At 40.7% G+C, this 72,089-nt stretch overlaps 1 protein-coding gene and 1 long non-coding RNA gene across 5 annotated transcripts; both read left to right on the top strand.

Annotated features, from left to right (window-relative positions):
- Positions 1 to 42,502: 42,502 nt before the first annotated feature.
- On the top strand, positions 42,503 to 50,512 carry LOC138952816 (uncharacterized). The gene is made up of 2 exons (XR_011451430.1): positions 42,503 to 42,802; positions 49,063 to 50,512. It is a non-coding gene; the product is annotated as an uncharacterized lncRNA (long non-coding RNA).
- Positions 50,513 to 54,386: 3,874 nt separating this feature from the next.
- Positions 54,387 to 69,314, top strand: LOC138953664 (uncharacterized). Of its 4 annotated transcripts, none has more exons than XM_070325544.1 (9): positions 54,659 to 54,787; positions 57,499 to 57,639; positions 60,182 to 60,258; positions 61,872 to 63,813; positions 64,309 to 64,449; positions 65,332 to 65,412; positions 65,785 to 65,892; positions 66,809 to 66,889; positions 68,758 to 69,314. In XM_070325544.1, exons 1-9 carry the CDS (start codon positions 54,730 to 54,732, stop codon positions 68,970 to 68,972), a joined length of 2,844 nt encoding a protein of 947 aa, XP_070181645.1. In that variant the 5' UTR covers positions 54,659 to 54,729; the 3' UTR covers positions 68,973 to 69,314. The 4 variants fall into 4 exon arrangements, with proteins under 4 accessions (XP_070181646.1, XP_070181645.1, XP_070181647.1 ...); XM_070325546.1 differs by lacking the exon at positions 54,659 to 54,787 and adding an exon at positions 55,219 to 55,722; XM_070325548.1 differs by lacking the exon at positions 54,659 to 54,787 and adding an exon at positions 55,753 to 55,945.
- Positions 69,315 to 72,089: the final 2,775 nt, after the last annotated feature.

Genomic DNA, 72,089 nt, shown 5'->3' with positions numbered 1-72,089 from the left:
AACCGTGACTGACTTAAAATTAAATTAAACTCTAATCAAAGTAATGAGGTCTAACTGACCGTGCTGAATCATTATTAATGACGAAGTCAGTCACAGTTACTTCTGCAAAACCCTACTGAGCGGCTTTACCGCTAACTGCAACGAAAACTGACACTGAATTGTTGCTTGAAATTAGTCATACTTTATTAGCGATTCCTAAACGGCCCACTGAACGACTGACGTCACAGCCGCTTCGGCCTTTTCCGGAGGAACACCGCGTGCCACTTCGATCGCGTTGCACTTGCCGCAGTCATTCGGCGATGCCACCTTGATTATCAGTTAATAAAGTTATTATTCAGGCAATATGAAAGAAAGTAGATTTTTCTTTTGTTACACTTACACATAGTTCTATGAAGATCAATTTCAGACTCGGCAAAAGAATGGTTGTATCATGAGCGACTCAGTGTCAAGTTGTACTAATGTTTACGCTTTGTGCTTGTTATTGGCTAATACGGTGAGCCCACGCCGTTTAGTTTGCAGACCGTGCACATGTGAGCTTTGTGTAATCGCGTTTTCATCATAACATACCACCGTGCTAAACCGCTTTGGGGGAAATGGTTTAAAAAAAATTAAAAAAATAAATAAAAAAATAAACGGAATGCATCAAGGTTAAAAAGATTGAAGGGTGGAGTTAAGGACACAAAATAGATGACAAAAATAAAGCAAAAAAACCCAAAAAAAACTCTAACCAGGAAGGGAGTCGAACCCGAGTCAGCTGACCTTCAAGCTGGAGCACAAACCACTAGGCTACGACAGCAACTGATAGATAGGGCTACAAAAGTGAAGGCATTTCAGGGTTACTCCGTCGTATGTGGCGTTTCTCGCGCATGAAGGTTCTGTTACCAACTCTACGGCTAAGAAAGGTTGCATTTGAAGTTAAATGTCCACTAAAATATCAAAGGGAACACCATTTCTGAACAACACAACGGTTTGTGCTCGCCTCTCGCAGTCGTTCACACACCGGTGACACTGTGACGGTTCCCCTACGCTTTGTGTTCGGTGCCCTGACCCTTTGTGTTCGGTTCCCACTCGGTTCCCACACGCCAAAATTCGCGGACAAAACATCCATTTATGGTAGTATTACGCAATGTTGCTCTCTGAGAATGGTCTTGTTAGATCTGTGAGTGTTTACACTACATGCCTAGGTGCTGTTGGATTGAAGGTTTTTGATATTTTAGCCGTTATTAGGTAGAATGCCTTCCACTTTACTGCAAAACTGCATAATTCGTAGCATCGGCAAGAAATCTCCTACCAAAAAATGCCTGCTTGGAACTGTCGTTGGTCCAGCAAAAAGTTCAACATGTCTGTAGCAGACAGCCCAAGTTTCAAGATTGTAGGGCCATCCAAACAGCCGTAATAATAAAAACAACAAAAGTAGTCAGTGAAATTGGCTGTGTTCGGTCCCCACACACTTTTGTGACGTAGGCGTGACGGTTCCCATAATTCATTGTGTCGGTCCCCACTTTCTGTGTCGGACCCCACTTTCGACCTAATTTCTCTGTGACGGACCCCACAACCAGCCTATTTTGTGTCGGTCCCCACACCTTCTTGGATTTATGACTTGCCGGTTACTTGTATCATTGTATTCATTGAATCTAATTGTCTCGGAGTTATTTTTCAGCAAAAACCGGCAAGGCAGCACCTTTTGTGATACCAAGTAAGTCAGATGACATCAGTATGTGTGTGTGTGTGTGTGTGTGTGTGTGTGTGTGTGTGTGTGTGTGTGTGTGTGTGTGAGAGAGAGAGAGAGAGAGAGAGAGAGAGAGAGAGAGAGAGAGAGAGAGAGATTGACACCTTTCCAGATCACTCCGGTTATGCGACACTACCGCGAGCGTCACTACCGCGTGTCACACTACGGCGAGTACGACACTACCGCGTGTAACTCTACCGCGTGTCACACTACCGCGAGTACGACACTACCGCGAGTATAACACTGCCGCGTGTCACACTACCGCGCGTACCACAACCGCGAGTACCATAACCGTAGAGAGAACGCATGCAAACTTACTTCTTGTGAGTTTGTGTTCTAACGGCTTTGATTGGAAGCAACCCATTCTATATGTATTCTGATAGTGTGTTCTGATCGTTTTGAGTTCTTGGTTAGCATGACAAACATTGAATTAGTGTTCAGAGAACAGACCAGGCCTTTTTGTTTTATATTTCAAGGAAACATTTCAACCTTTGCCTTCAGCCATGGAAGTCATAAAATGACACGCGGTAATGTTATACTCGCAGTAGTGTGACACGCGGTAGTGTTATACTCGCGGTAGTGTCGTACTCGCGGTAGTGTCGTACTCGCGGTAAGTTCTGTTTCCGTACCCGCGACAGCGGCAGCGACAAAAGAAAACGCGCGCAAACGCGTGACGTGTTTCCGTACTTGCGTTTTAAACATGCGGTAAAATCTGTAAACTCCCGCGTTGCCGCGCGACAACGCGAAAAAATCGCTCCAGGACCCTTTCAAAAAAATCGCGTCGCTTGCCGCTTGTCGCGCCGCTAACGCGTCGCGCGTGTGGAAACACTCCTGGTCATTTTCTATGTGCTTGATTTTCGTCGCACCGCTGGAAAAACGCTATCGCGGGTACGGAAACACAACTTTAGTGTGAGACGCGGTAGTGGTACTCGCGGTAGTGACGCTCGCGGTAGTGACCAGCACCCGATCACTCCACATAAACGCTGGTTCTGGTTGCATTGTGCCGCTGACATACAGCTAATAGGATTTTTACACCCCCGGTATAGGGGTGTGTATAGGTTTCACTCGATGTGTTTGTGTTCGCAAGTAGATCTCAAGAATGAACGGACCGATCGTCACCAAACTTGGTGAACAGGTTCTATACATTCCTGAGACGGTCCTTACAAAAATTGGGACCAGTCAAACACACGGTTAGGGAGTTATTGGTGGATTAAAATTATACAAGGCCTGGTATAGACGGACACCCCCGTTGGTCAAAGGGAAATAACCATTCTCACTGCCACCAACTGAGAAGGTTATTTCCCTTTGACGGGGGTGTAGTTCCTATCGGAGGAATTTCTTGTTTTAATCCTTTTGTGGTATTGCTGATGATGCTGAACATGTATTTTACTAGTTTACCACTATGTATCTTTGACCCTGATAGCCTACGAAAACGGAGCAATCATGGCCCAACATTGGCCCAATGCTGAATTTATTGGCGCGGTGTTGAGCCTTAGTCGGGCCGTTGTCGTAGGCTGTCAGGGTTTATGTAGCCTTGTTCCATTGTATTCTGACTGTCATAAAGTAATTAATTTTAAGAGAAAGCAGTCATGAACACAAGGAGCTGGGAAAAGTTGCCTCTTACAACAAGCGTGGATAAAGACACATACTTGACACAGGCAAGTACTCTTTTTTTTTTTCAATCACCACTAGAAGTCCCTGGGCAGCATTTTGCTCTGAAAACTGAATCTCACATACGACAGGTGGATCTTTTATTTTAAAAATGTGCCAAATTGCATATCTCCAAGGCCGTAAGACTAAGAGTAGATATTGGGAAGGCCAGTTCAAGAAGGTGTGGGTGGATCAACACATAATTTGCTAGTATACTGGGAACCGTCCCAGAGATAAATAATGTTATATATTATTTGTGGCATAAACTAATAAAGTTAGTCTCTCTCTCTCTCTCTCTCTCTCTCTCTCTCTCTCTCTCTCTCTCTCTCTCTCTCTCTCTCTCTCTCTCTCTCTCTCTCTCTCACACACATACACACACATACTGATGTCATCTGACTTACTTGGTATCACAAAAGGTGCTGCCTTGCTGGTTGTTGCTGAAAAATAACTCCGAGACAATTAGATTCAATGAATACAATGATACAAGTAACCGGCAAGTCATAAATCCAAGAAGGTGTGGGGACCGACACAAAATAGGCTGGTTGTGGGGTCCGTCACAGAGAAATTAGGTCGAAAGTGGGGTCCGACACAGAAAGTGGGGACCGACACAATGAATTATGGGAACCGTCACGCCTACGTCACAAAAGTGTGTGGGGACCGAACACAGCCAATTTCACCGACTACTTTTGTTGTTTTTATTATTACGGCTGTTTGGATGGCCCTACAATCTTGAAACTTGGGCTGTCTGCTACAGACATGTTGAACTTTTTGCTGGACCAACGACAGTTCCAAGCAGGCATTTTTTGGTAGGAGATTTCTTGCCGATGCTACGAATTATGCAGTTTTGCAGTAAAGTGGAAGGCATTCTACCTAATAACGGCTAAAATATCAAAAACCTTCAATACAACAGTACCTAGGCATGTAGTGTAAACACTCACAGATCTAACAAGACCATTCTCAGAGAGCAACATTGCGTAATACTACCATAAATGGATGTTTTGTCCGCGAATTTTGGCGTGTGGGAACCGAGTGGGAACCGAACACAAAGGGTCAGGGCACCGAACACAAAGCGTAGGGGAACCGTCACAGTGTCACCGGTGTGGTTCAGGTGAAACCAAATCGGCTTGCCTGATACAGCAGATATTTCAACACTTCCACGTCATACTGAAACACTGAGCTACAGTTTAGTAACGTGATATGTTTTCAATTGTTCGTTCACTTATATTGCTTTCAGATTTAACACACCAAGATGAATCAGTGAAACAGTGGCACGGTTTTCGTTGCGAAAATGTGCAATGGCAGTGCTACGCGACCGAAGTGTGTAAGTTATGTACACGCGGTGTTCCTCCGGAAAAGACCGAAGCGACATGTGACGTCAGTCGTTCAGTGGGGCGTTTAGGAATCGCAAATTTCCCGGGCGACGGTTTGGGTGGCACTTACTTTTCGTTCGTGCACCTCACCCCAGGAGTCCGCCAGTTTTAGTCACATTTATAGTAGGCACTCGACTCAACTTGACACCGGGCGTCGCCGGACAAGTCAGGCATGCATTACGGTAGGCCTACATGTAATACTCATTCTCAATACCAGAAGCCTATCATAATAGAAGCAGCTAAGCAGCTTAGAACTGTACCCACGGAATACGCGCGATATAAGCCGCCTCATATTGATTGATTGATATTACCAGCAGTCGACACGCGATGATACATATGCCCTTTGACCTTTCCTTGAGAATATCCATCACTAAAAATAGAATACGGGATCATTGTGGGAAAGCTGTTCAATGGCACTCATGCACTATATTCGATTTTCAATACACGACTCAAACCCAATAAACATGCCAGAACTGGGCCACTGCTGGCTTTTTGCTGGCAAGTTTGGTAAAGCTGGCCATAAAAAAACCAACACTGGGCCAATTATGGTTTGCCAACAAAGGCCCAGTTATGGCTTGCCATCACTGGCCCATCTCTGGCATTCCAGTAATATTGTCGGCCAGTAAAATGCCTTAATTGGCCCACTGTTGGCACGCCATTGGTGGCCCAGTGCTTGTTTGCCAGCATTGGGCCATAGGTGGCGATTTGCTGGCAATTATAGGTGGGTTTTTGCTGGCACGCCAGCAGTGGGCCAATGCTGGATAATTGCTGGCAAGAAGATCTGCCGACAGCACAGCGGTATGACTTTCTCACTTGGAGTGACGTAATGTACAAACAAATGTCGAAATATCTTGACGTCACTCGTGATGATGACGCATTGTCAACTAAATCCGGCCCGCGGTGGTTCTGCAGATGTCCGGTTATTTGTTTTGCATTCAACTTCAAGGAATTTCCAAAGCACCTTCTTCGATTTCAGTACGCGTCCGATCTCCTCCGGCTAGAAGCAAGCGTGGTGAGTTTCACAAACAGTTGTGTGAGCAGGTCGTCGCAACGGCGTTAGATCTAGTATCTTCTTGTTCTTTTCCTCCGTTGTCGGTCTTTTTTTCAACTTTCTTCTGCTGGACGTTTGAGTCAGTTCGCAAAATATAATAGACTTTAAGAAGTCGTCCTCTCTGTAAGAAAGAATCTGCGCGCGCACGCGCGTGTGTGTGTGTGTGTGTGTGTGTGTGTGTGTGCGCCCGCGCGCGCGGTTGTGTGTGTGTGTGTGTGTGTGTGTGCGCCCGCGCGCGCGGTTGTGTGTGTGTGTGTGTGTGTGTGTGTGTGTGTGTGTGTGTGTGTGTGTGTGTGTGTGTGTGTGTGTGCCTTTTTCCTTTCTTTGTGTGATTGAGTTTGTTTTGTCTCTGTCAAAAGAAAAGCACCATAGGCATTACCATAAGCTTACTTGTAACCAAACAAATTGCATCTTGTGAATGTTGACATTGAGTATGTGTCTATTCACTCCAGGACAAAGATTTGTGCAAGTGTCTGACTGCCCAACTGGATAAGATGCAGCTCGCCTGGGTCTCAGTTCCTGAGAGAAACGCAAGAGAGCTGTCCGAGACAACGTAAGCTTCGCAGGTTAGATCAAAATACATATTCCTGTTGACCCCTTACTTCTGCTTGGCATTTTAGTCAGTTCAGAAAATATGATAGATTACAAGAAGTCGTCCTCTCTGTGAGAATGCCTCTGTGTGTGTATGTGTGTGTGTGTGTGTGTGTGTGTGTGTGTGTGTGCGCGTGTGTGTGTGCGCGTGTGTGTGTGTGAGCGCGCGCGCGTGCGTGCGTGCGTGTGCTGTTTGCTTGCATGCCTGCGTGTATGCTTGCGTTTGTTTGGTTGTTTGGTTGTGTGTGTGTGTGTGTGTGTGTGTGTGTGTGTGTGTGTGTGTGTGTGTGTGTGTGTGTGTGTGTGTGTGTGTGTGTGTGTGTGTGTGTGATATGGAATAATGAATTAAAACCAACAAAACTCGTTTGCTTTCATGTTTCAAGAGGTGAACGGCAGGAGGACTTGAGAGTTTCAATGGCTTACCGTAGGCTACGACGTCAGGACAAAGAAAAGAAGCGTTATCTCAACGTTGCGGATGCGAACAGAGAAATGACAGAATCAAGACAATCCTACGGAGGTTTACTGGGAAGTGAACAAGAAACATTCCTGCCTTTGGTCATCATGTCTCGAGTGTGAAATTTAGAACGCTGTACAAATAAAATAAAACAGTGAGCAACTGAAAACAAAGCCTACGTTTCTGTAATGTTTCGGTAATGAGTCGTTGCTGTTTGGAAGCTTTACATTTGTTTTGTTTTTAATATATATTACTGTATTGTTGTTGTGCCCGCTATAACTGCGTTGATGACGATATTCTGTCAAAACCACTGCCTTTACTTGCCAGATAAGTTACACGACAAATGTGATTAGCATTTCAATTGCATTTTACTGATGAATTTGATAATTACGCATATGCATATTGCTAATGTACAGCTTGACAGCATTGCCCTTTGCTTTATTTGCGCACGTCTTGCCGCCAGCATGGGTTGAAAAGTCCATTGATGTGCTGTGTTTTGTTATTGTTATTACATTCACAGTAAAAAATGACAAAACAAAGCATATTTATAGACTTCTAACAACCATATATGGGCTAACAAGACTGTGCAGATCGAGTACATGAATAGAGCCGTCATTCTATCCGAATCAGTGGTATTGGTATATTTCCTGCAACTTATTGGCATTGTGTTGGCAATGGTAAAGACAGAAATATGGCATTTTGCCGGGCCAGTTGTGGCCCGGTAATTTCAGCAGGTAAAGGGCCATTAACGGAAAATATATGGAAAAAAGTTTTTTTTTTATATGGAACTAAAAACCTGCAAAATGCTGGCAAAATGCTGGCGAAATGCTGGCGAAATGCTGGGTTTTTGATGGCAAGCCATCAATAAGCCATCAAATAAATGATGGGTTTTTGCTGGCAAAATTCTGGCAAAATGATGGCAAAATGATGGCAAGCCATCAAAAAGCCATCAAATAAATGATGGGTTTTTGCTGGCAAAATTCTGGCAAAATGATGGCAAGCCATCAAAAAGCCATCAAATAAATGATGGGTTTTTGCTGGCAAATTGCTGGCAAATTGCTGGAAAAATGATGGCAAGCCATCAAAAAGCCAGCAAATAAATGATGGGTTTTTGCTGGCAAAGTGCTGGCTTGCCAGTGATGGCCCATCAATTTGCCAATGTGCATACGGGTAATATGCCAGCATTGGGCCATAGGTGGGCCTTTGATGGCAGTAGTTCTGGCAACTGGCATTGCCATCAAAACGCCAGCAGTGGCCCAGTTCTGGCATGTTTATTGGGAAATCTTTGGGATAAATCAAAATGGAAAAAATAACAAGTATATAGAGTTAAGAAAACAAGAAAAAGCTGAAAACCGTTTGGAATGAAGCAAATGAATAAAATACAAGAATTACGAGTTCAGACAAAAATAAAAATAAATTTGCCTTCGAAGCGAATCGAACCCGGGACCACAAAAGTAAAGACTAGCGCACCGTCAATCGGGGACTCTACCGACTGAGTTATTTTGTCGCACTGTAGTCGAGGGAGAGATTTTCTGAGTCTTTAACCTCCCTGTTGTCACTCAGCATTGTATTTTTAAATTCTCATCCACACTTTCAGCACTTCCCCCACCCGCCCTCCCCATCTCAGATGTAATTTGTAAATGACGTTTTCAGCCTTCAATCCACTATTTAACATAGTAAGTCAAGTTTTTCAAACCTTATTAATAATTGCTTTGATGTTTTGCTGATGTTCAGTTCATAATTTAATAAAGATCTCATGGTTCAAAATTTCATATTGTTTTTTTTCAAAAACGTGCGTGTGTTCCATTTCAAACTAACCTCACTGATGTGAACTCCATTATTACTGTCACATCTGTTTTACAAATTACACCCATAATCCAAACCAACGCGCAAACACACACACACACACACACACATATGTACTCGTTACCATTAGCCAACGCTCGTCACAACACTGTCAGTCTCAAGTAAATCATAACTAATTTTCTTCACACCATCATAGACACAATGTTGCTTCACGTGTTCTTTGTACAATCGTTGGTTTTCACAATAGATATTGCATTACTGTAATTGTCTTCTTTTTCTTTAACAATATCTTTCCAAAAACAAAACTCAAAGACCACACAAGCTATTGCAACCTACTCCTATCTCTCGTCTCTCTTCCTGGGTACAATGGTACCTAAGACTTACATTCAAATGCTTACATTTCCATGCTACCCACATTGTCAAAATACCAATAATTATCAAAAACAAATGTTAACTACTACCTAACTTCATTTCAGACCCACACCCATTATTCAGTATACACACATTTCACATTTAAACCATTAGTCGGCCCCCTGTCGATATTTATCGACTAAGTTCCTTGTTGTGTACTGTGCTCCATATCTCACTGTTCGGGGCTAGTTATGTCAGTAACTGACCCTACGCTCCCGGTCACTTCGTATAAGTTTGGAAAGCCGCAATAATCAATATCAAGTAGCGATAATTTCAAGCGAGACCGACATTACTGACTGATACGACTGAAATGCATTGACCAATCGCCGAAAGGATATCCCAAAATCCTCTACTGACTCTCGATGACATACTAAGGCAAACAAAAAAATTACGTTTACGGTATCCCGACCGACCCTATTTTTTCGCGCGACCCAAGACTTTTTTTGGCATCAGTTTGGGAAAGAAAAAAAAAGTCTTTGTTTTTTGGCAAAATAACTTAAAAATATGTTTTTTTAGGAGAAAAAAAAATCCCGACCTACCGACCCTATTTTTTGTGTGTGCCTATCACGGTTACCGTAAACGACTATTTTTGTGGGGTTTTTTTTTTGGCCTCAGGAGTTAGCCTTCGGGAGAACGACGATCTATGGACGATGTATCGTATAAAGGGAAGCAGGTGGTTAAAAACGGGCGTCGATAGAGCCAATGAACAATGTTATCTACTTATAGTATTTCATCCACTTGTGTCAGTACTGAATGAGAATGTCACAGTTTCACCGCCGGTCTGCGACCGCGGCCAGAATTGCTGGTCGGACGGCCAAGGACGTCGGAAACTCAGTGTCCGGGGTAAGTTAGTGCGGCGGCGACCTCGCATGACCTGACTGCGCGCGCGGGAACTGAGACAGCAGCTGCACAGTGCCGCGAGTTCACTGCAGAAGTGAGACACTTTGACGTCACACGGCCATTTTTTGTTGTTGGGAGAATTAGTGTCCTACAGGCATGGTTTGTCAGCCTCTTAAAGGCACAATAAGCCTCCCGTAAACTATCACAGAGCTCCCCGAGCGTAGTAGTACATACAGTACAAGCATACTTCCATTTGAACGCTCACCGAACGGGAACATCCTGGCTGCTTTCTGTCGAGCGTGAGAAATGTTCAAAGAATTTATTTTCGTGGACTTGGTCCTCTACCACAATGGCGCCTCGTTTTGGTGCTGGACGGCTGTTATGAATATTCCGAATACCGGAAATCACGCCCTCCCGTAAACAATCACAAATACTGTCAGGCTTTTACACACAGTACAAACACCCTTCCATTTGAACGCTCACCGGGCCAAACGGTAACATCCTAGGTACCCTACGTAAAGAGCGAGCAATTTTTAATTAAAGAATTAATTTTGCAGATTGTCTCGAACACTTGGACCCATCCTGAACTCAGGTCAAACATGAGTTACTTCCCTTCGGGTCTCATTCTATTGATGTAAACTGGCGATAGCCGTGAATCGATGATTATCAAAATGTTTTTGGACCGTGGTGCGTTTTTGCGCTAGACCTAACTTTTAAAATCTAAATAATAAATTGACAGCTTGTTACACAAACATTCTTTAATTATGAAAGAATTATTTTTCATCAAGACAAGATCAGTACAATTCGAAGTTGTGAAAGTTTGAAACAAGTCGCGTAAGGCGAAAATACAATATTTAGTCAAGTAGCTGTCGAACTCACAGAATGAAACTGAACGCAATGCCATTTTTCAGCAAGACCGTATACTCGTAGCATCGTCAGTCCACCGCTCATGGCAAAGGCAGTGAAATTGACAAGAAGAGCGGGGTAGTAGTTGCGCTAAGAAGGATAGCACGCTTTTCTGTACCTCTCTTTGTTTTAACTTTCTGAGCGTGTTTTTAATCCAAACATATCATATCTATATATTTTTGGAATCAGGAACCGACAAGGAAAAAGATGAAAGTGTTTTTAAATTGATTTGGACAATTTAATTTTGATAATAATTTTTATATATTTAATTTTCAGAGCTTGTTTTTAATCCGAATATAACATATTTATATGTTTTTGGAATCAGCAAATGATGGAGAATAAGATAAACGTAAATTTGGATCGTTTTATAAATTTTAATTTTTTTTTACAATTTTCCGATTTTTAATGACCAAAGTCATTAATTAAATTTTAAGCCACCAAGCTGAAATGCAATACCGAAGTCCGGGCTTCGTCGAAGATTACTTGACCAAAATTTCAACCAATTTGGTTGAAAAATGAGGGCGTGACAGTGCCGCCTCAACTTTCACGAAAAGCCGGATATGACGTCATCAAAGACATTTATCAAAAAAATGAAAAAAACGTATGGGGATTTCATACCCAGGAACTCTCATGTCAAATTTCATAAAGATCGGTCCAGTAGTTTAGTCTGAATCGCTCTACACACACACACACACACACAGACACACACACACACACACGCACATACACCACGACCCTCGTTTCGATTCCCCCTCGATGTTAAAATATTTAGTCAAAACTTGACTAAATATAAAAAGAAAAGCCCGGAAGCAGGGTCACGCAAGGGTCGTAGCAGACGACGGTTTATGCATATCGCCGTTCCTCTCAACAGTCAAAAGCCATCGCTAGAGTTCTTGTGAACCACAGCCGTTTGTTTCGTGCATAAAAACGTGCTCTTGTAAATAAGCTCACATCGAGTCGCATTCAAATGACTAGTGACGACTACATTGTGAAAAAGGGAAACTGGATCACACGGGTTCACGATGGCTCAGGGGTAAGATAAACCGCCACGCAAAAATAAATTCTTTGAAAATTGTTCGCTCTTTACGGAGGGCACCTGGGATGTTCTCAATCGGTGAGTGTTTAAATGAAAGGGTGTTTGTACTGTGTGTAAAAGCCGCCTGACCGTATCTGTGATGGTTTACGGGAGGCTTACTGTGCCTTTAAGGACAGGACTGGGTTAATATGATATTTTAAAAATAAAAATAAAAAAAATAAAAAAGGAGGAAAGGAATAGGGTAGGGCCGAGCAAGCCAGCCCCCGACGACTGGGACCCAGGACTGACCCACTCTCCATAAAGACGTATATGTTAAAATCCTTGTAAAAGTTATGGTCGTATACTATGCGTTGTCTTACTTGGGGGGGGGGGGGGGGGGCCATTAAAAGCATAATCTTTAATTCATATGTTATTTCATAAAAGATGTTAAAACTCAGGACCACCTTTTGTTAAAAACTTCAAGAGTGAAACGTTATGTAAAAAGTAGAGAGCTGAGCTACCACGTAAAAATCAGACACACACATTCATACTCACTCGCATGTATCCTGTGCCGTACGGCACCTGTACATAATAAATAGGATAAAAAAAGGTATAGTTAAGATCTGCATTGTCCGCCAGCCCTCCTGGCACGGCAATAGTCGCAGTTGGGCCGACAGTACACTAGCAGTGTTCATTTAAACGGATGCATTAGTTTTAATTAAAAGATTGTTTAAAAGATAATCCTCTCGTTTATAGTGTCTCATTTTTAGGATTTATTTTAGAGTCTGGGAGCAGGAGCTGAGTTCCGTTTGAGTTATGAGGGAAGTATGGGCTGCGGCACCCGATCACTAGGTGGGGCACTGCCCTTCGCTCCCTGTTTCCCGAGCGCCAACAACCTCATATCTCTATAAAAAATTTAGTTTAAGATTTAGTTAATTGTTTTTATATGTGTGAGAAGAGGGGGGAGACTTAATCATAGGTTGGGCCTCTACTAGCCACCTGGAAAAAAAAAGTTTGGGGGAAGGGGGGCGTGGGTTGGTGGGGGCAAGGGAAACAGGAGGTAGGAGACCTGGTGGTGGTATCATTGTGGGAGAAGTACAGGATGAGGGGGGGGGGGGGGTAAACAACTGACCACCTGCCAGCTGAGCTGGCATTCGATCCACTCGATCCGACAAAGGAATTAACACCCTCTTAACGAGGCTTTTATCGGAGTGCGTCAAGAACATCCTCCGGGAAGCTACTCCCGGTTAGGCCATAAAAGTTACGCAACTGACCACCTGCAGGCCAGCGGCTACCCGTCTCCTCCGGGAACGTCCCACTACTCCGAGGGTTCACTAGTCCGAGGGTTCACTAGTCCGAGGGTTTACTATAGCTCTTTCTCACTAGCGAGGCCGGAGGTGTGCACGAGTTTCGTCCCTTTGGTTCGGTAAGTTCCGGTTAAGATAGAGGCGGCAGTCGAGCGCATGAACGTGAAAGAATTGAAAGATTTTCTTCGGAAACATGGCCAACTTGTCAGTGGAAAAAAAGAAGAATTAGTGCGCAGAGCAAGAGGCACGTTTCAGCTGCGAAAAGATGGCAAGGATGCTGTCGATAATGCTGTGGAAACAAATGATTCAAGTTAGCATTTGACAGACCACTTCGACTGTCAGTGTCACGAACTTGTAGCCTATGTGTTAAATGTTATCAATAATTATTGAGCACACGCGGAATTTGTGCGTGAATCAGTGAGTCCTTTTGATGCTTGGTAGTCATGCATTTATTGTTGTTAACTGGATGTGCGTGTTGTCTAAGGCTAATGTCAGACGGAGCTCGCAAAACACGAAACAAAAGCCGAACAAAAGCAAAACAACACACAAAAGCACCATGTTTTGCTTTTGTTCGGCTTTTGTTTCGTGTTTTGCGAGCTCCATCTGACATTAGCCTAAGAGCAGTTTCACATTACCAGTTCATGGCTCTTTAATGTTACTTCAGTTGTTTTACTTTACATTGTTTACCAACTTTGTTAAACTGCTATTGTTTGTATATGTTTTAGATAAATAAAACCCAAACTGTATCAACTGCGTCTGTTGAAGTGTGTGTGATTATCTGTAAAACAAGTCATTCATCAAGCTTCAGATTCATCATGTCCTTATTCTTTGAATACATATATAATTATATAATACACTGCATTGTCGTTCCTCGGCAAATATTTCAGCCAACTGTGAATAAAAAACAAAATGTAATCACACACAGGTAATAAATATTTTTCCCTTAAAAACATAAAAAGCATAGATACACACCACACAAACCCTATTTATAATTTCATGTACATAATCCCACGTTACAAAATAGTGCACTCCTTACAACACACGCTCACACCTGGTTGGTTTGCGTTCAACTTCTCAGACATATTCAGGCATGAAAATTCTCCGTATTTTCCGTATTTTCCGTATTTTTGAAAAAAATAAACCGTATTTTTTTTTATTTTCCGTATTTTTCCTTTTTTTTTTTAATTTTTGTTTTCTTTTTTTTTCCCCCTAGTCATAGTTATAGTAAAATAGTTTTGGGGCCATGTTTGAATCCAATTTTAAGGCTCAGATAGCCCCAGATTGCACCCTTGAAAAAAAAAATTTCCGGGGGGGCATGCCCCCGGACCTCCCTAGAAGTCTTGGCGCTTTGCGCCTGCGAAACTTGGCGCTACGCGCCTTCGAATTTTGTTTTCAGTATTTTTTATTTTTCAGTTTTCATGCCTGATATTTTAACTGGATACAAAAATTTGGAGTAAAAAACAGCATCAGTTTTCATGCATACTAGTTTTATAATTTCTGTCTTCCATGCATTGGGAATGTAAGCATCAATGAGTGACATACACAGAGTCAATGACTGAGATTTATAGTGACACTAGAGACTACAGTCATACTGAGACACGGCAGTCCTTCTTACAGCTCATGTGCCTGTTACTGTTTCACACAGACAAGAGCAAAATGCACTAATGATTGAAGGAAGTATGTTGTACAACAACATTCTTTTACACTTTTATGTACATGAACATATAATACCCATCTGATTAACTAGACGAGAAAGTCACTCTGTCAAGTTGCACAAAATCTTGTCATTTTCTAAACTGAGAAAGAGTAACACGTAGGCGCTGCTCCCAAGCTCTTTTCAGTTCCTTTAAACAGTATTTTATTCGTAAACAGACACATGATAATATAACAACATCATTAAGAAGGAGCACAACAAGTTTAAAACTTATGGTAAGTGCTCACATAAACATTCCTGAAATTTCATGGCGGATTATTATCAATGCGACACATTTTTTGAAAAAAGAGATGAGACCGAAAAAAAAAATATATATATATATATAAAAAAAAAAAAAAAGGAAAAAAAAAGGAAAAAAAAAAGGGAGAAAAACAGCAAGGAAAACTTAGTTTGAATTATCGAACACAATCTGTGTCAATACCGAAAACGAAAACAATTACAAAACGAGAACGAAAGACACAATTTCAGTTGCTTGTTTGTTGGAAGTTTATGTAGCCTGACAACTCTTCCTTCAATAATTTTTCCACGATAGTTATGGCAAATGACACAGTACTGCTTTCCACCACCACACACTCTGAGCGAGCTTTCTTTCAGTGCAGACGCCATGATCTAGAAGATACCGGAACTAACCCAGCGTTTCTCCTTCGTTGAAGAGCATGGAAAGATAACTCGTACTTGACTAGAAGTGAGAAAGTGCTATAGACGCTTGATTTTCCAGTTGTTATACCGCCCCTTAAAAGGCGGTATATAGGTTTCACTGTGTGTGTGTGTGTGTGTGTGTGTGTGTGTGTGTGTGTGTGTGTGTGTGTGTGTGTGTGTGTGTGTGTGTGTGTGTGTGTGTGTGTTTGTGTGTGTGTGTGTGTCTGTCCGCAAATAGATATCCGATGTTTGAAAACCGATTTCAATGAAATTATGTGTGAGGCTGTAGTACAACCCAGGCTCGATCCTCTCCATAATTCAGGTCGGTGGGATAACTAATTGACCCACACGGGCAAAAGGAAACCCGAGGTGCTATATAATATGACTAAAAACTGTAGGCAGTTCGATCACGTAATTGTCCTGTCGGGGCGGTATCCTGATAAATTTAATATCCTTTCTTCAGTCAAAATATAAATAACTAAGTTTCTTGGGGGAAATAGACTAATAGTCTCAGATTTCTTCAGTCAAAATATAAAACACCACATTATCTTTTTGAATAATTAAAAGAAGCAGTAATGGACGGATATATGTGAAAGTAGTTGTCTCTCGAATGTTCTTCGTGAACATGTAAGAGCTGTCATGCAAAGATGAAGTGGTATTAATATTCTTATCATCCTTTGCACAAATTCTACTTTGTCTTCCAGTTGCAAATGGAGATCGGATTTTCATGTAGATTGATGCAGCTTGTCTGAAAAGTAACTTGTCATATGCTACTGCTGACTGAAGCAAATACACCATATCTTTTCTGAACCGAGAGTCTACATTGTAAAGCCTGTTTCGCAAGTACATTGAAAGCCATATGTTTCTGTCTCTTGCATGGCTGAATCCATTTCTGCCCTCAGGAAAACACCATGGAAATGCCATTTCCTCTCCATTTTCAATCTCGTATATATTCACAGGGCTATGTTTAGACCTCTGGACATAAAACATAGGTGAAGTGTGTGTAACTTGTTCAAGGCTTGACTGATGTGCAGAGTTATCAGCAGGGACCATAACTTCATGTAGGTTGCGGAAATCTTGTTGGAGTGATTGGCAGCGGTCAGAGAGGTGTAAAAAAGATAGCAACTGTCCACATTCACAGAGACGGGGAAAGAAAGATGAGAAAGGTAACACGATGGCCCATGGCACAGTCCCCAAGGCTTTACAGTGAGTGGGGTCGTCCTCGACTCCACAATAAAGCGATTGGCAACATGAACTACAGACAAAAACGTTACTCTATAATTGGTGACTGGTCGCCCTGTCACACTTGTATCATGACTGATAGTGCGTCCTGGCTTGGCCCGGTTAGTTGATGGAAGTGCCTTTCAATTTGTCACAAGCAGTTTTGAATAAATGTCATTTTGGGGGGCTTAGAAACCACTGAAATTAACAAATTCAAACCATTATTGAACATGAATGCATATGTCGTGCCGAATTCACGGAATTGCCGAATTCGCGGAATCGGCAATATTTTTGCCCATTTTATCGTATTCTTCATCATGTTCTTATTCCAAAAACATATAAATATGTTATATTCGGATTAAAATCAAGCTCTGAAAATTAAAAATATAAAAATTATGATTAAAAAAAATGTAAATTTCCGAAATTGATTTAAAAACAATTTCATCTTTATTCCTTGTCGGTTCCTGATTCCAAAAACATATAGATATGATATGGTTGGATTAAATTAAAACACGTTTGAACATAGAGTTAAAAAGAATAGAGATATGGAAAAGCGTGCTATCCTCCTTAGCGCAACCGCTACCGCGCTTTTCTGGATTGTTAATTTAGTGAACAGACGATGCAACGAGTGTGCGGTCTAGCGGAAAAAATGCAATGCGTTCAGTTTCATTCTGTGATTTCGACTGAGCTTGACTAAATGTTGTATTTTCGCCTTACGCGACTTGTTTATGGTCTATGTTGGTCTGTGTCGAGCATAACTCCGGAAATGCACGAAAACTACACTTTCTGCAATAACTTGCCATAACTTATCGATTATTACAATATCTATCCATTCGAGTGTTGCCGATTCCGCGAAGTCGGCAATTACGTGGATTCGGCACGACACATACATACTCATCATGCGTTATTACGGCAATAACGACTCAGCCGGTTCGAGGATGCTGACAAAGATCATAATGGAATTGTGAACGAAACTGACAGCTGAAAAAAAAACAAGTAAGTCAAGTTAAGAATCAAACCGAGACAACAAAACACATTACACTTTGCAATAACCCATACAAAACTGATACCTTTTGAAAAATACTTAAAATTATTATAAACTGAGCCAATCGCTTCTTATTAAACGCGGCCTGTTTGTGTTAGCCGATTGGAGTGTCGTCTCGGATTTGTAACCGGGTCTTTCCCAAATCAAGAAACGGCTATACAGGATAGCACATCCCACTCACACAGCGTTATATAAGCTCCTATACATGTGGTCTAAAACGGCTGTGCGTTCGCTGGTAACCGTGCTGTCAAATGTGGAATATAAATAAACAACTGAATAAATAACTGAGTCAATATATCAATGAATAAACAAGCTTGACATAACAAACACACATACATCAATCATATTGATTGATTGATACATGAAACAGCACGGCATTTTCCGATGCTATCAAGCATACGTAGAGTGAATAAAGTAGTGCTGTTTCCCCAGCTACAACCCCAACCCCCACCTCCTTCTTCCAACGCCGGCGGCAGCGTGAAGAGAATCCCCGGTGTGCCTCAATGAATTACCAGCAAAATATAATAGACTTCATAAATCATCCGTCACCGAGGGACAGTCTGTCGTGACATCAGCGTTACATAAGTAGGGCGCTCGTTAGTGGTGTAGATGGTGCGACAGATATATAATTATATGCAACCGTCTGTTGCACAGTGCGGCATGCTGGCGCAGAACTTGACATAAAACAAGTTATAATCACAACTTGACGATCGCAATGTTTATGAGGGAAAAAGATCACAGATTACTTCCTTCCCAGGCCGTAGACATTCACATCAATCCGAGAGATCTGCATTTATGAGGCACGTGCACAATTCCAATTGTAGCCTATCAAAAGGGAATACATACTATTTATCCAACCATTATTTACTTACAAACAAACAAAAAAAACTTTGTGGGGGGGGGGGGGGGGGGGGGGGGGGGTGGGGGGGTTCTGGCGAATTTGACGAATCTGCAGAATATGGAGAATCCACAGTACCTTAATTTATACGCACACGGCACGATTTACTCAAAATCGCACCACAAGTATGGTAGTTGATTAAATCAAAGGGAGCGAATGCGCTTCAGGGCGCTGCTTCTCTCCCGGTGTTTGTAACAAAAAGTAGTCCGGCCAGCGCCATCTGCCGGTTCTCTCATTGGGGGGGGGGGGGGGGAGTATTTGCCGGGCCGTGAGAGAGAGAGAGAGAGAGAGAGAGAGAGAGAGAGAGAGAGAGAGAGAGAGAGAGAGAGAGAGATTTTACACGAGGAGGAAGGTATCTTTAAAGGTCGTCAGTGCTGCAGGGACGCCAGTGTCAGATTGCATGATGACAAAAGACTACACGAACGAACGCAGCGGGCATGGAAATAAATTCAGGTGCCATTAGGATTCTTCTTTGTTGCTGGTCACACTGAGATGGTGGGAATCAGAGGTAAAAAAAAACAACACCAAAAAACAGCTTTATGATTATTAAAATTTGCCAATTTATGTTCCACATACATCCGATTTTAACACACAGGTAAGAGAACATCCACCGCAAAGCATGACCAGGGTGGGGAGCATAACGCTTGTTTCGATGTGACACAAAATTCTACTTAGTGCAATACTTAGAACCACGAACTGATTATTTTTCAGACACACATTGAATAATGATCATCCGGGGTAACAAAGCAGAATTTAGAATCATTGAGCACCAACAAACTTGTGCTTGTAGGGACAGCTTAAAAACACGTGACACCGAAACATACGTAACACTGAAAGAACAACTTTTCAATCCGAAAGCTAACAACCACTTTGGACTGAGAAACTAATTTAAAGAAAATGTGTTTAAAATTAAGCGTTATCTCCCCCCCCCCCCAACCCATGTGACCAGTAGTAAAGAAGAACCAAATAAGGACGACACAAAACGGCTTCAGTCATAACGTAGAATGATTGAGTGTGTTACGTGACGATGAAGACACAGGGATGTGTGTCAGTGGGTGAGATCGCACATTTGTGACCCTCCACCACGAAATGAGTCGCATGTCACCTCACGCGGTTCTGCGCTAGGCATAATATAAGTCCGGGGGGTGTCTAGTAACAGTGTGAGGGTCACCATAGTCACAGGCGTATAACTCGAAAAGTGTTCACTCTTTTCTAAAACGGTTTTCACCACTGGATAGAGAATAAAAAAACTCTTTAAGAAAATGTAAAAATATGAAAATCATGAAAAGGTGACATGTGACTCATTCCGTGGTGGAGGGTCACATTTATGTGGCGTCGGACTTGCCACCACAATGAAGCCTCAAGTAAGTAGGGCGAAGTCAGTGCTTTATTTAAAGCGTTGACTGTTAAAATGACAAACTTGAACGCTAAGCACACAGATTGCATATCCAGATTATTCAGTCTTGCACCAACAGCAAACTTCACATGCACGTTCCTGGAGTAGCCTATGTAGTCCTGTCTTCAAAGGGACATAGTCCTTCTTTCGTAGTGCTTCAGAGACTAATCTTCTCGTCAAAACACTGGAACCATTGTGTGGAATAAGTCAAACAGAACTGTCTGAGGAGAGGTTCCTGGTCCCAGAAACCCCAGTATCTTCCCCCCCCCCCCTCAGCTCCCCCCCCCTTACCTGACAAATATACCATGTTTCTTGAAGTGAGACATAAAATACCCCTTTCAAATGCTAAATTTCAACAGGATCTGCCCCCCCCCCCCCCCCTGCATGGCCATCCACTGTACCCCTGCCTCGTTTGGGAAGCCCTTCCCTCTCGTACACTAGGTCCAACCCTGTCAAAATCACTTGGAAGTCTCCAAGTTTGTTATACTTAGATCAAGGTTGCCGATTCTACACAACCAAGTTTATCACTGTCTGTGTGTCTTTCTGTTTGTCTGTGTGCCTTGTCTGTCGGTATGCACACGTACATACACAAAACACACTCACACATACGCATGATAGCACACACACCCACACCCACACACACACACACGCACTATTTTGGCACTATTTTGTCACACCGACTGTACTTGTTTGAAGTCAACTGAATGCAAGTGAGAGCAAAACAAGATACTGCTCGCAATTTACGTGCGTCACGAGGTTTACAACAACCGTACACAGCTCTTTTAAAATTAAAGAAAAAAACCCCACGTTGCGAGGCCTACCTTTTCCCTTAAAAGGAAATCACTAGCAACCGACCAATCGGATTGGGAAAGGAGCTCGGCAAATGAATTATGCATAGGCACAGTTTGGCAAGGTACCAATGAAATCTCAAGATTTTTCACGTGACCTTGAGACACCCGTATTGGAGGACATCTTGGCCGGTTTCTCGAGTAAGTTTTCTGCCATTTTCTTATTGTTTTACTTTGATTATATCACGTCGTTGCATAGAATATATCTACTGAATGCACGAATAACCGCCGTCATGAAATTCAGTTGGTTTTGACGTTATTAAGCGCTAAACAGGTCAAAAGTGTCTTAGCCAAGAGCGCTCGTTTTCTGAACAAGCTCAACAAAAATGGATACTGACACGTGCGTTTTTAGGATATGTCCCATCTTTTTCATTCCTTTATGCATTTCTGTTCTTCTCGTTCCATTTCATGTGAATGATAGCCATCACTCAGTTAAGCTTACGAAGACAACGTTTTCTTGAAGTTAAAATCCCGAAATACTCAAATTTCACGACTAGAAGATTTCTGCAAATGTCACATTGGTACTTATATACTGATCAGGGGTAAAGCAATGCCTTGAATGTCGGAGACCCAATTCTTGACATTTATTTTCAATCTTTCCGTATTTCAGCAAAGGTTTTGGGAGGGAGTGGACGGGTGTTTTGTCATTGATTATATGCCATGCCATTTAGAACAAATGTGTGAAAATACAAAACAAGACACTGTGATTTTCCCATTTTTCCAGATTCTATGTCGAAAACTACTTATTGCCATGTTCTTTTTTTGTGTGCAGACACCAGAATAAATATCCCCCATTCAGTGTCGCAAGTACGGCAAGTGACGTCGGCAAAGCGGATGAGAGCACGGCCAATAGTTCTACGAGGGATGGACATACCTGTAACAAACGAGTCCTGGTTTGTGAATTATCGTGCACGGGTGTCCTGTGCAGTTTTTATTGTTCCATGGAGTAGTAGCCAGATCAGTGAGTGTACAGTGAATTCCTGGAATTTTAAGTGGCAAAGACAGACTGTGCTTTCGTTTCAACTTGTACTGCAGAAAACAAACTATAAAGCAGAAGCAGAAGCTCTCATGCAGGCCGCCTCCTTGGTTCAGGACTCCGCAGACCCTTGCTACCAAGTTGTCTTCCTCTCGGACGCCCTTTCAGTCCTTCAGGCCCTAGAGAACGACAAACTCCCACAGCTGGCCAAAGCATTACAGATGGTCAGACAAACCAGAAGAGTTGTCCTCCAGTGGATACCAGCACACTGTGGGATACCAGGAAATGAAAGGGCAGATGAGCTGGCGAAAGAAGGAGCCGTGGAAGACCAACCTGAAAACAGTGTCAGCTTTAGTGAGCAGAAGACAATCATCAAGGCATTGATGAGGCCAAGGACAAACAGAGATGACTACCACACAATGTCCAGAGAGCAGCAAGTCAACCTCATCAGGCTGCGTACTGGCCACAACAGGCTCAATGCTCACATGAACCGAAAGTTCAAGCTGGCGCCATCACCAACCTGTGCCTGCGGTCAAGAAGACCAAACAGCGGAACACATCTTACAGCGATGTCCCTTACTAGATGAGGAACGAAAAGAAGTGTGGCCGTCACCAACTCCCTTGCAGACCAAACTATACGGCAGTCGACAGGAGTTGGAGAAAACGACAACATTTATCACCAGTGCAGGACTGATTGTGTAACCTCTGCGAACGCCAAGAAGAAGAAGAAGAAGAAGAAGTACTGCAGAAAAAAGGAATACGCGATGACTGTGTTGACTTCGACTGTACCTAAACTCCTTCTGTTGGAGTATAGTGAATTCCCTGCTGTGACGCACAGGACTAGTATCGGCATACCAATCCAGGAAACATTCGGTGAGTTCTGGGGAATATGTGACATCAAGCACCGCCTCTGGAACTGTGAAATGTGTTTTGTTCAGTGTGCACATGAAGAACATTCACCGTGAGACCAACAGAAGAACTACAGAATGGCTCAAACCATGAACTAAAGTAGCTCCGAACCAGAGAACATTTTGTGTTAATGACTCAGATTCCCAGATGTAATGACTCCAGAAGAGAGTAGTTCTTGTGACGCTGTTGACGAACCAGAAATGTCATGTCGTCGTTCTTGAGAGGCAGCAGAGAATGAGCCACCAGTTCATCAGACACACGACAAGTTTGGTAAGAATTTTGTTGTTGCTAACCCTGTTTTGCAAGACGAGTTCTACTAGTAAACAGTAACGTAACGAACGACAAATGGTGTCATCTTTTATCTAAATGTTGGATTCTTGAAAAGTTCGAGTTTAGATTTTGCAGTAAATGAAAATTCGGACATGGTTTTGCCTGTGTTAAGTAGGTGACACGGGTTGAAAATTATCCTGCTGAAAAGAACAAAACATTCAGAGATGATACTATCATGTTTTTACTAAATTTTCATGATTTTTGTGTGAAAATGTTTCACGGGTGTTCTAACTAAGATTCTGAAATTTCGATTGACGTGTCTTTTTGTGCGGTTAATGAAAATTACAACTCAACTTGCTCAATGGGATTGTGTTTTGTCTTGTCTTTGTGTTTGTTTTGCTGGTTGTCGCCCCCAATCCCTTCTCTCACCCCGTCTCTCTATCTCAGTGATTAGCGCATAGTGCTTTTAGTTATGCGCTATAGAAATCGCCGCTTTAATAAAATAGGTTTTCTCTTCCATTCCTGCTCCAACGATTCTTCGTCTTATTCTGCTCTTGATTCTAGTTTCCGTAATTGATTTACAAAACCAGTAGAATGTTTACATGCGCAATGCCCAAACACAAACACTGACACACTGACACACTGACAACGAGGAGGACTGGTAACGTTGATGAGACTGGCATTGTACATTTCAGAAATATATATAATTGGAACTTGTACATTTCAAGAATAAATAGTTGGAATAAAAACGTTAGTTCATTGTGTTGACTTGCATTGTTGTTTCAGTTTTAGATTTCAGTGTCTGGTTTACGTTTTACGTTTCTCGTCTGTCCATAGGTTAGGTCTTCTTCTTTGCCACGACTGTTGCTTTTGTCTTATCTATCACTTTGTTTCTTCGTTATTGTGTATTGATATGTGTGACATCGGAAGAGAAAAAAAGTTGTGTATTGAACACCCTCCCCCCCCCCCCAAAAAAAAAAACCACACAAAAAAAGTCGCGCGTAAGGCGAACTTACTACATTTAGTCAAGCTGTGGAACTCACAGAATGAAACTGCACGCACTGCATTTTTTCACAATGACCGTAGTCCGCCGCAGTGAAAGTGACGAGCCTATTAGCGCGGTAGCGGTTTCGCGCTTTGCTACATAGCACGCTTTTCTGTACCTCTCTTCGCTTTAACTTTCTGAGCGTGTTTTTAATCCAAACATATATCTATATGTTTTTGAAATCAGGAACCAACAAGGAATAAGATGAAATTGTTTTAAAGGTCCTTGTCTACATTTTTATACCGAAATCGCCATTTGACCATTAAAATGCAGAGTTTATTATCTACAAATATCAACAATACACCCCTTTCGATCAGGAAAGACGAAGCCAGTGTAGCCGTTTGAAAATTCATTGTAGTATTCCAGCGTAGTACTCATAGTAGGATATCCTTATTTGGAAAATGCCAAGCGCAAAACTCCTCTCAAATCCCGTGCATTTCGTGCGTTTAAAAAAAAGCGTGGACAGCGCTCCAGTGTCAAACTTGCTGCACTTGTTTGGGCGTGGCTAAAAGTATAGCGACATGAATTTGATTGGTCAGTATTTTTAGGCAAAGCACATGTTCTCAGCAAACAGAAAACAAAATATTGGAAGTTTGAGTCACCCTACCCAAAAATAAAATCTTTTTTTACATATATTTTTTTCTATAACTTTTTTTCCCCATGGTTCATTCATCATCTGACATAACTTTTTAGCGAAATCTAACCATAAGATTATTGAGAAAAAAAAAGCAAAAATGTAGACGACCACCTTTAAATCGATTTCGGAAATTTAATTTTAATCATAGTTTTTATATTTTTATTTTTCAGAGCTTGTTTTTAATCCGAATATAACATATTTATATGTTTTTAGAATCAGAAAATGATTAAAAATAAGATGAACGTAATTTTGGATCGTTTTATAAAAGAATAATGTTAATTACAATTTTTGGATTTTTAATGACCAAAGTCATTAATAATTTTTAAACCTCCAAGCTGAAATGCAATACCAAAGTCCGGCCTTCGTCGAAGATTGCTTGGCCAAAATTTCAATCAATTTGATTGAAAAATGAGGGTGTGACAGTGCCGCCTCAACTTTTACAAAAAGTCGGATATGACGTCATCAAAGACGTTTATCCAAAAATAAAAAAAACCGTCTGGGGATATCATACCCAGGAACTCTCATGTAAAATTTCATAAAGATCGGTCCAGTAGTTTGGTCTGAATCGCTCTACACACACACACGCACAGACAGACACACACACATACACACAGACACACATACACCACGACCCTCGTCTCGATTCCCCCTCAATGTTAAAACATTTAGTCAAAACTTGACTAAATGTAAAAAGAAGAAGAAACAAGTCGCGTAAGGCGAAAATACAACATTTAGTCAAGTAGCTGTCGAACTCACAGAATGAAACTGAACGCAATGCAACGCAGCAAGACCGTATACTCGTAGCATCGTCAGTCCACCGCGCACGGCAAAGGCAGTGAAATTGACAAGAAGAGCGGGGTAGTACTTGCGCTGAGAAGGATAGCACGCTTTTCTGTACCACTCTTCGTTTTAACTTTCTGAGCGTGTTTTTAATCCAAACATATCATATCTATATGTTTTTGGAATCAGGAACCAACAAGGAATAAGATGAAAGTGTTTTTAAATTGATTTGGACAATTTAATTTTGATAATCATTTTTATATTTTTAATTTTCAGAGCTTGTTTTTAATCAAAATATAACATATGTATATGTTTTTGGAATCAAAAATGATGGGGAATAAGATGAACGTAAATTTGAATCGTTTCATAAAATTTTTTTTTTTTTAACAATTTTCAGATTTTTAATGACCAAAGTCATTAATTAAATTTTAAGCCACCAAGCTGAAATGCAATACCGAAGTCCGGGCTTCGTCGAAGATTACTTGACCAAAATTTTAACCAATTTGGTTGAAAAATGAGAGCGTGACAGTGCCGCCTCAACTTTCACGAAAAGCCGGATATGACGTCATAAAAGACATTTATCGAAAAAATGAAAAAAAGTCTGGGGATTTCATACCCAGGAACTCTCATGTCAAATTTCATAAAGATCGGTCCAGTAGTTTAGTCTGAATCGCTCTACACACACACACACACAGACAGACACACACACACACACACACACACACACACACACACACACACACACACACACACACACACACACACACACACACACACACACACACACATACACACACACACACATACACCACGACCCTCGTCTAGATTCCCCCCTCTACGTTAAAACATTTAGTCAAAACTTGACTAAATGTAAAAAGAAGAAGAAAAAAAGAAAGTATTTTAAATGCATTCTTCTAAACAATTAATTCTGCACGACATGTACAACAACTTTATTACTTGGGAAACTCCAAGGTTTTGAACGCGCAGGGGCGTGGTACACAGAATGTGTGGGAATTCAGATCAAACCGACGGGATTGAAAGAAATTGTGCCCAGGGATGCGGAGTTGTAAACAAAATATAAATATCCTCATTATTATCATTATAAAATAACCTGTTAAGTGTCTTATTTCACCACACCATTAAGTGGGGAAATAGATTTGACCCTTTGGTATCAGAATGCTATGTGTATCAGAAAATAATGTCAGCCGACCAGGATTTGCAACATGAAGATGTAATAATTGCTCCCAACCCAACCCAATCAAAGGGGTTGTCACATATTGATCTGGTTCTGATGTTGTTTTTGAGTCACTTGAGAAAAAGTGACTCTATGTAATCGGTCAGTGTTAGTCTGTCCGGCCGGCCGTCCGGCCGGCCGTCCGTAGACACCACCTTAACGTTGGACTTTTCTCGGAAACTATCAAAGCGATCCGGCTCATATTTTGTTTAGTCGTGACCTCCAATGACCTCTACACTTTAACGATGGTTTCGTTGACCTTTGACCTTTTTCAAGGTCACAGGTCAGCGTCAAAGGAAAAATTAGACATTTTATATCTTTGACAAAGTTCATCGGATGTGATTGAAACTTTGTAGGATTATTCTTTACATCAAAGTATTTACATCTGTAGCCTTTTACGAACGTTATCAGAAAAACAAGGGAGATAACTAGCCTTTTCTGTTCGGCAACACACAACTTAACGTTGGGCTTTTCTCGGAAACTATAAAAGTGACCGGGCTCAAATTTTATGTGAACGTGACTCCCAGTGACCTCTACACTTTGACGTCTGCTTTGGTGACCTTTGACCTTTTTCAAGGTCACAGGTATGTCTTGAAGGAAAAAAATTGAAATATCATATCTCTGAAACTATTCATCGGATTTGATTCAAACTTTATAGGATTATTCTTTACATCAAATTATTTACATCTGTATTGTGTTGTGAATAGCAATTTCTTCCTGTCCATCTGATGCCTCATATAATATTCAGAACTGCGAAAGTGACTCGATCGAGCGTTTGCTCTTCTTGTTTTGTCAGTGTGGGTTTTTTGTTCCGTCATGGATTGGTCAGTCTTTTGTCTTGTCTTGTCTCGTCTTGTTTTGTTCTGTTTTGTCTTGTCCTGAATCGTATTTTTTGTGTGTGGTCTTGTTTCGTCTTGTCATATCCTGATGTGTTTTGTCCTGTCTTTTGGTTGGTTTGTTGTGCCCTTTCCTTTTTCTAGCCTTTGACAGTTTACTCACGTTTTTGCCTCTCGTCTCAGTCGTGCGTTGAAAGGCCTCGTCCTGTCTCGTCTTGTAGTGCTACTTGGGTTCATCTTTGCTGGTGGTAACAGCGTGGGGCTCGCTTAATTTTAACCATATTTTCAATACATTTGTTTACGTTTTCACAATAGATAAGAAAAAATTCTATTCTATTCCACCCAAGAAGCAGTGTATAAGCACTGCATTCAATAACGAATGTTTCTTATAGTTTTTATAGGTAAATTAATCTCGCGTGTTTCTCAAATATGTCGATCAAAAACGGGAATGGTCATACCCTTGCTCTCTTTGTACTGAAAGTTACTTTATAGCAGAAGTTTATCGTCAACTGAAACTGGTTTATTTGAAGAGTTCAGATATTCAACAGCACCAGACAACATTTTAAAATCAGCTGTGACAAGCAATGGTACAAAAACACCTGAAGTGACCATAACGCTCGTTTCATGCGGTGTCATATCCTGAAACGACTAACGTGCGGGTTTTTTTTTGTTCTCAAACAAATCCACTCTGTCAGATGGGGGAAAGGGCTACTGCTATAAAGAGCTCATTACTGTTATTAAGATCTGAACACCAAAGGGCTACTGCTATAAAGAGCTCATTACTGTTGATATTAAGATCTGAACACCAAAGCAACCATATTCAAACCTGAAAGTACATCTAAATCACAATGAAAATTCCGTGTCACGCGCAGAACGTGCGTTACTGTATGGTGAAATTATTTGACACGTGACATTGTGTGTATGTGTTGAGCGATTCAGAGATAACTACTCGACCGTTCTCCGTGAAACTTTACATGAGAGTTCCTGGAAATAATATCCCCTGACGTTTTTTTTCTCTCATTTTATCGATAAATGTCTTTGATGACGTCATATCCAGCTGTTAGTAAACGTTGAGGCGGCACTGTCACACTCTAAATTTTTTTAATCAAATTGACGGAAGCAGTTTTCGACAAAGCCCGGACTATGGGATTGCATTTCAGCTTGAAAGCGTAACAGTTAATTAATGAGTTTGGTTATTAAAAAATAATAATGGTATTATCACCGATATCAGTATTGATGTCAAAATGATATGCGCCGACATATTTATTTTGAGGAAAACGAGACGATTTGCCAACCACGATTGCGTTCTCGCGTCTGTAACAGATGTCCGCGGGCCATGTGGTCCGATCGCGTTGTTGTAGTTGTAGTTAAACAATTCTTTCCAGGGAAGTGCTTTTGAAATAAATGTTTTAATTGAAAACGGTTACCCAAATATGTCCGTTTATTTCAGTATAAACACAGGAGACGTTTTTGTCTATTTGCAGCTTTACTATTGTCTCGTTTTGTGTGTGTGTGTGTGTGTGTGTGTGTGTGTGTGTGAGAGTCATTTCGTCTAGTCTGTCTGTCTGTGGAGCAATTTTTTGATTAGTGCTTTTGTGAACAAGAAACAATTAACAAGTGGCTCTATCCCATCTCCCCTCTTTCCCCGTCGCGATATAACCTTGAATGGTTGAAAACGACGTTAAACACCAAATAAAGAAAGAAAGAATGGTAAGAAAGTAATTTATATTATACATAATTATGATTCCGTTATTGTGTTCGTAAATAAAGTCTGATATGATTTGTGACAGGGTTTCAGTTTGTTTATTGAACATAGGTTTGTTTTTATTGTAGGTTATTTTTATACCCCCCGCGGGTTAGGGGGAAGAATTTACCCGATGCTCCCCAGCATGTCGTAAGAGGCGACTAACGGATTCTGTTTCTCCTTTTACCCTTGTTAAGTGTTTCTTGTATAGAATATAGTCAATTTTTGTAAAGATTTTAGTCAAGCAGTAAGAAATGTTTAGTCCTTTGTATTGGAAACTTGCATTCTCCCAGTAAGGTCATATATTGTACTACGTTGCAAGCCCCTGGAGCAAATTTTTGATTAGTGCTTTTGTGAATAAGAAACAATTGACAAGTGGCTCTATCCCATTTTCCCCCTTTGCACGTCGCGATATATCCCTTCGTGGTTGAAAACGACGTTAAACACCAAATAAAGAAAAGAAAGGTTATTTTTATGCCTGCATACTATTGTGCGGTATGTATGTAAATGTATGTAGTCTTAAATAAAAAAATATTTTGTAATAAAAAAAAGAAGGGGGTTGTGGCTTATGCATTATGTCGTTGCGTGAATGAAGTCTTCTGTAAAGAGTGGAAAGAGTGTGGCATACCAGTAATAATGATATGAATATACAACAAAACATTACTTTGATTGTTGTGCAATGTACGATAATATATTATATACGCGTTTTTCGCACAGTGTGAGGGGAAAAACTACATTGCGGTATTTTCTACACAGCAAAGCACGAGACTATGCTAATATTTTTTAATTTTGCTGGGTGTTTTTTAACAGTTATACGATTTCGTAGCTTCTGTTTTTGACAGGCTACAGCTTGAAAGGATTCAGAAAAGGGAAAGGTTTATTTATGGAACGTCAAGTCACAGAGAAAGTACAGAAAAGGCAATGTGTGAAACAAAGAAAAGAATTGTCGGTTTAGCTCCCGGTGTTGATATTAGTTTCTCCAATAATGAACAATGTGACTATCAATATGACTCCCGCAGTGGGGCACTGCGGTTATGAAATTAAAGGCCCCTCCTGTTTTTGGAACCGCAGGAGCTTTCTAGTTTGCTGTTAGGTAGATTTTTGGTTCCTCTTTCCTGTCATGCTCTCTTTTTCTTCATGAATTCTTTTCTTTTTTCTGCCTTCTTGCTCATTCACCTGTATTTTTTCCAAAAATCTCTTCTCTTGCCGCTTGTCTCGCGATTCATGTATAGTTTAATCTGTTAGTGTTCTGATGTAAGTCCAGCAGTAGATAGGTTAAGCCTATTTTAACATACTGGAAACTGGTAATCTTCCAGTAGGTATTAATTTAGTTTTACTAAAGCCTGCTGGGACACAAGTAATGGGTTAGTGCATTTGTAAACAGGAATCGCTTGACAAGTGGCCCCCTTCATCCCCCCCTTCCTCGTCCTGATATGGCTCTGCGTAGTCGGCTGGACGTTAAGCAACAAATAAACAAACAAACAAACAAAATCAATATGACTATCAATATTGTGACATACATTTATAAACTAGAGGAATACCCGGCTTCGCCGGGTGAATCGCGAGACAGAGACAGACAGCGTGGCGGTTCACCACAATCACCTTTGAAGGCGAAGTCCTCTCAAACGGGATTGAGAATTTTAGAGGTTATTTCTAAGCCCTATATATCAAAGGCCAGAACATACAGACAGACAAAAGCCGCCAGACCCCATCACAAACAGAACTCTACAATCCACAGGTGTTGCCTTCACACACACTCGTTCTTTTGTGAATTTTATTCGGTGTTTCCGATGGCAACAGGTAACAGGTAACAACCGTCACCTGTTACAGTGATTGCGTAGATCAGAGAATGTGTAGCAAGGGGCCCGGATTGCCAATTTATGTAATCAATCAATCACATTTTCTGTAGGGAACCATCCACTGAGTGTCAACATAGTGTGTGAAATAAAGATAGCATGTGCTTTAATAATGTTTTGTGCTTTCAGGTTACATTGGTGGGTCCTTGAAGGTGGATCAATTCCAGTGTGACGTTACCAGAGTGTACTCGCGTTTATTTGGAAACAAATTGAAGACCACAGTGTTGTTTATGTTATGATTGTGTGTGCGTGTGTCTGGGTTTGCTTCTGCGTTGCTTCACTTGTTTGGCTTCTTCTTCTTCTTCTTCTTGGCGTTCGCAGAGGTTACACGATCAATCCAGCACTGGTGATAAATGTTTTCTCCAACTCCTGTCGACTGCCGTATAGTTTGACTTGTTTGGCTATGGCTTCTTCGTGCGTGTGCGTGCGGATGAAGAAGAGCAAGCATGAGTGCGTGTGCGCGTACGTTTTAGCTTGTACTTCTCTGCTTTTGGCTTTGTGCGTGTGTGTGTGCGAGCAAGTTTCTACCTCCAATGCAGTACGTAACAACATTACAATGAATTTCATTTCACATCTGATCAAAGGCTATGCTCACCAAAACAAAACACATAGAAATAGAAACAATTGTCCGAATTTAAGTTGACATTTCGCGTCCGTTCAACTCGTACGAGTAGTACTTTGTTAATAATCATAGTAGCTTTGGTAATCAAATCACATATGTGTAGATTGCTAACGTAGGAGGTGTGTTAAAACGGCCAATCCTGCGCACTTGTAATTTTCCCTAATATTATACGACAATTCTTCACTGTCTGGAAACTCGTATTTGAGAATAATTGCAAAATCTGATAAAGAAACCCGTAATGGAGATTTGTTGCGTCTTTGTCCGAATTGTAACACTGTTTGCTTGTACGTCTGTGCGGTTGTTTGTCTGTTCGTAACTGAATATTTTCTTGTTCATCTGCCTCGTACTTTGTTTGCTCGTGTAATTCTGTTCACTGTCTGAATGCGTTTGATTGTCGGGCAGATATCGCGCAAACTGAAACTCGTTCTTGGATTTAGAACTTCTCTGTTAAATCATGTGAACGTCTTGTGATTTTCTTTTTTCAATAAGGTCCAATTTCTCTGCAAATCAGAGTTCATGGCTGCGTATAAAATGTTTTATTGCGATTTCCTCTCTGCGAGGATTTTACCGTGTACATAGGGTAAAATAATGCTTAATTTCGTGCCGGAAACAGTTGTAAAAACAACCCACCGAATTTGATTAGGTAGGAATCTCCTTTCAATAATAATTCAATTTTGTTAGTTTCTCCCTTGCCGATGAGACATTCACGATGTATTTAATGCAGGTTAACGTGATAATATATTATACCGTGTAATACTTAGTACAAAATGCCTCTCTTTAAATGTGAATGGTTCACCGAAAAGGACGATTGTATCAACAACAAAAAGTAATGGATAGTCCCTACAAGAAGGACTTTATTGTTCTCACAAACCAATCGAGGCCACAAATGTAATAATGAATATGAAAAGAAGAAGAAAAAAAGTAAAATCGAATGATTAAGAGTGTCCTCCCACATATGATATACCAGCAGCGAAATCAAAAACGTGCCCCACCTTCTCCAGAATCTATCTCCTAACTCGAGATCAATGAATCGTGCCCCTAGTGCTAAGGTTTGTGAGAATAATGTCGTTCTTAAACACACACACGCAACACTCACATTCATTTCAAAACCCTTTATTGCACAAACACCATCGAGCCGAACACGAGGAGAGATCGACAACCCAGTACAGCGAAGGGGAGGCAACCACACCAGGTTGGCATCGCCTGAAAAAGTAAGTAAAGTTATTTTAAAATATGAAACAGCACGCCTGTAAGGGGAACCCCGGTTTCATTAATCTATAACATTGGAGATAGGCTCTGGAGGGCCAGTTTTTATTTTTACTGCTCGTACTAGGGGCACGGTTTGTTGTTCTCGGAGTTTCGAGATCTGGGAGGCCATTTTTTTTATCATTAAAATGAACGAAGCGAAAGAATAATTTTTTTTTTGCTGCTCGTACTGGGGAGCCATATGGCAATAATTTTTGGATTCATAACGTCAACGGGCAAGCAAAAATGCTTTTTTAGATTCACAATTTGAAAAACTGGCTTTGTATTTGTGATTTAAATGAAGCGAGAATAATTTTTTGCATCTTTCTGATCAGACTGTAGAATGGCATTCGCAATTATTCTTTGAATATAGCAACATAGTGTAAATCTAACAAGCCGAGTTCTTTCCGTTCCAACAAACAGGCACAGATGTTATTTTTCACGGAAAGAGTTGAAAAAATGGCTTTGTATTCGTCACATGATGCTGAAAGAAGCAAATAAATCTACATCTTTCTGCTCACTGATCAGGCTGTACAATTCACAATTATTATGTTACATTATTGCTGCTGTTGCTATGAAATTCGTCTTAATATATAGCAATATAAATCGAACAGGTTCTAAAATGGATAAGGATGTTTTACTGTGACTGCACATCAGTCTTGAACATTTCTAAATAGTTTACGGTCTGAAACAATTTTTTTGCCAATGCTTTAATCTTCATGCATTGTATTTACTCAAGATAAAAGAACAAAAGAACGGACCGCTAAAAAAACTAATGTATTTGCAGCAATAACAGCACTTTATTATCCATTTTAGCATTATTTTTCTATTACTCGGAATCTTTCTTAACACAACTTCTACCCAGTGAAACAAGATAAAAGCGCGATCAAATTTAGAACTATTGCAACTAAATCTGTTTATAAAAAGAAGAAGAAATATTTACAATTTTGGTGTTGCTATAACTCAACATGAAACGATTAAAATACTAAATCTGCACCAACAATATTTTTCTTTATTTGGTGTTTAACGTCGTTTTCAACCACGAAGGTTATATCGCGACGGGGAAAGGGGGGGGGGGGGGGGGGGGGGGGGGGAGATGGGATAGAGCCACTTGTCAATTGTTTCTTGTTCACAAAAGCACTAATCAAAAATTTGCTCCAGGGGCTTGCAACGTAGTACAATATATGACCTTACTGGGAGAATGCAAGTTTTCAGTACAAAGGACTTAACATTTCTTACATACTGCTTGACTAAAATCTTTACAAAAATTGACTATATTCTATACAAGAAACACTTAACAAGGGTAAAAGGAGAAACATAATCCGTTAGTCGCCTCTTACGACATGCTGGGGAGCATCGGGTAAATTCTTCCCCCTGACCCGCGGGGGGTACCAACAACATATAGAAACCTGAGGAATATACCAGTTCTTTGCTAATACTATTGCTGAACAGCAACAAGAATGTTTTTTCTTCTCTGTGCTAAGACCATAAGCTGCATAAATCAACAAAAGCACACCTCATTCGAAAGTAAATTGTTTAGAATACAAAAGGGGCAATAGACGATGTGTGTGTGGGTTGTTGAAAGTTGCGCCCCTTGAAACACTGAGGCAAAACAATGCCACTCATTATTTCTTGAGCCAATCGATCTAGGCATCTCAGTGACGTGCATTTTATGCAGAGTTATCAAGAGTTCACGCCATTTTCATGTTGAAAATATGCACATCAGAACTCGCTACTTAGCGCTGCCATGGTCGCTTCTGTGCAATATCGGCGACTAAGCGTTTTGCCAACTGAACTATGTTTATACATTCCACAAAAAGCTCGGTTGGCGAAACACACATCGCTGGCGACACTGCAGACAAGTGATTGATGTGGCGGCGAAAAGTCTGCTCCAACGTGCATGTTTTGATTCGGAAAGGGTGAACGTTTTTGTTTTCACACGGGTTCAACTAATCAATGAAATTGTTTTACCGCAATGGCTTTATGGGGGCACAGCTCTAAAACAATGATTTCTTTTTTAAACGAAACATATTTCCGAAAAATAGTTCTTATGTGCAAAATGACGAGCCAATTTGTAAAACATCTTTTTTTTTTAAAGAAGATTGAAAACTCGTCCAGTACTGTTCAGCCAACATGTGAAATGCAACGAGAACGTTGTCTCAAAACTGTTCGCGTAAAATACATACAACTATTGTTGCAACATGAACAGATATAGCTGCTTCTGTTTTACAAAACACAATTTTTTTTAATACAACAGACCAGCATTACTTGCAATCCCTGTTCAAAACTGTCAATTTCTGATATGTTTTTGGATATCCACGAACTGACTTCACATCAGTTTTCTTTTTAAAAGGTATATTCCTGAAATCTTTAAAATCGGACTTTTCCCCCACATAAAGCCTTAACAGAATTAAAAACAAATTAAAAATAAAATACGGGGCACTTTTTATTTTGTTTGACATAAGAAAAAAGATTGTTTTTCCATTCCGAGCGTACAGTAGACACAAGTAGTAAACGAAACTAGTACGAACGTAGTTTTCAATTACAGTATTTAGAACACAGGAACGGGCGCCCTAGCTCTTTTGGATCAGAGTTCCGATTCTTTATCATACTTTCCCGGCGCTTAATGTCTAGCAGGCGAAAGTAGTGGGATTTTAGGAAGAGGAATCCGAATTCCAGCGTTAATGCAGTCTAGTTCAAGAGGTAAAGGAAAAACTTTAGGCCAGTAAAGAAAAACGCTGTATGTATGCGAATTCTAGGGGACTTGTGAGCGGCAGTTTCGTTGGGGATAAACAACGTTTTAGAATGTCTGCTGCACTAAAAACCGGAAAACATACTTTATACTTTTATTTTTGGACGAAAATTTGTCATACAGCTTAAAAAAAAAAAAAAAGGCACTTGTGATATTGTTATTGGAAAATAACGAACAAATCAAAGACTCCTACCATTTACCGGAAAAAGTCATTTGTATATATAAAATGCAGAAAAAATGGTAGTTCTAGCTGTGTTTGGGCCAACAAGTAAAACGTTTTTTTTATTTTAGTTATATTTTTATCAACTTTTAATTTGTCAGCTTTAAAAAGAACATTTAATAAGTAGAGTTATGTCGAAACTTGTTAAAAGAAATCCCTACATGACTGGGCAAATCATTTTAAATTGCAGCAAAAACTGATGGTTGGAGAAAAAGGATGAAATACTTTTGCGACTACAAGTGAAACTGAATTTACATACAGTGACACTACAATTGAAACAAAGCAACTTTCAGTTACAAGTGAAATGAAATTACCGAATGGCGATGCTTTAGAAAAACAAGATACGCTTTTAGCAATAGCTACAAAATCCTGCAATGATACTTTCCTACAATGGGGGTAAAATGTGCGTGCGTCAGAAATGGTGGTTCCTACCTGACTGCCGCGATGAAAGGTTGCCGATGACAGAGCTTCACGTTCCGACGTCGAGGTATGATGACATCACCTGCAAAGAGCAACAATTCAGTTTTCGACAAAACTAATGCAAACACAAAAAGAGGAGAAAATATAGTAATCTCTGCAGAGAAGTTACAAATTCAACAGGAAGAGCGCATTGTTACAAAAGAAAAGTTAAGCAGTAGTTGAAAAAATACTAGACTTGGAAGCGTGTTTTGGCTACAACCAGTGATCGGTGCAGTAGGCATAAAGAGGGTAGTTGGGACTTTTAAGATCAATATTGCAGAATTGTTTTTACTTATATATGAATGAAAGTTTGTCAGTTTCACACAAAACGTGTGCAAAGCACGGTCTAACAAGAGATTTGAAGGAAGCGGGAAACAAAGAATTGGACTAGCGAAGAAAACGTGAGGAGAAAAACGTTCGAAAGCTGGAGGACAAGAATGCAGGAAAAATTATTAAACACGGACATATTGACGATAATTACCTTTAGACCACGGAAAGATGTTCCCATCCTTCAAGGAAGCATCGATGACCACAGCCGACAGAGAACTTGATGAAGTGACGTCAACAACCTGTGCAGGAAAGAAGGAAAACGTTAGCAAACTGAAAAACTCCACACATAATTATTCCCTCACTCATACTATTAGGCAAAAAAAAATAAAAAAAATAGGTGTGGTTACGGTAACATAGCCAAAAAAAATAGGGTAGGAAGGTAGGCAATAACTTTTTGTTGTTTAAAATTTTTTTTTCTAATGTGTACAAATTAAACCTACTTGACAGGGAAATAAGTGTGCGACTCGGGCGACTGTGCTTTCGTTGCGTTTTCTGCACTCGGTTTTTTTTTTTTTTTTTTTTTTTTTGACAAATGTAACAAGAAATTCCTCCGAGGTAGGAAAAACACCCCCGTCCTTACCATTCTCACTGCCACCAACTGAGAAGGTTATTTCCCTTTGACCATTAATATGTCCCTCTATAAGTCCTTGTATAATTTTAATCCACCAATAACTCCCTAACCGTGTGTTTGACTGGTCCCAATTTTTGTAAGGACCGTCTCAGGAATGTATAGAACCTGTTCACCAAGTTTGGTGACGATCGGTCCGTTCATTCTTGAGATCTATATGCGAACACAAACAAACAAACAAACACATCGACCGAATCCTATACACACCCCTATACCGGGGGTGTAATAAAAAGTTATAGGGTCGGCCCTTAAAAATTGGGTAGGTCGGGTTACCGTAACCACACCTATTTTTTTTTTTTTTAGGCCTAATGCAAACACAAAAAGAAGAGAAAATATAGTAATCTCTGCAGAGAAGTTACAAATTCAACAGAAAGAGCGCATTGTTACAAAAGAAAAGTTAAGCAGTAGTTAAAAAAATACTAGACTTGAAGCGTGTTTTGGCTACAACCAGTGATCAAACAGCACAACTCGGTGCAGTAGGCATAAAGAGGGTAGTTGGGACTTTTAAGATCAATATTGCAGAATTGTTTTTACTTATATATATGAATGAAAGTTTGTCAGTTTCACACAAAACGTGTGCAAAGCACGGTCTAACAAGAGATTTGAAGGAAGCGGGAAACAAAGAATTGGACTAGCGAAGAAAACGTGAGGAGAAAAACGTTCGAAAGCTGGAGGACAAGAATGCAGGAAAAATTATTAAACACGGACATATTGACGATAATTACCTTTAGACCACGGAAAGATGTTCCCATCCTTCAAGGAAGCATCGATGACCACAGCCGACAGAGAACTTGATGAAGTGACGTCAACAACCTGTGCATGAAAGAAGGAAAACGTTAGCAAACTGAAAAACTCCACACATAATTATTCCCTCACTCATACTATTACCATGATTTTCTTCATCATGACAAATCTTTGACACTGAACAAGCATAAATACAAGAAAGGATGCCAAGCATGCCACAAACAAAAGAAGCTAGAAAATAAGGAAACAAGAAAATGTTAAACTGCGAAATAGTCAACTAACTTGATTACCTTCAATAATATTAAACCTAGACCACAGGCGGAAGGTATCGTCCACTGGACTACCACTATCACAGAAAGACTACAAGGTCTGTCACTCACCTTCGAGTCAGGGGCGGACCTAGTTGTGGGTAAGGGGGGGGTTCCAAATAGGAGCAGGGGTCCAGGGGCCGCTCAGGCCCCGGTGGGGTCCATGGGCAAAGCCCTGGTGGGGGGTCTGGGGGGCTTTGCCCCCCAGATGCTGAAGGAATTTTATTTTTTTAGGTCAATCGGAGGCCTCTCGTGGAAGATAACAAGGTAAAAAAAAACACGGATGGGGGGTGGGGGGGGGGGTTCCGGGCACCCAGGAACCCCCCCCTAGGTCCGCCCCTGCGAGTCTTCTGTGTTCTTGGACTTGGAGTCGCTTCCTGGGGAAAAATATTGTTCAAGACGGTTTGCCTCTTCCTACAGTCAAATAAATACAGTTGAATGATTGTTTGAACTATTATGTGCCTTTATTTTTCAGCTTCCGTCCGCTGCAGGTTGTTTTTAACCATCATTTGGACGACGTTTGCGAGCCGCTAATCCACTTGGAGACAAATCATGTATCCGCACCGAATATGCATACCAGAGCTCATTGGTCTAAAACATATGTAAATATTGTGCAGCAAAGGGAAGCTACCCACGGAAAAATAATCATCGGAGTACATGATTTGTCTGCAAGTGGATTAGCGGCTCGCAAACGTCGTCCAAATGATGGTTAAAAACAACCTGCAGCGGACGGAAGCTGAAAAATAAAGACACATAATAGTTCAAACAATCATTCAACTGTATTTATTTGACTGTAGGAAGAGGCAACCCGTCTTGAACAATAGTTTCCCCCAGGAAGCGACTCCAAGAACAAAGAAGACTCGAAGGTGAGCGACAGACCTTGTAGTCTTTCTGTGATAGTAGTAGTCCAGTGGACGATACCTTCCGCCTGTGCCTAGACTAGCAGGCCTTGATTTGAAGACCGGGGCGCACGATTCAAACGGGAGAAAACAAACCGCGGGTTCTGATTCGTTGAAATCACAACACATCTCCGTTTCAACCAATCCAACACTGCGGGTGGCTCCCGTTTGGATTGCAACTTTGTCGTGCACCTCGGCCCAGAACTCGTAGAACAAACTTAGGAAAGCACCGAACCCTTTTTACACCCTGCACCCCAGATCGCCGATCAAATGACTAAATTAATCAATTTAATATGCTCAAGCCTCGGAGCTCAATTCGTCAATTCCTTTCACGATAGATATGATTAAAGAGATTTGCATCAAAACTGAGTAAGTCCAAACTGCGACTGGATGGTGAGTCGATGACTGATTTACGATAAAATTCAACAATATCAACAGCCTTTTAGGCAGATTCTTTTATTAAACTGTGGCACATAGTCATGTACACACTATTGATGGGCATATTTAGAGTTGAACTACAAAGAATATGTTTGGGAAAAAAATATCTTAAAGATAGGGTGTCCACGCCGCCATCTTGGAGAGTTTTCTGCCGAATTGGGCCGATTTGAAGAGTTTGGGGAATCTAGTGTACCTTAATTAAGACACACCTGGCTCGGTTTGCTCAATAAAGCACCAGAAGTATGCTAAATAATTAAATAAAAATGAGTAAATTGGCATTTGGTCGCGACCGAGCTCTCCACCATTTGAAGATTAAAATTGGCCGTCAAGACTGGTTTTCGTCGCCTGTGCTCGCCGAGACGGCTGCTGTCATGACAACTGGCAAAAAATGGCGGACGAACCGGACGTATCGCAAAGAGCTAGTTCATTTCTCAACGAAATTGAGTCCACGGAATGAAAAGGAAACCAATGACAGAACCTGAACGGAAGCGAGGCAGACGACAAACTACAGCAGAACGCAACAAGCGAACCATATTCATAGGATATCAATGGGAACGATGGATACAGGAGGCTGTAAAAGTGTAAGTGTAACCGTTGGGGCAGAATCCGCCGGCGCCGATGAAGCGCTCGCAGAAATCCTGCTAGATTTGTAAGTACGACAATCCAAGTTCTTGTTGTGTAGATCTATACTTTTTCCTGGCCGAAGCCTCATTACATTTTTAATCAGTAATGCTTGCTGGTCCTGCCATTTCACGAAAATGGACCAGCCACTGTTTGTATCCATGTGCACTGACTTTCGTAAATTCCGTCACTTGAACTCAGAACTGTCATTTTCTTCACCGCGATACACAGTTCATTGCGAAGATCTTCCTCAGTAAATCGTTCAGATTCCACGTACGATTTGTTGTCAAGAAACAACTCCAAACGAAAGTTTCAAATCAAACTCATCATCCTCCATCTTGCTTGTCGAAGCACTAAAGTACTGTATCGATGTAGATCTAATGAATGCTTGATCAAGCGAGCGCATGCATACGTATTTTTTTGTGGCTGTGGCGGCTGATTCTAGTTGTTATGTTTTCGGAACACAAAGTGATGAATTCTCAGTGAACGCACTATACAGAGAGTAAGGCCAGCTTTGCTAGTGACACGCTAGGGTCCGCGCTATACTGTTAGGAGGGGGGGGGGGGGGGGGGGTGGGGGTGTGGGTAACGCCAAGAACCTATCGCCAGGCGAGTCTAACATCACTTACACATGGCTGTGCTTTGTGTACACGGGTGTCTGAGACTGTCTAGCGCCACCATTGTTTCTGTTGCTATTTATAAACTATGACGTGGACATCATTTGTAAACATTGCCGAGCAGGATTTGTGCTCGGAACAGCTGATTCTGTGACAGTGTGCAGCCAAGAGGCATAAGTGAAACGGGAACAGTCATGAGGATGCAGACAGATTTTCAATACATTCATCATGTTCTCTTTTAGAAAATTAGAACAAAAAATAACAAGAGGAGAACTTCGAGAAGTAACAGGAGAATGTACGCAACAATAAGCTTTATTTTTAGGGGGATGGGTGTGTGTTGGTGTGATTGTTCCTTTGTATATTTATCATTCATTTGTGTTTATACAGTGGATCCCACTTTTATAAGACCCCCCACTTTCAGACTCCTTTGACCTTCCATTTTAAGACATTGTTTACTCAGAATTTGTTTTCATAACCTCGTTAATTTATTCCCATTTAAAGACTCCCTCCTGTTCATGAACTGATTTTCTCAGATTTCATAGATCACATTCCTGTACTTATTTTTCAATATTCTTCCAGTGATATATAAAAAGGAATATATTACTCCCTACTTCAATACTGTATACATTTGTCAAATTATTCAGCCAGGAAGGTGTTACAATCTTTTGAGAAGTTGGCAGGAGGCGCTCCATGCTTTGACTGAAGGAGTTCTGTACCTCCCAACTATTATTAAATAAAATAGCAGGGGGCCTAAAATGTAGTCATACGCTCTTCATGGTTTCTTTGTGTAAATCATGTGGAGAAAATTACATCTTTACATAGCGTATGGTATGTTATGTAATGTGTATGTGCACAGATGCATATTTTGAAAAACTCACACATACTTTTTTTTCATTTACCAGTTACTATGCGAAGACACAAGAACAGCAATCTTTTACATCTATCAAGGCAACTGGCGGACGACAACCAGTGATGCAGGAGTCAGATGTTTCTTAATTTCATCTGTAGAGGAGTCGGTGTAAGTCAATAAATCTATAATTTGCACATTGCTGTCTCTGAACCAAATGAAATGGAAGAGTGAATGATGTTTTATTGTGTGTGTGTGTCAGAGTGTGTGTGTGTGTGTGTGTGCCTGTGTTTTCATTTGTTATTTAGACTATGTAATTAGTTTCAAAGAAATACATGCCATAGAATGAGTGCAGGTGAGTGGTCATATTTTTAATTTGTTTAGTTTTCTATCAAGATCATGTGTATATAATATTTATTTGTATAAGCAAATCGGCCGGGATTGCATAAGCTGCCATTGGTTTGAAAATAACTGTCTCTTTCTTTATTATTGCGTTTTTGCGGAGAAACAAATGGTTACAGTTAGAGGACAAGACAATTATTATTATTAATAAATGAAACAACAAATGCACACAAATATACTCAATTGACAAGAGCATTGTTCAATTTTATTTGATGTAAATCTCAAGACCACAGCCACACATTCTCTCTGAACAGTTCAAGGGGGAAAAACATGAAACTAGTGTCTGGATTCTAAATTTCACTGTTTGAGAGATCTCAATAACCCAGAGCCATTGTTGTATTACTTCCACAGCTGCACCATGTTGTCAATGAGCACTCTTGGCTGCTGTCGTATGACCAGGGACCTAGGGTATGCAGTCATGGAGACCTGCTTTGAAGGCTCTACAAGATGAGCAAATACTTCCTGAGAAACATCCCCAACTACTGAAATTTCAGGTACATATAATAACAGTTTTTGATCAGCAAAAAGGACACATTGTAACTCTTTCAGACGTTTTAGACTCGAATAAATGATAGTTCAAATTAAATTTAAAATAAACATCAGTTCAGTCAAATTGTGGAAACTGTTAAAATGTGAGGTGCGGGATAGATTGAATAAAAACTCTAAATGTAGAAAGTCTAGATAAATACAAAGAAAAAACATTTTTCCTGTGCTTCTTCAAAAATTCAAAAGCAGGGACTGTTTGTTCAAATTTGCTATGCTCTCTACCATCATCCTGAACTCAGGTCAAAATGAGTTCAGCTCACTCTCTCCCTGACAGGATGCCTTGAGTTTCCTTGTCTGGCAAGGAAACCGATATTTTTACATATGTAATGTATTATAATTTACTAGTAATACCCGTGCTCCGCATGGGATTTTTTCTTCTTCATTAATTACAGAGTTAATTATGAATAAGAAACAACAAAAACGTGTTCAATGTGCAATGGCAAGCGCCTACAGAACAAAATGCCATACATTTATTGGGAGAGATAAAAAAGGGCACAGTGGTGGATTGGCCATGACTTGTGCAGTGACAACAGTAACATATTAAATTTAGAAGTAATTGCGACAAAGTTACCCCAAAAAAGCGCTAGCACACACAGAACAACAAAATGTGATAAAACATCAAACCTAAGAAAAGGAGCGTTCAATGTGCAATGAACTGCAAACCATTTACACAGCAGCAAACATGTGACGCTTTCTGAAATTTCGGTCAATGTAGTGATATTTTCTTTTTACCCGGCTCGGCGCTTGAATACACTTTCTTTGTTTTCTTGCATAGCTGCTCGCCATTAGTAATGCAAGAATCTACAGTTTGGTGAAGACAGACAGTTACGAAGGAAAGGCTAAATGCGGCCAAACAAAACAAGAAGGGCAAAGCCCATACGACTCACATGCTTGACATCAAATAACTAAACCTAGCAATGACATCATACACTAAGAACTGCTTTACACATTTTTCCTACCAAAATACATGTGACCTTGACCCAAGGTCAAGGTCATCCAAGGTCATGCAACACAAAGCTGTTAATTCAAGACATAGGAAGTACAATGGTGCTTATTGGCCCTTTCTACCATGAGATATGGTCACTTTTAGTGGTTCACTACCTTATTTTGGTCACATTTCATAAGGGTCAAAGTGACCTTGACCTTGATCATATGTGACCAAATGTGTCTCATGATGAAAGCATAACATGTGCCCCACATAATTTTTAAGTTTGAAACAGTTATCTTCCATAGTTCAGGGTCAAGGTCACTTCAAAATATGTATACAATCCAACTTTGAAGAGCTCCTGTGACCTTGACCTTGAAGCAAGGTAAACCAAACTGGTATCAAAAGATGGGGCTTACTTTGCCCTATATATCATATATAGGTGAGGAATTCAATCTCAAAAACTTCAGAGAAAATGTGAAAAATGTGAAAAATAGCTGTTTTTTAGACAACATTTATGGCCCCTGCGACCTTGACCTTGAAGCAAGGTCAAGATGCTATGTATGTTTTTTGGGGCCTTGTCATCATACACCATCTTGCCAAATTTGGTACTGATAGACTGAATAGTGTCCAAGAAATATCCAACGTTAAAGTTTTCCGGACGGCCGGACGGACGGACGACTCGGGTGAGTACATAGACTCACTTTTGCTTCGCATGTGGGTCAAAAAGTGGCTACATTGACCGAAATCTCAGAAAATATGACACATGGGAGTGAAATAAACACAGCATTAAATGAGCAAATAGTGTGCACAGTACAAAAAAAAGTTTGACACATTAGCAAATAGGAATGAAAAAGTAACCCAGTGGTAAATATACAGTGGGTTCTGTGAACAATAACAAATCATATAATTGGGAAAGAATAAAACAGCGTTAAATTGTGCCCTTTTCTTAGATTTCAGTCAATGTGGACAGTCTGAAAATTCAATCAATGTGACAAAATCCTTTTGTCACGCTTCAAGTTCAACCAAGATGATGAATGCTAGTTAAAATGTGTAAAAGAATATATAACACCAATCATATAATTGGGAAAGATATCTCGTCGCAGTACCCCGACAGCTCGAGTCACCCACAATGAAACGTTTGTACGATTGACTGGACTTAAACAAATTAGCGGCTACATTGACATAAGTGAGGGACATAAATGTGCAAAAAAATGTGCCCAGAGAACAATAGTTGAACACATCACCATATATGTCTTGAGACGGGAAAAAAACAGCACTAAATGGAACAAAATTTGTACACTTCAGCAAACATGTGAGTGAAAAATAAAATGTTAACTCTTACACTGGTGCAATTCTGTAACACATGTTACATAGCCACTGGTGAATTAACAGAGAAAAATAACAAAAAACGGTCATAATATTATAGGTTTTCGCATACATGGGAGGTAATAGGAACCGACCAAACAGACTCAGCCAGTAGCGCGACATGTGTCGTGACAACCAGGTGACAGTATACCTAAAGTAGCGCGACATATGTCGCGACAACCAGCCTCAGGGTTAAAATGTGAAATTGGTTCTGCGTTCTGCGAACAACAAAATGTTTACACATGCATTGTGCACAGAGAACAAAAGTTTACAGATCACCATGCATATGTTCTGCGCGAACTTAGAATCCGGTTTCATTCTAGAATGGACCGGGTCCAGGTTGGAATTCTAACCCTGCGCAAGTACAGGGGTGCCATTCTAGAATGAAACCCTTGTTGCTGGTCCATTCTAGAATCGGCCGTGCGCAAGGTTGGAATTTGGGTCCAAGTTGGAATAGTCATTTCAGTTAGACTATCACACAGCCAAAGCCACAAATGTGGATTTTCTGTTTGTTTTAGTTTTTTGTGTGATTGGTTGGGTTTTTTTTCTCGGTTTTTTTTACACTTTACTCAAAGACATCGTGAATTGGGATTGTGATGTTCTGAAAGTGATTACGATTTTGAGAGACACTCAGCACTGATCGCTACGAACGGAAATTTCCGGACTGACAGTGTTTTGCCGATCTCGCTTGTAACTTTTAATCTTATTCATATACATGAAGTTGGTCTTCTGAATTGTGAAGATATAATGTCAACTTTTTTTTAAACCTGTGACAACAGCTCTATAACTCACTCTGTCCTTCTGTTGGTCTGTCTGTCGGTTAGTCGGTCTGACCGTCTGTCTGTCTGTCTGTCAAAAAAATTGTCAAAAAACCGGACATTTCCGAGAGGGAGACAGCGCTGACATTGCAAGCGGCCGCAACCGGCTCTCATCACAAAAACAACTGCCCTGCAAACATTACCGCCCTGGTAGTCCCCCTTGCTATGGTCTGCCTTTGTTTATTGCGTACTCAGGAGTGTCAACTTTCTTGACATGACATGACATCGCAAGATCGCCAAAGGATTTTTTTCAGGGGTAGACAAATCAACCCCATTTTATCAAAGGGAAGGTGCAGGTGGAGATAATTCAAGGGAAGACAACTCTGTCTTACCTACAAACATTACGGCCCCCTTTATTCAAGGGTTTCATTCTAGAATGGCACCCCTGTCCTTGCGCAGGGTTAGAATTCCAACCTGGACCCGGTCCATTCTAGAATGAAACCGGATTCTAAGTTCGCGCAGAACACATATATGGCATTATGATGGTTAGGCCTGAAGAAATACATTTGCTTTTGTTTAATATCTCTCTTGGGCTGCAAGCCAGCACAACATAATTAAAACATTTCATTTGCCGAATCAGCGCCACCAAAACTGATAAATAGGACTAAGCATGGAATATTCATTGCAGGGGCTCTTTTTATATTTAGTCAAGTTTTGACTAAATATTTTAACATCGAGAGGGAATCGAAACGAGGGTCGTGGTGTATGTGCGTGTGTGTGTGTGTGTGTCTGTGTGTGTGTGTGTGTGTGTAGAGCGATTCAGACTAAACTACTGGACCGATCTTTATGAAATTTGACATGACAGTTCCTGGGTATGAAATCCCCGAACGTTTTTTTCATTTTTTGGATAAATGTCTTTGATGACGTCATATCCGGCTTTTTGTGAAAGTTGAGGCGGCACTGTCACGCCCTCATTTTTCAACCAAATTGGTTGAAATTTTGGTCAAGTAATCTTCGACGAAGCCCGGACTTCGGTATTGCATTTCAGCTTGGTGGCTTAAAAATTAATTAATGACTTTGGTCATTAAAAATCTGAAAACTGTAAAAAAAAAATAAAAATTTATAAAACGATCCAAATTTACGTTTATCTTATTCTCCATCATTTGCTGATTTTAAAAACATATAAATATGTTATATTCGGATTAAAAACAAGCTTTGAAAATTAAATATATACAAATTATTATCAAAATTAAATTGTCGAAATCAATTTAAAAACACTTTCATCTTATTCCTTGTCGGTTCCTGATTCCAAAAACATATAGATATGATATGTTTGGATTAAAAACACGCTCAGAAAGTTAAAACAAAGAGAGGTACAGAAAAGCGTGCTATCCTTCTTAGCGCAAAGTCTACAACCCCGCTCTTCTTGTCAATTTCTCTGCCTTTGCCATGAGCGGTGGACTGACGATGCTACGAGTATACGGTCTTGCTGAAAAATGGCATTGCGTTCAGTTTCATTCTGTGAGTTCGACAGCTACTTGACTAAATATTGTATTTTCGCCTTACGCGACTTGTTTATTTGTCATGCTGTGTGACACACGCGTTGCAGTTGTCACCATGTGTAGAGTTTAAGATGATGTGATTCCTATTCTTATAAAGACAAAGTTGATCTCCGTTACACCCCGCAAAAATGTACATGATTGCCCATTTGGTCTTTGTTGATGTTCTTTGTCTCGTGACTTTATCGATATGTCGCAAAATGATTCCACAAAATTCAAAACAGGGATCAATTTTACCCGCAACTACTGACTCGAGTAAATAGTGTGCACAGTACAAAATTTTTTTTTACACATCAGCAAATAGGAATGAAAATGTAACCCAGTGGTAAATATACAGTGGGTTCTGTGAACAATAAGCAGATTCGAGATCGTCGATAATGATTTTTCATGTTTTTTTTTGGTAATTTATAAATTACAAAGGAATTGATATGCAAGACAGTTTCAAGCGAGCTATTTTTCGCGGCTGTATTTACTGTGCAAACAACTCTAAATATGACAAAAGTGTCACATGATAATCAACCGTTTGGTTTCACCGCTCACTGGAGCAGACAATTTTTTCTGTAACCAGTTGACAGTGATGAAACCATATATTACGGTCTCCTTCCGGCAGCAGTCCCAAAATACAAAACGTCTCTTTCCGTGGCTGTGTCAGTTTCCAATGCGACACTGTCATTGGCACTGTCATTCTTGTGACGCTCGTCGCGTTTTCACCTGTTTTTGACCGAAATGTAGCACAGGATGCCGTTGAAAAGCCAAAGGTCTTCAGCTTTTGTTGATCTTTGGCAGGCCTATTAGTTTTAATTCGGTGGCATAATTCAATGCGCTTCGTCAAAATTTCTTAAACTGAAACCAAAAGCAGACGCAAGACTTATAGTCAGTTGGAGTTGTCTCCCGTACTCCTAAACTTTAGTGTGCTGCAGACGGTTGTACCCAAACGGCTCATATTGCAAACGGTTTGGAATTCCCAAAAACGCAAGATCAGCACTACACGACTTCAGTGCACCTGTAGGCGAGAGTGCTCGGTCAATTTTGGACAATGTGTATCTTGAATGGAAAATATCGAATATCACGCTGTCCGAATGAATGGTGTTCTTATCGGAGAATGACGGCGCTCAGTTCAAAATGATAGGACATCAGACCGCCATGCTGCTATGTGAATCGGACATTTGAGCCTTTCAATCGGTCTATGCCTGACGCCTAACGACATCCCTGCCTAGGTTAGGAAAGGGGGGAGAAAACTGCTAACGCCCTGACCCAGGGTCGAACTCGCAACCTCTCGCTTCCGAGCGCAAGTGCGTTACCACCCGGACTGGTTTATGTGATTTTTCTTTGGGGTGATCTAAACCTTCGCTCTAAATTCACCTTTTCAACATGCATGACTTTTGACACAACTCTGTACTTAGCACAGGCGACCAGCATATATAGCCTGTGTACTGGCCAGCTGGATCGGTACATTTTTTCCTTATGGCCCACACACATTAACTGTATCTGGCTATTTGGACTCGTTCTCCCAAATAACCATATTTGCACAAAATAAATTGTCTGTAAGCAGCATAGTGTTGTGTTTTATTGATGTCTCCCTCTTCTGCTTCTTCCAGGACGAGGGCGTCGCTTCTCTGGGCCAAGCATGTGAAAGGAAACTCTCATCCAGCACCAACCACCAGTGCATCGAAATCCTGGAGTGTAAACAGAAAATCATCTTTCAGTGACAAAACTTGATTCAGATTTAAACATTAAAATTGTTAAAAAAAATATGCACCAAATTTAAGAAAATTGGAGAAAATAATGAGAAAGAAGAAATTGTAATTTATGTAATAGAGCATGTCTTGGTGTGTGTGTGTGGGGAGGGGGTGGATATACACCTGTGACGGTACAGGCTTTCCAGTATGATAGAACAGAGTTGAGGCAGGTATATAAAACAGAAAGCAATTTAATATAGATTATATCGAACACAGAAGAAGAAATGTACATGAGTGATGACACTGACACTGGTTAGTAAAACAAGACTGTCCTGGGACATTGTGAATATTAGTGTAGAGGCACCTGTAACATATCTTTAGCTTCTTGGAATGAATTGCACATGATTGTCTCTTGAGACACATATACTATATGTCACCCTCTCCTTGAAATAATCTTCTAATACTTGATTATTTAAACATGTTGTTTTGCATCATATCCATTTTGTCAGAGGCGAGTTTTGCCTCATTTGTACACATTTCTCCAAGACATTTGAATTCTGGTACACCTTTCCTTTTCATAGCTCGTGCCCAGTGTACCCATGTACTGTACAGAAACCCTCTTTTTTATGCCCCCTTATTTGTAAGGTTACTTTCTCTGATTTATGTTTATAAACTGTTATTTTAACCGTATTCTCAGACAGAATTATTTCAGAGTTTTTTAAAAAATATTTTAATAGTGGCAACTGTCTGCTTGCACTTGCAGAGGATTTAGAGCAAATCTCACACAAGGAATAGGTACTTACTGTCATAAGGCCAGCATTCAGCTTCACCATTTAGAGGCTAGGGCTTGGAGTTTCTCCTGGCCTGGTTCCTGGATAAGTTTCTGGAAGTGGAAAGATTGTTATTTCACTTTTAAATCAGTCAATACCCATTTTTACAACTATGCCTGCTTGAACCAGGCATAAACGAGTCATAACACACCACTAACCTGAACGATGAGCAAAACTTGCAAAGTATTTCTTATGAACAATGGTGTGTTTTTTAAATTTTAAACTGACTATTTCAAAAGAAAAAAAAGTACAGTTTTGTAAAGCACATTCATTTTTTTATATTGACGTGTGATTTTTCACACTTGCTTTTTTTTTAATTGTTTGTAAATTTTACCTCATCTAATGTTCTCATATTACATCTAGCACATTTTCCCTTGAAACCTTAAACAATTCAGAGGAGAGTGTTTTGTTACAACCTGTACTTGTGTATTTCCTCACAGGATACATTCCATGTAAATTATAGGAAAGTATTCTGATGAATGTATAATAACAATGAATGGATCATTTTAATGACAGCAAAATAAACAATGATGTCACAAGGGTGTTGTCTATTGCATTTCTGTGTGTCTCACTATGTTATCAGGAATTTTTTTTACAAAAGGCATTCTTGCACGTACAATTATATCACACAACTGTGGTATATTGCTCTTCAGAGGAAACAAAATGTTGGTGGGCCCTTTTGACAGACAGATGCACAGCACACTTCTATCCTTGCCATAATTATAACTGTGAAATCCCCATTATACTCTTCACCCAAGAAAAGAATATCTTCTGTTATTGTCATCAAAGTTCACCCTATTATTTCTTATATATATAACTATTTGTGCAAGTGCTATTGTCATTCATGATTCTGTGTATACATGCGTGTGTGTGTGTGTGTGTGTGTGTGAACCCGTGCATGGAAAGTACTAGGAAAAGGACTAAAACTAATCCTGATTTACCTTCAAATTGGTTCCTCAGCAGATCACTTTCTGTCCGCACCTCTTCCTCTCCTGCCGCCCTCTAGCACTAGTAAGGACAGCATGTTCTGCTGGAAGCGAAACTTCCATAGCCTAGACGGAACGAGAAGAGTTTACAGTTCTCATACTTCATCCTTACTCAATTTACAGTATCTGTATCAAACCTATTATCATCAAGAAAAGCTCACTTGACTTTGAAGAGCATGATTTATTCTCTATCGACTGCCCATTGAACAAATAAAATTCAGTTCTCATAAGCTTTACTAGTGCGAATAGAATTTTTGCTTTTAAAATGGGTGTGATAATTAGTATTTTCTGTTCTACTCACTCTTGCAAGCAAAGCACACTTTTACTTTTAGTTTACTGTTGTGTTTATTCCAGTGGTATGAATTGTAGCTAAAAAAAAAATGCATCTATCATATATATATTATCAAAAGAGTAACAGTGCAAATGCAGAGTCTTATAATTATTTCAGAAGGCAAGTCCTTGATTTTCCAATCCATGATCTACACACATTCACTGATTGAGCTATCGCCGTATCGGAAAGACGTCAGCCAAAATTAACTTCAGATTGGATGTTTCTCCACGAATTTCAAGCGTTACAATGGTCCAAAGTTCGATCAGCAGCACTTTGGAGGGGAGTGGAAAAGTCAGTATTAAGTTTGTGTGGGATAAACCATATGCAAAGCCGGCTGACGTCCTCGTTCTACTGCCTCTAGTAGCTGAAAACAAGTGATCTCATCGGCTACCAGTAAGTTCGTCACACGGTAGATTCGTCACGGGTGACGAAGATACCGGCAGGGTGGGCGGGTGTTTATGCTTAGAGCTTATGCTTTCAGATGTTTGATTTGTGGGAGAGATTCAAGATTCACATTTTTAAGAGAGAGAGAGAATGAAAATGCCATTTTAGATTGTGTACTTCACCTACTCAAAGAAAAAAGAGATACAAAATAAATACGCACAACATCACATATATATGCTCTGTGAAAGGAGAGAGAGAGCGGGAAAGAGAGAGAGAGAGAGGGGGGGAGGGGGAGAGAGAGAGAGAAAGGGGGGGGGGGGGGAGGTGCAAGGTTGTATTACCATTACATTACAGCCGCGCTCGGACTACTGTGGCGAAGTTACTGTGGCGAAGTTACCGGGGACCGGTGACGAATCTACCGTTTGACGAACTTACTGGTATCCATCTCATCATACCAACCAAATGGTTCGAAATGACTCGCCTTACAGATTTCTTTGCAGTCCTGCTGGGATCAACTTTTACACTAATACTGACTGTTGTATTGAAAGCCCTATTTGATTATAAACAACATTTCCTGTGGTCTACAAATCCGACACTTACCTGGTCAGTCTCCAATTCGTCAAAACGTTCCCTGATAGTCGCCATGTTGTCTCGAATCAAGGGACACCACCCACGGAACACATCACAAGAGTGCATTTTCCTTTGATATTACGACAATTGATTCAACTTCCCAAACTCTTAATTTTGCAAAGTTAAGTTAGTCCTTCTGTGTGGTAACATTATTTGTCACGCAGAATCTTCTGGTAAAGCTTTTAGAGCGATCTGAAGGCCTTTTACTGGCGGACACCCTATCTTTAAGCTGGGCGACCATGAAAACCTCTGGGTAAAAGCGCAACCAGAATTTTAATTTAAAGCTGTGGTCTATTTATGACTTTCCGGGGCTACGAGGTTGAAAAATTGGGATAAAATCATAATTCTGCACAGCAAACGCTACCCGAAACCCCACCTATACGGCGTGTATGACCTTGAGAGCTTCAGTCAACGCTTGAATTTTGCTGTGGTAACATCCGATTTGCTCTCTCAGAGCTGAGCATATTTGTCAAGAAGGATCGAGCAGAAAAAATAAACGACTTGGCAGGGATTCGAACTCGAAGGCCTCGGGACCTCAAAATGTCGGGGCCGATGTCTTAACCGCTAGGCCACTTCACCAGTGTTGTCAAAACAAAAAAAAAGATAATTGTATATCATTCTACACTTGAATTACCATTCATGCGTTGCAAAAACGTCAAAATTGCCATTAAAATTTGCCTTTATTTGCAAACATGTTTCACGGAATCGCAGTAGGCCCCCTACATGTTTACACCGTCATGCTACACGACATTCGCGCCATGCAAATCAGTAGCTGCGATATCATATCTCTATTTACAACATGCAAGAAAAATGACAAGAACAGTAATTGAATCTATCCAAAGCTCTGTGCAGTTGAAAACAGACATCTGAAAAATAGTTCTACATGTATTCACTTCTGAACAATGGGCGGATAGAGATATAAATCATGCTGCTTCAAGAATAACATAACATGAATTTATATCGATGTTTTTCCTTCTTTTTCTCCATTGGCGCAGTAAGTAACCTTGTGGTTTAGGACATGAGACACAAAGTCTCGAGGTCGAGAGTTCGAATCTTCGCCGGGGCGTTTATTTTTTCCCCCTTGATGAGATAAATCAAGTTATGATCAGTCTTGAGAGAGCAAACCGGATGTTATCCCTGTAAAATTCAAGCGTTGACTGAAGCTCTCAAGGTCATACACGCCGTATAGGTGGTGTTTCGGGTAGCGTTTGCTGTACAGAATTCTGTAGGCTACATGATTGTATCCCTATTTTTCAACCTCGTAGCCCCGGAAAGTCATAAATACTAAAATAGACCACAGCTTCAATCGAGAAAAAAGCAAATTGTACATACCAAAATGTGTGTTTTGGTGGTGAATTATTGCACGCAGTATCAATTAAGGTGCAGTTTTCATGATCATGTTGTAAGAAAGCATCAGACTCCTTGTTCTTTTTCTTCCCGTGTGTCAAACAAGTCACAGTAGCACGTGGTCATCTTTGCAAAACTAGACTCCAAGTCCAAAGTGTTCACTTCAACGGGACACTAACGACGCAAATGAGTTCCATTTTGTTTAGAGAATCACCACAACTGCGCAAAAGTCGTCACCACAACAGACACAGAATTCCACAAAACTGTTCCATTATATGCACAGAGAAGTGTGCAACATAGACGACATTTTTTTTGCTGGCTTGTCGGCGCTGTGAACTGTGGGACTGCAAGAAACTGACAAGAGTTTCTATTGGTCCTCACTGTGAACTCTGACTGCACGAGATGCACGTGTATTTTTTGTCCAGAACAAGAAAGAAAGGGACAGGGTCAGGAGGGGAAAGAGATTGAAACAAAAGAAAGGACATCAAATGGACAACAAACTAACGAAGAAACAAACCGACAAACAAACAAACAAACAAACAAAAACAGGACAAGAAATTTAGATTGAACATTAAAAAAAAAAGGTTTTGTTTCTAAAATGACGTTTGTCTCGGTGATTTTGGCATCATACGCAGTGGAATTGCCAGACTTGCTTGACATGACCACATTTACATGATCGTGTGTGTGTATGTTCGTGTTTCGGTGAGTGTCTTTGTGTGTGTGCTGTGTGTGTGTGTGTGTGTGTGTGTGTGTTCTTGTTAAGACCGCGTCGTTTTGACTTTGGCCCGAAAATGGAGCCGAATTGTTTTGACGCACCCCGTTGTTTTGACGTCACAACAACGGATGCCTCGATTTTCGAGCTTCCCGCCCTAAGATATACCATGTGACACAAGGATTTGATTTTATTGGTTCTGTCCAAACTATGATAATTTTGTCAGGGTTGAGTGTGTGGCGAGTGTGTTGGGCTAGTGTTTTGCGGTCAAAACAAGAACTGTACTTTTTTGGGTTCCCCTGGCGGCAACATTGAGAGAGAGAGCGAGAGAGAGCGGATTGCCGCGTGAAACCGTGATTTGACACGATGGCTGACGCCGACACGCGGGGTGAACGCCGCAGCCGGTACATTACCACAGACACAGGTGTGTATTATATTTATAGTACTTTGTTGTCCATTTTAGACGAAAAGACAGTTGACTGAGTTGTTTTTGAAATAGTGACGCGCCTTCAACTTTATCTTTCAGGTCTGTTGCCACATGGCTCTGACATTCCAAAATGGCTAACCTCGTTTTTTGGAATTTAGAGCTCACAATCCAGTGACAGTGACATTAACAAGAACTTGATCAGTCATTAATTATCAATGGCTTATCAAGTTGTTGGTACAGGTTACTATGCAAGAGTCTTATACATTAAAACAAATTATGGCGAGTGGTGCACAGATCTAAATACTCTCAGTATACTGAGAAGGCACGATGCATGTTGGTTTTTTAACTTCCGAAAGATTCTGAGATTAGCTGTGCGTACAAGCGATCGAGCACTGATTTTATCAGTATTTATATAACTATGTTTTGTTTGTGTCAGTCTGTGCTTGTTTGCTGAATTTATGTGTAGGAGCCTGAGGCGGGTTGAGATCTAGCTCCAATGTTCAAATTTCAATCTCGCCTTAGGCCTAGTAGCTGTTGAATTAGGGAGACCGAATAAGTCAGTCACGGTGCGACTATATATTTTTTTTTAATTCGATTTATTTAATTAAAAACTCTTCACGTCCTGTACCGCACGACTTTGTTACTATACTTAGGAATGACCTCACAGGACGGAAGCGCTCTCTGTGCTTGAAAACCACATTTAGGTCACTTCCTTTGTAAACAAGCACATAGCTGCTCCGCGGTTCGTTCGTTTGGTGAACGTTTTGGTAGTTTGCAATGGATTTGTATTGATTTTTTTTTCACGGAGATTTTGGGACCATCTCTGGTGATGCTGATACAGTCAGTAAAGACAAATTTGGGGATATTATCGACGAATTAGGGGCAGAACAAGTGCTGGGACTCGAAGCAGACAATCGCTTGACATTGAAATTGTAAGCTTAATGTAGTTTAGTTTCATCTCCCCCGTCGCGATAACCTTCGTGGTTGAAAACGACGTTAAACACCAAATAAAGAAAGAAAGTTTCATCTCTTTGTTCCACCATCACCCAGCCGACGCGGCGACTTCCTGGCGTGGCCGTAAAGTCCGGTTACTCGATCACGTCGCTCTCTGCTCTGTGCATCGTCAAATATGTTCATGCTTTTCACCTGTTGCACGTGAGTGAGTGGAGACTCGGCTCCCCCATAATCATGGTCCAACAGGCATGCGAATCATTAATTCTGCTTTTTACACGATGAGTCTTCTTCTGTCAATTTAATGCATACTAGTTACAAATTAAAATGACAGTATGATTTCTTCATTAATTAACTACTCATAATGATAATACATGTATTATACGTGTATACTTTACATACATGTTTTATAACATAAAACCCATAAATGTCGTGTCTGACACACACAGATACCCACTTTCTGGTCATTTTCATCAAATCCTTACGGTACTGAGGCTTAGCAATAGGGAAATGTGTTCAGGACGTGAATAGTTATTTGACCGGGCGAAGCTGGATTGACTTTGGACTTATCATGTATTGGAGCCATTCTTCCGTTCTGGGGACGAAATCCGTCTGTTGAAAAAAAAAAACTACTGTTTGTGTTTTACTTTACCCATACACACGCACACGTTTTTGTTCCTCTTTTTTTCTCTTCATCCTCTTTTTGTTCTGTTTTCTTCTCCTGTCCACGACATTACTGCTTCCCCTCAAACCTATGATGTATTTTTTCCGTGCATGGTTTATCCCTGTCTCTTCCCAGAGACCAGGCAGTCCGGTTACAGTAGCTCGGGTACTTTGTATCTCCCCCAAACTCATCAACTTAAGTTCATTACAGACAGAATAATTAGCATAGCCGCTAATTCAACAGTGTATAGCCTATAGGCTCTCTTTTTCTTTTCTCTCCTCGACATTCAACCCATGGTCCCCCTCGACCACTACCATCTTTGACGCAATGTCACTGTCAGAAAACTCACTGCCTTCTTCGGCATCATACAATTCATCATCTGACAGAGACTCGTCAGTGGTAAGACATAATGCATTCTCATCATACTCCAACTCCTTTGGATCAGACACACCTGAATGACAATGCTTCTCAATTAAAAATGTACACATGCTTTTATGTGAGTTAGGGAAGTATAAATAGAGAATACTATATATGGCTTGCTGTGTCGTACCAGATTTTCATGAGTTGTTTTTTTAAATATTGAACTGCGAGCGAAAGCGAGCTATTCACTATTTTAAAAAGCAACGAGTGTAAATCTGGTACAAAACAGCAAGCCATGTAGTATTCTGTTTATCCTACATACTGTACTTACGTGTATTTTACTGAAAATGTCCTGCAGTCGAGGCAGCTAAATTGAAGACGCTTGTTTTGGAACCTCGATCTCTTCTAAAGCCTCGTGCAATCTATTACGTCAAAGCAAAGAAACGTCACTCTGAAAGTGTGGCTTGACGTGTTAGTTCTAAAAATTCATCGAAGGTAATTAGCGAGCGCAATCTTTTTTCTTCTATAATGACGTTTGTCTCGGTGACTTTGGCATCATAAGCAGTGGAAAAACAGGTCCCTGCCAGACTTGCTTGACATGACCTCATTTACATGATATATACACACGTGTGATTTGAACGATTATTATCTCACGAGTATCTCTCTCGCGTATGTAGGATGATATTATTAATCAAATGAAAATTTACAATAAAATGTTCTATTATGTCACTAGTGGAACCAGGAGGCCGAGGCCAGAGATTTAAAACAAGGGAGTACTTCCCACATTTCTCATACGGCCAAAGAATGGTGCAGGCTGCACTGGCTAAGAGTCTACCTGCCATACCATTGCCAGATGACACCAGCAATCATCCAGGTACAATGTAATCCCATTTTTATTTTGTTGAAAGGCAAGATTTAACCAGAAAGTAAGGAACTAACTCAGGGGTTCCACTTATTGCACACACAAAAGTATATATAATATACGCAGTTTTCAGCCTCCGTACACATTTTCACCGACATGTTGCATTTTGTCACGCAAAATTACAATTGCACTCAAAAAACTAAATAGCCACGAAGAGAGCACCTGAACTCCCACCTCTGATTCTCCCCACCCGCCTTGTTCATCACTGTTAACACTTGTGTACTTATCGCCAGAGGCCATAGTACCAGTGCTCTACCGAATTGAATCTTTATTCCTTAGGTCACTGCCACCGGCGATAGCCATATAAATTATATGAATGACCAGCTCTACCGAAGAGGAAGATTGCATTACATTTCTTTGGGGGGGGGGGGGGGGGGGGGGGGGTCATGAGTCACAGAATAAATAATTGATCCTGCTGTGTTCAGCAAAACAATGGTCTGCCTTATCACACATGCCATCAGTTTGGTGCACTGCCGATTCAGTTTACAGGCCAGGGGTGTCCGGGTCTACTCTGATTACATCGGACTGACCCACAGTGATTGTTTTTCAGGCCGAAATATCTTCCATTTAGCGCCATGCAAATAGTTCAGTTCCTCGCTTAGAGGCCTATTACCTGTACAGAGCCACTGCAAAACGCAAACAGACCGATCTGTCGTCGGAAAGTGAAAGAACAGAATCTGATGAAGGGACTTCTTTTAGTTACTTATCATCATCATGTCCAGTGATGGCGCTAGTACTTTTTTCAAACCGGTACGCAAACTTTTATGAAGCAAACAGTCCAGAAAAAAACGGTAGGCTGGTCATTGGAACCAGTTAGAATCCAGCTCAGAGTACTGGTTTTATAGTTTTGCCAGCGAAAAAAGATGCGGTAGTTCTAAAAATCAACGGCAGCCAATTTTGTTCGGGGATTTTTTCGTTTCAACCGGTAAAATACCGGTAATTACCGGTTAAAGCCAACATTGCATGTCTTCTCATTCGTAGTGAGAAAAACACACTTCTCCTGCGCGTTTTTTCCCCCAATTAAGTTTGTAATGGTACGCGTTTTCCCCGGCTCATACGCATTTTTTCAGTCATGTTGTGTATGCAAACGCAAAAAGCAAAAACCCAGTGGAACCCCTGACTAACTAACTGTTATGCAATACTTCTGGAGGGGTGATCACACTACAGTGAACACAGTTTAGTTATGACTAAGATATGTAGTTAAATTGCTATTCTGATACACATGGAAGAATTCAGGGTTATGATTTGATAGTCTCACATGGACCTATTTCGGTCTTAAGGCCATATATATATGTCAACGGAAGCTGCTCAATATCCTATATATTTACAACAATAAAGCATGCTTCCTGTTTCATCACCGTGGATGAATTAAGTGCTTGCATGCACATACCTGGTCAGGTTTGCTTCTGTTACTGGTCGACAGACGATATAGTTTGTACAAAAACTAAATTCTTGCCGTCCATGAAATACATCCCTGGTAAAAATTCAATTCCTGCAACACACCTTGCAAAACTAGTAGCTGCAGTCTAGCAGACGGTCTTTCCAGTGCTTTGTAATGAATCGGCAATATTGCCTTTGCCTATGCAACGCTCATATATATGCAGATCCCAATCTGATGAATGGACTGACCCACAGTTAACAGAGAAAATAAAGGACCCACTAGAGAAAGTGCTGAATTCTTGGGATGTAGTCTGATGATAGACGGAAGACAGACAATAGACGGAAGACAGACAATAGACAGAAGATAGACGGAAGACAGACAATAGACGGAAGATAGACGGAAGACAGACAATAGACGGAAGACAGATGGTAGATCGAAGACAGACAATAGACGGAAGACAGACGATAGACGGAAGACAGACGATAGATGGAAGACAGACAATAGACAGAAGATAGACGGAAGACAGACAATAGACGGAAGACAGACGATAGATGGAAGACAGACGATAGATAGAAGACAGACGATAGACGGAAGACAGACGATAGATAGAAGACAGACGATAGACGGAAGACAGACGATAGACAGAAGACAGACAATACACGGAAGACAGACAATAGATGGAAGACAGACGGAAGACATACAATAGACAGAAGACAGACGGTAGATGGAAGACAGACGATAGACGGAAGACAGACGATGTAGTCTGACGATAGACGATATATATACGGACGTTCAACCAGTATTTGGCTTCAGCTTGATTCAGGAACAAGAGGGCGACCGCAACTGAGTCGCATGTGTAGACAAACCATAATGCCTTTCTCCAGTCCAGTCTATGAAATAGGACTTACAGCTGATCTAGCTGGACTCTACGCAAGCTTCAGTACGAATGAAGTAAAATCTCCCATATCAAATTTATTATACACAAATATGAAAACAGTTAACTAGACTGTTCTAACTGTAAACCAACGTAAAGGGGAAATATGAAGCTCAAAAACAGGTTTAAGTCCCAAGCATCATGCAACCACAGGCGCTTTCTGTCTGTCTTTCCTACAGTTGACTGCAGCTTCGAACCACAGGCGCTTGTGACAGAGGACTCTACAAGCAGCCATCACTCAGTTGACTCCCAAATGGTGAGTTTTTATAGAGTAGATTATTTGTTGCCCTGTCTGAAGATATTTTGTTTTTGCGATTTGATTTGTTAAATGTTTGATCTGCATTACTTGTGAGTTTCCTGTGATGACCAAGGCAATGAAATATGTTTGCTATCTGCAGTCTATGTTCTTTTGCCTCTGAAAAACATGCATCAGAGTTGTGCATTCTATTTTTCCTCACTATTGATTGGATTAACGTTTTTAATTTGTGACTGTTTACTGTTAATGTGTTTTTTTGTGCCTATGATTCCATTTTCTGAGGCTGTGCTTATATTTCTTTATTTATCGTCACAGTTCAGTACAGACTTTTAACTAGTGAGAAGAGCATCCTTCCAAATGGACATGTAACAACAAATTTTAGTAGACCTGCTTCGCTTTATTAGCAAATCTAATGGCAACATTATTTCTCGAAAAACCTATAGTTCACTATTGACCAGCAGGGATAGACAAATAGTCTACCCGATTGCCAGGAGTGAGTAAAAAAAATCTGCCGGGCTAAGAGAAACCACCTGGCAACTTGTCGGCTGGCTATAAACATTCTGTACCAATGCAACAGTTTTGGTTGTAATTTCAAGTTTCAAAGCGATGCAACAATTGGGGCATGTGCTGGGCCAGCAACATTTCTGGCGGGCTAGTGAGTACTAGTGTAGTAACTTTCTTGAAGTTACTAGTCCTGTTGGCGAGTTAAGATTTGAAGATTTGGCCATCCTTGACAAGAATGATTGAGATTAAAAAAATCTTGATCAGCACAGAAAATAGCTAGGCTTTACTTTTTTGGTATTTGTTCAAGTCAATGGATATTCTTTTTGCATCATGACTTGTAAAACCCTTGGCAGATCTATGAGGTTGCACATGTGACCAATTGTATGAGCAGCAGTGATGGCCAAATCTCAAAATTTTAATTTGCCAGCCGAACGAGTAACTTCAAGAAAGTGACTAGCCAGACAGAAATGTTGCTGGTCCAGTACATACCACACAACAGATTATGAGTATCAGATTTCTTTGTACAATCAAAATAGAGGTGTTTTTGCAGATGCCAGAGGTTCCTGCATCTGCAGTGTTAATGTGGCTTTAAAACACCATAGTAGTACAACCAACACTTTTGCATTTGACCAGAATTTTCACTGGCCAGATGGGCGAGCTGCCAGACGGTTTCTTCTAGCGGAGACGGATATTTTAATCGCCTCTGGCAATCGGGCGGACAATTTAACCGTCCCTGAGCAGGAATGTGCTTATTGAGCTATATTTTCATATCGTGACGCGGGCCGGTTGGGAATTGTTTGGGCCGGTTCAAATTGCTGACCTAAAAAAAATAAGTTAAGGTAAACCCCTGGACACTAGTTTTTAGGACCTGGAGAGGACCCCAGACAATGGGGCCTCAAGGTTTGTCATACCCAGAACATCCGTTTTAAAGTTTTGTTCCAGCTGGGACTCATTGAGCCCGGTATCGCTGCGTGAATGACACATTTTCCACAAAACCACCCGCCCCATGTTCTATGAAAGATTTCTCTTCAAGGTCACATATCTTCTGCCGGAGGGAGGCTCAGTGCAAACTGACAGCAATTTTTGACGATAGTTATTGTGTTTTGCAGGATTTTTCAGACAAAGACATGACATATGTCCCAGACTCTGCCAGCAGCATTGACGGATCGCATTTGTACCCACCATTGTTTTTTGGGTCACAACTCATCACAAAAATGGCTACGGGAACTGAAAGTACTTGCCCTGCCCCTGCTGAACCTGCTTGTCCTGAGTCCACATCATGCCCCAAAGAAGATCCATGCAGAATCAAAGGATTGTCCTTCGCTGAAACAAAGACTGTTGGTGACAAAACTGTACCCAAGCCTAAGCAGCACTTTTGTTTGTTTTGTCAGAAACCACAATCACGTTTGCCTCGGCATATTGAGACGCAGCACAAAGATGAAAAGTCTATGGTCCCTTACTTGAATGCTAAGAAAGGATCCGGAGAAAAGAAGGCAGAGCTGACAAAGCTTCGGAATGCTGGTGACCATCAGCACAATTTGAGTGTTCTGAGAAATGTGTCTGGGACACTGGTGGTGAAACGGAGGAAGCGAGAAAGTCCTTCGGTAAGCAACTTTGTTGCCTGCCCTTATTGCCTTGGATACTTTCAAATAAAGGATATTTACAGGCACAAGTGCGTAGAAGCAAATGATGGCTCACGGAGGGAATTTGTAAAGAAAGGGAAGCTAATGTTGCCCGATTCTGAATGCAAGGAAGATGAGTCGGAGGCATTCCAGTCTTTTCTTGACACACTGCAGTCAGACCATATCCGTCTGGTAGTCAAAACTGACCCTTTGATCAAAGAGCTTGCGAGAAGCCAAGTAAAACGGCACGGATTTAACCCGAGTCGTTTCGCCCAAATACGAAACAAAGTGAGGGAGGTTTCACGTCTGTTATTGAAACTGCGAAAAGTGTCAGGACTTGAAAACGCTTCTCTCAAGGAATTTCTCACGCCTGAAATGTTCAAAACGGTAATAGAAGCAACCAAACAAGTCGCTGGTTACGAAGCAGAGGAATACAAATTCCGAATTCCATCCTTAGCCAACAAACTTGGCTACACAATCAAGCTGTGTGCTGACATACTGGAGGTCCAGGCCGTGGAAAAAAGGAATGACAGTCTGAAGTGTGATGTTCAGGGATACCTGAAACTCCATCAGATGAGATGGAATGAAGAAATTTCTGCCCACGCAAGTCGCAATCTGTATGAACAGAAAAAGGGACATGCAAAACGTCTTCCTCTGTCGAGAGACGTCGCCAAGCTCTCCTCTCACCTCAGCAATGTTTCAGCCGCGGCCACCCAAACCCTCACTACAGCACACGAAGAAAAGGAGATCAAGGCAGCATGGAAAAGCCTTGCGGAAGTCACTCTGACCCAGATAATCCTTTTCAACAGGAGAAGGTCAGGCGAGGCCTCAAGAATGAAACTAGTAGATCTAAATCAACACGAAACTCACGATGTGGATGTCTTCAAATCACTTAGCACATTTGAAAAAATCCTATGTAACAAGCTGACCAGGATTGAGATAATCGGAAAACGTGGCCGAATTGTCCCAATTCTCATGACTGCACAGGTGAAAGCAGCTGTGGAACTGCTTGTGCAAAAAAGAGATGATGCTGGTGTCAGCGGTTCCAACAAATTTGTGTTTTCTTGCACATTCTTTCAGTCGGAGGGGCACATTCGGGGATCTGACACGCTTCGAAAGTTTGTGACATCAGCGCAGTTGGCAGAGCCACAGTTCATCACATCTACTTCACTTCGAAAGCAGGTTGCTACTCTGTCCCAGATAGTCAGTTTGAAGGACAACGAGCTGGATGCCCTTGCTCAGTTTATGGGACATGATGTTCGCACTCACCGCGAGTACTACCGCCTCCCATCAGACATGATGCAGTTGGCCAAAGTCAGCAAATTACTCCTTGCCCTTGAAAAGGGGAAGCTGCAAGACCACCAGCGCTGCACCCTGGATGAGATGGAAGTGGCTGAAGATGAAGCCATCACCTCGGATGAGGAGGCAGGTATGTGTGACATTTTGAAGATGAATTCCTTTGCTCTTTTTGCACAAAATGAACACAGCTAGACTATCTCTAAATCTAGTATTGTAATAACCTTTTTTTTGTATTCTTAAATTCATCTTCTTCTCCTTCTGCTTCTTCTGCCTCTTCTTCTTCTTCTAAATTGGGGGGCTGAGATGGCTCATTCGGTACACAGCGTGGACTACATATAGTTCCTCTGACTCTCATAGTCACAGGTTTGAATCCCGGTCTCCCTCTCTCTGGTATCGCCTTTGTTGTGGCTAGTGACATTGAACCACCAATACAATTTTATTTGTTTTAAATCTAAATTGAGAACGTTCATACTTCAATGCACACTACAATGTGATATATTGTGCTAACATTAATTTGCATTACACAATAAAGCAAACATTAATACTACGGTACTTACTACATAAACTTTTGTACTTGCGATCTGGGATTTTATCTATTCTATCATATTGTAACTATTATTTACAGAATTTGTTGAAAAGGGTCACAGCCCTATTCCAGAACGATCTGCATCAGGAAGGTTCGCAACAAAAGACTCTTTGGCACCGCCACATAACCAGCCCTCTCCGCCTATGCATCAACCTTGTCCTGCTACAGCTGCACCTGACAGTAAGTCTTCTTCTTCTGTGTACGCATGCTATCAACTACAGTACTGCAAGCACTCCCAGTTTCGGATAAAAACAAATGCGATTGGTCACTTTGGCAGAAATAACAACTGTGAACAGAATGTTGATAGTAAAAGAAAGTAAGGAAGCAGGAAAGATGAGCCGGTGCCTACCTAACAGCAAACTAGATAGCTCCTGGTGTTCAAAAACAGGAGGGGCCCTTAATTTAAGTCCGCAGCGCTCCACTGCAGTAGGTGACAGTAAGTGACAATATGGGCTGAATCCATCCCATCTACATGGTGTTGGAGTGGGGACAGGACATATTTGAATGGCGATGTCGCTGTTCAGTGTCTGAAAGTCTCTTAAGTTTGTAGTTGCAAACATGACTTTTCTTTCTCTTTACCCCCCCCCCCCCCCCCCCCCTCCTCACTCCCACAAAGTAACATAGTAGATTTAATTTCTTATTTGTAGCTGCCATTCCATGTAAAAGTGAATACATTTACTTATTTAGTATAAACTTGTCACCCTGGCATGAGGTAATATGACCGGCACGGTTGGCCTAGTGGTAAGGCGTCCGCCCCGTTGTGGGTTCGAACCCCGGCCGGGTCATACCTAAGACTTTAAAATTGGCAATCTAGTGGCTGCTCCGCCTGGCGTCTGGCATTATGGGGTTAGTGCTAGGACTGGTTGGTCCGGTGTCAGAATAATGTGACTGGGTGAGACATGAAGCCTGTGCTGCGACTTCTGTCTTGTGTGTGGCGCACGTTATATGTCAAAGCAGCACCGCCCTGATATGGCCCTTCGTGGTCGGCTGGGCGTTAAGCAAACAAACAAACAAAAAATGAGGTAATATCACAAGGGTTATTCATGTTTTTGTATTTGTCAGATTCTGCTGATGATGAGGAAGCACCAGAAATCCAAAGGAAGTTTCAACGGTGTGCTGCTGACAGCAGTGCATGCTCAAACAGTTCAGTATATATCTTTCTCCTTAGTCAACCAATTTTCCATGGGGGCGCGACTGGAGATGGATGAAGGTCAGGGGGTTCCTGTGTTCGAGTGGGAACAGCTTGAATTTAACTCACAGAGTTGTTTGTGTCCAACACGCTTGTCGGAGGTGTTTTTTTACGGCGTCAATGTTGGGGGGTGGGTGGGGGTTAAGGATGAGGGGTAGAACTGCATTCGTTGATGCATTTTGATTGTCTTACATCTGAAATGTATTTGTACCTTTGAAGAATAGTTCATTCCTGTACACTCATAACACGGAACACACGTTTATTTATTTTGAACATAACATAATTAATACAATAAATAATTAATTATAATTTTATTATGTCCCCAGGCGAGCCCCCTTCCTCCTGGACATTCTCTCCTGTTGGTGTGGCAATGATGAACAAAAGATGCAGTGTATTCACACAGATCACTTCTCCTTCAGCGTCATCTAACGAAAGTAAGCTTTATTGCATATAAATTAATTTAGAAACATGCTGGCGTCACCCCCCGCGGGTTAGGGGGAGTCCCATATTGGTTGGGACTAGAAAGAATTTACCCGCTGCTACCCAGCATGTCGTAAGAGGCGACTAACGGTTCTGTTTCTTCTCTTCTTTTGTCTTATTTCTGCCTTACCAGTCCTTTCACCTATATTTCCTTCCAAGAAAACTCTCCCTACTATTCCCTGCAGTTTTCCAATTCTTTTCTTGTTGTCTTATTTCTGCCTGACTGGATCCATCACCTTTATTTCACTTACCAAAAGTCTTCTTTTCCACATCCTTATTTCTCTGCACCCCGCATGTCGTATGAGGCGACTAACGGATTCTGTTTCTCCTTTAACCCTTGTTAAGTGGTTCTTGTATAGAATATAGTCAATGTTTGTAAAGATTTTAGTCAAGCAGTATGTAAGAAATGTTTAGTCCTTTGTACTGGAAACTTGCATTCTCCCAGTAAGGTCATATATTGTACTACGTTGCAAGCCCCTGGAGCAATTTTTTGATTAGTGCTTTTGTGAACAAGAAACACTTAACAAGTGGCTCCCTCCCATCTCCACCCTTTCCCCTATCCCATCTCCCCCTTTCCCTCGTCGCGATATAACCTTCGTGGTTGAAAACGACGTTAAACACCAAATAAAGAAAGAAAGAAATGCTGGCGTCATGTACGGACGATTAACTAAGCGCCCATTACCTAGTTGTTGAATGACCGCATTCCATAGTGGAAACTCTTGTGTTTAGTTATTTGACAACGAAATTGATATTTTAAAAGCATATGTCTTTTAGCTGTTGTCCTTTTTTTGCTATTTTGCATAATCTATCAAATGATTTGAAATAAAGATAAGGCAGCTGAGAAAATCTATCGTCTTTTTTTTCCCCAAGGTTCAACTGACAATGAGTACCTACCTGAACAGTGGAGCCATTCCAAACCAAAGAAGCTCAAATCAAAGGCAACGCGCAACAGTGAGTGGAAACATAATCATTGTCTTTATACCTCTTCTTTCTCTTTGTGAACTGAGCTTTAAGGAGCTGACTCAATCCACACAAAAGTTATTCTTTTAAAGTAGAACAAAACCAGTAAACTAGATAGTTATTGTGTTTTTGAGTAAGGTAATATCCTTCTCTGAAGCCCTTGAAAGGAAAAATAGAGCCTGTTCATAACGTGTTAACTGTTAATCTAACTAGGAGCGTATAGTTATTGTGTTTTTGAGTACGGTAATACCCTTCTCTAAAGCACTTGGAAGGAAACATAGAGTATGTTCACAGACCTGTTTACCCTCCCGGAATTATTACGGATTTAGGGTCTAAATTCCGGTATTACGGAAATCTACCGGAAATTCCGGTCACAAGAACCATTTCCGTGTGTGAAAATTTAAAGTCGAAATTGTAGTACTAGTAGTCACCGGGATTTTGATTTCCCGAAAACCCTTTTAGCTCAAGGCCGACCGGAACAGCCTTGTCTGCGCATGTGCAAAAACAAGGTATTTGTCGGTCAACGCGTGGTTTTTGTGCATTCGGTCCGATCGACATGGGTCGTAAGCGTAAGGCCGATCTCTCTGGGGACAAAATGCCAACCAAAAAAGCTCAAGTTGTACAGGAATATCGGCAAAACTATCAAGTCAAGTGGCAGTGTCTGGCGAAGTCTAAGAAGAGCGAATCACTTGCATTTTGGTGATCGAATTGAGATCAGTGCAACAACAAAGCTAGTCAGTCATGAGTCACTGCAGTCGTTCGTCCGCGAACCAAGCGAACGTGTCCCGAGGTTAGACGCAGCATTAGTTTATTTACAAAATGCAGTACACAAATGAACATGGAAACAAACAAATTGTGTTTGGCAAAACATGAGCCTGCTTCGCATCGAGTTTATTTGACCAGTATGTCTGTGCTTCGACATTATCTCTTGCTACGGTCAGTGACTTGTGCTGTTGCCGGAATTTGAAAGTCTTTTTGAGTCTAAAAGTGATCTCCATTAATCTTTCTCCAATATAGCAAAGATCACAGTTCTTTGAATTGAAAAACTTTAAAGAAAATCTTTAAATAAAATGAACGAGCCGGTCCACAAAAAATAAAGGTAGCTTCTGGAGAGTGTTTTTCTGACTGGTTTTAATGCAGGATGTAAACAGGTCTGTGTTCATAACGAGTTAACTGTTAATCTAACTAGGAGTGGCATTTTGTCAAAGAGCAGTTCAAATCCGTACGTTCTTTAACATATCAAAATGGCCTTCTGCTGTCGCTCAGTTTTCTTGATTCAAAACTAAGCAGTAAATTGTATAATTATTTAAAAATGAATAAATAAGTGGATCAGTTAACAAGTGCAATGGCTAACTGACCTGCCACTTCTCATGCCCATTCGTGGCTTCTGTCCCATGCTTTGAAAATGAATGTGTACAGGGTCTGTAATTCCGGTTTTAATTTAGATTTGAAATCTTTTGTAATTAATGGATTACGCCCACATACACTTCCGTGTATTAGAGGCGGGGACGGGAGTCCCAGGAATTGGAAAAAAGAGGAGGTACTATATCTAACTTACATTGAACAACCAAAATGTAAGCAGCACTAAGATTGACAGTGAAAATGTGACAGTTTTAGTGTACTAGCTTTAGTGCCACGAAGAAGAATCAGAACAAATGTTGACTCGGGAAAATAAATGTCCATGCCCAATCAAGATTCGAAATAGAGACACTGAGATCACGAGTTGTCGGCCTAGACCACCAGACTACCCGGCGCTCATATTGAGTTGGCATGATTGTTCCTTATAAAGTTTTAATCCGATAACATATTTAACCTTTGTATCTCCGGTAATAGGTCTTGTGATATCTGTGTCCACAAAGGTTCAAACCAGCCACGTCGACTGTGGTTGGAGGAGGAGGTGAAGGCAGTGGAGGCTCATTTGTTAAAATATATCGCCACGCAAGTGCTGCCAAGAAAAGAGGATATCCAGAAGTGCCTTCAGGCTGAAGAGGCTCTGAAAAATCGTACCTGGCTACACGTCAAGAACTATGTACGAAACCGGATTACTGCTTTGCAAAGAAATCAGCGAAACTAAATAATGTTCCGCTTTTCAGCTACTGATCATCTTTCCAATGTTGTTGCTGATCACTACCACTAAGTAGATATATATCTAGTGCAGGTTTGTGTCTTGAGCTGTACTGGACAATGATTTACACATTTATCTTTATTTGTTTTTATTAATTTTTGACTATGAGCACACTGGTGGTTGTGTTTCATGTTAAATGATTTATTTAGTATGTGTTTATGCAAATCATTTTTGGCATTTTGAATAAGCTAGATGTGACCTTTCTTAGCACTGATCCAAAGGTCAGTTTAATATGCGGTCAAAACAATGATGGTGGAGGCAGTTGGCTATTTTTAATTCATTTGCATAGCAAAACGAGGCTATATATCTATTGACAACTGACCACCTATTGAACACTCAAAACTTTTCAAATAATGGAAGCTTTCATTATAAAAACTTGTCTTGGTTATGAAACCTATGAACACTTATAAAATGCATGTGATTACATCAGCAAAACAAAACAAAATATAAGCAAGTGAGTCATATTCTTTGTGGCTTTGCCCTTGTTTAACTGTATTATCATTATTTATTATCATGAACACAGACTACCATAAGGTCCGCTCCCCCCCCCCCCCCACCCCCCCCCCCCCCCCCCCCCCCGCGGGTTAGGGGGAAGAATTTACCCGATGCTCCCCAGCATGTCGTAAGAGGCAACTAACGGATTCTGTTTCTCCTTTTACCCCTTGTTAAGTGTTTCTTGTATAGAATATAGTCAATGTTTGTAAAGATTTTAGTCGAGCAGTATGTAAGAAATGTTAAGTCCTTTGTACTAGAAACTTGCATTCTCCCAGTAAGGTCATATATTGTACTACGTTGCTAGCCCCTGGAGCAATTTTTTGATTAGTGCTTTTGTGAACAAGAAACAATTAACAAGTGGCTCTATCCCATCATCCCCCCCCCCCCCCCCCCTTTCCCCGTCGCGATATAACCTTGAACGGTTGAAAACGATGTTAAAACACCAAATAAAGTAAAGATAAGGTCCGCTATTAGGAAAGTCAAAACAATCAAAGTGTCATATGCACTTTGTCATCGTGTGTGACATTTTATTGTCAACACAACGATGGTGGTGTTTCACATGTTATGATTAATTCAGATCTTAAGTGTATATAAAGTGTATTTATGTACATGTACTTTTGACCATTTTAGATAAGCTTAATTTGATATTTCAGGGGCCTCTGTCAAAAGGTCACTACAGCATGTGGTGTCAAAGCAACCATTGTGGAGGCAAATGGCCTATTTTTAACAGGATGTTTGAAGATGTGTTTCTTTTATTATTTGTTTGAGAGACAAGAAGTTGGAAAAAAAGTGTTATTTCATGTTCTTTTGTCACCGAGGGCAAAGTTAGTCAATCATTGATATAGAAAAAAAATCTGTTTGTTTGTTGCCATTGAAATAACACTTACAACAGCACTAAACATGATGTTGCTAATTATCTTTTTGTGGACTATTCAATGGAGTGTTTTGAATTGTGCCATTTATCATGCAACAACTGGTTTTTTTACGGTGGTTGATTTTCCATTATGCAAAAATATAATTCTATGACTGAAGACTACCTTCTTCTTCTTCTTCTGCGTTCGACGTGAAGACTACCTCATTTCATTCTATTTCATGATTATACTGAACACACTCTAGCAGTAGCCCTGCTAGTCCGTTTAAGAAAGTCGACACATTGTATGTTCCCGTCAGAACAATGTATATACACTGGGTGCGTATTATGATGTTTTTCGGTTTTTTTTATTATGAGCACACTGGTGGTTGTGTTTTTTATTTGATATTTAATGATTTATTCAGAATGTGTTCTTGCAAATCATTGTTGGACATTTTAAAGGTGCTCGTCTGCATTTTTTCCTTTTTGACTCACATGCGAAGCAAAAGTGAGTCTATGTACTCACCCGAGTCGTCCGTCCGTCCGTCCGTCCGGAAAACTTTAACGTTGGATATTTCTTGGACACTATTCAGTCTATCAGTACCAAATTTGGCAGATGGTGTATGATGACAAGGCCCCAAAAAACATACATAGCATCTTGACCTTGCTTCAAGGTCAAGGTCGCAGGGGCCATAAATGTTGCCTAAAAAACAGCTATTGTTCACATTTTTCACATTTTCTCTGAAGTTTTTGAGATTGAATACCTCACCTATATATGATATATAGGGCAAAGTAAGCCCCATCTTTTGATACCAGTTTGGTTTACCTTGCTTCAAGGTCAAGGTCACAGGAGCTCTTCAAAGTTGGATTGTATACATATTTTGAAGTGACCTTGACCCTGAACTATGGAAGATAACTGTTTCAAACTTAAAAATTCTGTGGGGCACATGTTATGCTTTCATCATGAGACACATTTGGTCACATATGATCAAGGTCAAGGTCACTTTGACCCTTATGAAATGTGACCAAAATAAGGTAGTGAACCACTAAAAGTGACCATATCTCATGGTAGAAAGAGCCAATAAGCACCATTGTACTTCCTATGTCTTGAATTAACAGCTTTGTGTTGCATGACCTTGGATGACCTTGACCTTGGGTCAAGGTCACATGTATTTTGGTAGGAAAAATGTGTAAAGCAGTTCTTAGTGTATGATGTCATTGCTAGGTTTAGGTCAAGCATGTGAGTCGTATGGGCTTTTGCCCTTCTTGTTTTTTATATTACTACATTTTAATTTAACTAAAAAGTGTGACAGATGACATCTTCTTAATTTATTCCCCTTGTTTTTAACATGACTATTATAAGGAGAGTTTGCTGAGAAAAAAACCCATTGTTTTACCTATAACTTTTTTAAATAACTTTTTGCACAGTGGCTTCTCATCATGTGACTTAACTTTTTAGCGAAATTTATGGTAGTAGGATTATGAATAAATAAGCAAAACACAGACGAACACCTTTAAATAAGCTAGATGGGACATATCTTAGGATTGGTCAAAAGGTCAGTTATTATGTGCTGTCAAAACAACGATGGTGGAGACAATTGGCTATTTTAATTCATTTGTGCAGCAAAAATGAGGTATGTCTGACAATGACCACGTATTGAACAGTCACAACTTTTCAGACAATGGAAAAATGCATGATAAAAACTTGACTTGGTTATACT

The sequence above is a fragment of the Littorina saxatilis genome, linkage group LG17 (assembly GCF_037325665.1).
Source record: "Littorina saxatilis isolate snail1 linkage group LG17, US_GU_Lsax_2.0, whole genome shotgun sequence".
NCBI lineage: Eukaryota > Metazoa > Mollusca > Gastropoda > Littorinimorpha > Littorinidae > Littorina > Littorina saxatilis.
Note: the sequence above shows the minus strand (reverse complement) of the source record. Positions and strands in the feature narration are given on the sequence as shown.

Excerpts from the sequence above, each read along its gene's own strand:
- LOC138953664 (XM_070325544.1), top strand. The coding sequence starts at position 54,730 with ATGGCTGACGCCGACACGCGGGGTGAACGCCGCAGCCGGTACATTACC. Across the intron at positions 60,259-61,871 it reads ACTCAGTTGACTCCCAAATG|GATTTTTCAGACAAAGACAT; the intron begins GTGAGTTTTTAT and ends TGTGTTTTGCAG. Across the intron at positions 65,893-66,808 it reads TTCAGCGTCATCTAACGAAA|GTTCAACTGACAATGAGTAC; the intron begins GTAAGCTTTATT and ends TTTTTCCCCAAG.